Below are 67,128 nucleotides of genomic sequence, written 5' to 3' on the forward strand. Positions count from 1 at the left end.
CCTACAGCGCATGACAGCAAGCTGCAGTTTTTAGCTTTGCATCTAGGCGAGTTTAGAATATTGCTGCATGCATTTGTTTTGTTTCAAATCTTCTGGGATCAGCTAAAAATATTATTTTGGAGAGATGAGGGAATGGAAGCACTACAAGCTTCGCGTTCATTCAGCTCTTAGACTACAGCCAACCAAACAGAACGGCGCAGGTAGGTGCCAGCTGTAAGGTGATCACATTAAAAGGTTATTTGAAAGGTGTCAGCGGACTGAGACGTGGCAGGTGCTGGGACAGACTCTGTGAGGTCTGAGCATGAAAGCAGCAGATCCCCTCAGCCCAGAAAGGCAACGCCAGGCTCCCCACAAGACACATCCTTCAGGTGGCTGTTTCCCAGGAGCACAGGAAAGCAATCACTCTTACCTTACTCTTTGCCATCTCCCATTTCCAGCATTATTCAGGAGAGACTGAAGGGAAACCCTGTCTGGGCTGAAGAACAGATAACGAAAGCCAACAACAAAAGGACGTTTTGCAGAGCCTGAATCCAGCCAATGTTGTTTAGTGCATTAAAAGAAATCTCGTATTTCAATTAAAAAATTATAACCACAGTGACTGCAACTGAGAAACTGTAAGATGAAGCAGCTGCAGAGAAAAGTGAAACTTAATTTTTCTTTGGCTGAAGCAGAAACGAATGCAAGGACAAAGGCAATGTCTTGTTTATAAGATAAGCAGGCAGGATGATCTTGGGAATTGCTAGTAAGGAATACACACAAGGAAGCTTTTTCCCAGGCGATTTAACTCTGTGCTGCACTTTCATCTACTGTCTGAATAAGTGAATTATTTCCTCTCTCCCCTCCTTGTGCTGCTCATGCTTAATGCAAGCACGCTCACAGGGAATCCCTAGGAGTACATCGTGTGCTGTGCAAGTGCTTTGGAGGGAAGCCTTTTAATGAAACCTTTCCACTAGGAAGAGGAAAAATAGACAATCCTGGTGCGCGTACAAGTTATAACTCCAAAGGCTTCTACTCGTCGTGTTTCTGAAGCCAGCAGCCCTCCAGTAGTGATCTCAGAGCAGAGCTGTTACTGTATACGTAGCCACGGCAGAGGAAGGGAAACAGAGCAAATTAATAATTCACTCCTGCCTCAGAGCTGTTTAGTTTCCACAGAAGTGACACTAAATCAGCAAAAGCATTCAAAATAAAAACATTACAGTATTGCAGGCGTTGCCAAATTACGAAGGTTGCCTCTGCCAGCAGCAAAGCACCTCTGTGTGCTCCGTGAGGTCCTTCACACCCACGCAGAGGCTGCGAGGTGGCTCAGGCCCTGCCTTCCCTTCTGCGCGGTGGCACCGGCTCCTTGCAGGGATGGCAGAAGCATTTGCTGGTGCCTTCACTGCTGCTCACAGCCCCTTACCTTGCCCCAAACTTGTCCTTACCAGCAGTGAGGCAGAAACTAGGGTGCTGCTAGTGCTGGTACCCGTCTGCAAGGACAGCTGGGCACGCTAGCGGGAAATTGTGAGTGGCATGTACAAGGTGAATGGGAAACGGTTATTCGCTGCATCCTGTCATACGAGAAACTGGGTTTTAAGCAAAGCGGTCATGCACCAAGGCTCAAAACAAACAGAAGGCATTTCATAGGGTGTAGATGAGCCGCTGGAAACCTTGTTGCAAGAGCTACTGGCCCTGGAAGCCCATTTGAGCTGAGTTGTCTTCATGTTAAAGGCAGAAAAATCCAGGGATGCCAACTCTTACTCAAAAAGCCTGAGCCACAGCTTGTACAAGGCTTGGGCAGCATCACATCCGCTTGCCCCATTCTTATCCCCCCCGGCACATGTATACCTCCACCACGGGAAAGGAAAATGGCCTGGATAGACCTTGCTTGACAAAGGAACAGTTTTCCTGGACCCAAATGATTATCTGTGCCTTAAGACCCAGGGGACAAGTGTCAGGTCCTGGGGCCTTCCCGAGGGGGCAGCCTCTCTTTTCCCCTTGCATTCAGTGGCGCTGTGGCCTTCAGTGCTTGATGCTGTGCCTGCGTGGCAGGGGCCACAACAGCGGTGACACACACACTGTGGTGCTGAGAATGGTACTCAGGCACAGAAGAGCTGCAGTAAATAAGGTAAGAGCCAGCAGCTTTTTCCAGCTGACACATTAAGGTCCATCCCCTTGCTCTCCCTGGACTCACTTGACTTTCGTTCCCATTCTCCCTTCACTTTTTAACCCTGTCTGTGGTTTCCCGGTGCTCCTCTCCACCAGACCCCTCCCCAGCTGCCCGCCACCGTCTATTTTTGCCCTGTGATTCCTCCCCCTGCACACCCTGTGACCGTTCCCCTGCTGCTCTGCATGGCAGCAGCCAAGCTGCACAGCGATCCTGGGGGCGGCTGGGGCCAGGGAGTGGGCAGGGAGCTGCTGGCTGCCAGCGCTGGCACTTCGCCTCCGTTACTCATCTCCCCCCCAGCTCAGCCTCAGGTGATGCAGCCTGAGCTGGTGCCGAAGCTGATCCCACACAAGCTAGAGCCCAGAAAGCCGAGCAGGCTTTTTCTGTGAAGTCACCTGCTTGCTGCAGCCCTGAAGGACCATATCACAGCGCTGCAGGGAGAACAGGCAGCAGCTCCCACGGGGACCATGGCAGGAACATGAACGTTCAGGCATGGAACTTAGGATACAAATGCACATCCCCAGCTACCTCTGAGAGCTTTGCTGCTACCCAGCTCGTCTGGAGCACCGGGTTGCTTCTCGTGCAACAAGCACAGGCAGCGTTTTCCTGGCTCAGCTCAAGTCACTGGGTCTGTTTCCATGGGATACCACCTCAGAAGCCAGTTCCACACGCTGCTGTTCACAGCAAGGGCAAGGAAACAGGGCCCGAGCTCTTATTGCCACCTGGGAAGGGGCAGCAGGAAGGGGCAGGCTCGCTGCTGGCTCCAGCAGACGCATCTCCCCAAAGAGCCCCCGGCACACTCACTGCTCCCGCAGATCTTTCACAGGATGCATGACTGTGTATCTAAGCGATCTCCTCCAGCCATAAAGGAGCCTTCAAAGCTGCATTTCAATCTGCCAGAAAATTCAACAGCAGCCACGCTTAATCCATTTTGAAAGACGGAGTGCAGGCAGGTAACTGCAGGCATCCCAATAGCTTTATCCCGCAAAAACTATTGCTAGAATCGGACCAGGACAGTGTCTCTCGGTTCAGAAAGAGATAAAGCATGCCCCAGGAGGGTCATGACGAGATTTGCAGAGCACCTCCAAGTGCAGCAGGAGGACTGTCAGGGTGACTTCACATCACGAAACCTTTTGGGAGGCAGGCCTCATTCCTGCAGGTATAACAAGCCTGGCGCAGACAGAATTAGAAAACCTCATCCCCAGCCCGCACCACGTGTCTTGGCCACACCACGCACCCGTTGTGCTGCTCAAAACTGGTGGCTGAGTCAGCCACGGGAACATCGCTCCGTAGGTGCCCGACTACCCACAGCCTTCCCAGGGAAAGCCCCCAACCATCTCCCAGTCGCCATGCTTCTGCCTGCCCTGAGTCAACGCACCGAGGGCTGTCCTGCTTCTGCTTTGGAAACAAAAGGCCTTCTGTGGCCAGCTGCTGCACCAAGCTGCTGCTTTTTACCATATTAAATCCATGCAACTTCCTACAGATGAAAGCCAGTCAGCTCATTAAGTAACACGCCTTACACAGCGCACAAAGAACTGCGCAGAGCACAGCGCTGCTGCACAAACCAACTGCAGAAAGATACTTGCCGATTTCCAGTTGCACTTCTGCAGAGTTCCACAAAACTCCAAGGGCAGAAAAAGGCCTGCATTCACCTCCTTTCCATGCGCATTCCTCCGTCAGCTCCACGTACCTGCAGTGATCGCCGAGGGAACAGTTGCGTCCTGTTTGCCAGTTGCATCATCAACGCCTCTTCCCATTTGAGCACGTCTTTGAAAGCGGGTTAAGGCCACAGATTTCATTTGGGGCTGGTTATTGAGTACAAGGGCCTGATTTTGGCTAAGCAAGCAGAGCTGTAATCATCTCACAGCCAGCAGCGGCTCATCCCCTCGCACTTCTCTCAGCTCCACATCTGTCCAGAACAAAAGGCCTTAAAGTTCAAGGTGATTTAGTCAGTTGTTTGTGTTAAAGGGATTATTTTACCTTTAATCTGGCATTCATTTTAGAGTTTATAGAGCATATGACCTTCTGTTTAAATTGTTTATTAAAGAACAGAAGCCCAGAGGGGAGCTCAAATAGGGAACCACAGTCAAAGCTACTGCTTTTAGTCAGCTTGCACGTTTTATGGAAATTGTTCCTCAGCCTACTCAACCACTGCTGTCCTGCTTTCAACAGTGGGGTTTCAGTGTCTCAGGGTTTTGAATGCCCGTGTTCTGCCCATTTAAAGACAGGATTAATAAGCCCACCTTGGGTCAAGGAAAACATGCAACAGGCAATGCGTGGCAGAGCACAGGGCTCTGGGTTGTCTTGCCTTAGCATAATGCTACCCAGAGAAACAGCTGGTTCTGCTGAGACCACACATTCTTCTGCAGTGTTCCTTTTTTAGTGAAGGGATGAAATATAATGGAAGCATTAAAAAAAAATCAACAGGGTGCAGGCTTAGTGATGGCTGTGTGTTGGGCACGAACTGCTCTTCATTCCCTCTCCAGCTGAAGTTTTGTGTACCCAGTGGCAACAGCACTGCTGGCTCCATGCTGTGCCTCCAACACAGGGTGCGTACGCTGCTTTTGGTGCTTACTACAGTCCAATTCTCAATCTGTTTTCACAGTTCATCTCTACATTACTCATCCTGCTTGGTAGCTTTCATCATTTCCTTTTCTGGCTTTTCACATCCCTGCATTCAGCAAGATCACAAACAGAGAAGATGTGTCAATCTGATTGTGTGGACGATGAAATCAAGAGCTCCTGAAGTTTTGTAAGAGTCCAGCCATCTGGCTGAAGTTTTTGCTTACATTTCATTAATTGTAACCTACCCAGGGAAAAGATAATTTAACGACATCCATTTGAGCAACCACCTTGCCTTTGCTAGTGTAGAGTTAAACAGAAAACACAGTGAAAGGTCACATCCAATGACCAGGTTAACATACAAACTCTTCAGTTATTTTTTGTGAACTTAATCCGCATGTGCAGAACACATACCTCAAGTGACGGAAGAGTCATCTCCGACCACCTCTCCCATCTCTTGGAAACAAAGCAACAGACAATCCCAGAATCTCTATTTTTGAAAAGTGTTTACTCACATAGTTTGAATAAATTAATTTGCAAATAAAAATTAAAACTACAGTATAATATAGCTTGAATAAAATGATTAGAACAACTACAATACAGGGGTTTCTTGCTGCATAAGTTTCATTACTTAATGCATATAATCTGGAAAATGTCAAAATCAGTTATATTTCTATGAAAAGGGAGTAACAGCAGTTACTTGTACATGACAGCTAACTGAAATTATAATACAGATTTCCTGACACATGCATTTCCTGAGTGAACCAAACAATATATATAATTTCTTTTTAAAAATGGAGAAACAATTGACAGTCAAAGCAAATAATTCATGACATCTAAGCAACATAGGTCTCTTTTTAAACCAAGAAGTTTAGAACAGCTTTGAAAAGGAAAATTAAAGCTACGCTATAAAGTACAGAAATTTGCTACTGTCAATTATACAGTACATATTTAAAAAAAAAAGTATGAAGCTGGCCCAAAAAAGCTCAACTCAATCCTAAAAAAAAGTCAGATTGTGTATTTGCCATGAAGCACGGTGGGTTAGCAGCAAAGCTGGATGTAGTGCACTGGCCTTTTCTGGTGGATACAGAAGGAAGGGTAGGGAAAGGAGAGCGCAGAGACCACTAGCCAGAGCCTGCCACCCCAAGAGCAGACTGCACGCAAACTTCCCATGCTGCGGTCTGCGAGTCCAGCCCAGGCCCAACTCAAGCTCTTCCCTAACAGATTGCCAATTGTGTCAAGTGCACGAAGACACTAGGATGCAGGGGTGCATCCAGGAGGTACCGGGCTTCTACTTTGTTCCAGGGGAGGCCGAGGTGAGCGTCTGCGCCGAGCTCCTTCCTCGGAGCAGCATAAAGGCAAGCACATGAAGCCTGTGGCTCCCATGCTTGAATGTGCCAGTTTGCAGCAGGCCAGATGAAGGCAGGAGGTGCGACTGACAACCCTTTCACGAGCTGTAAAATCACCACGGCCACTCCACAAACTGCTCCCCACACACATGGCGTGGGCACATCCACCTCTCCCTGCCTCCCCAACCAGCAAGGAACAAAGTGAGCCTCAGGTTTGTTAATGGTTAAACATTGGAAAACCCTCACAAATGTCACTAATGCTAAATAAAGATGTGTTAGCATGAAGGGAGGAAAAAACCCTTAATCTAGACTAAGTTGCATATTCAAAGAGTCTGGTAAATATTTTCTTCATAACCAGATTGTAAGTACAGTCCTACCAAAAAGACAGTTTTAAGAAGTCCTTCTTAGCTACCTTTCACATGGTTAAAGCACACCTTTATGCCATAATTTGCATTAGCTTTGTTTAAAAAGCATTTTAACTATTCTAAGAACTCAGTACTGCAGATTAAAAAAGATTTTTCTACCATTTCCATCTCACATCCTTCTCCATCCAGAGCTACTCTACACATCCAATTGCTGGATGTAACACACTATGACCATGCTACTCTACACATCCTACATATATTTCAATAATAAAGATAAATAGAAAAGAGTTAATATACACATTATATTTTACAATGTTTGCATCCAAGCTGTAAACTAATGTTTTTTGAACTATTTACCCTCCATATACAAAAAGAAACAACTTTCAAACACTGTGGGCATGTGATTCAAAACCACTGAACGGAAGGCATTTAAATTCACTCTGGAACACTCCTTTCAGCTCTTCAGAAGCAGTTATTAACTAAAGAAAAGCAGGACTTCTCCCCTCCTACCCCTGTTTCTTCCATTTCCAGACTTTTCTCGATAGAGAGGGATTTAGCTGTCATAACAAAAAAAAAAAAAAAAAAAAAAATTCTTCATCGTAATGCAAACCAGCAAAGCCCAGAGAATACGAAAAACAGTTGGTTTAAAAATCAGTATCGCTTAGCTTATTAGATTACTGCAGTCCTTGGTTACACATGTGTTAGTCGAGAGGTCCTTGGAAAATCAGTCTGATGTAACCTTGCTCACCAGCCAGCTGATGTGCGCAGAACGGACAGGCTGCATGAAAAGTGTGAGTACCATGAGGAAGAGGAATTTGGGACCAATAAGCAGTTGTCTTTTCTGAGCACACGTGTCCACACGGGCTGAAGGCATGGGTTGGAGGTCCTGCATCCACATAAAATCCAGCTTCACATCCAAGCCACAGAGGCACATAGGGGCCGACAGAACGGCACATGGGACACTCTCGATCCTTGCCGTCTCTCTCCTCTTTATTTCCCCAGTTGTGATAGCCGTGGACGTGGCCACAGTTCAGGTACACCCACGGCTGCTTTTCGTCTACAACATCTTTTCTCTTCATGCTGGGAAATGCTAAGGTGTTAAACCCCACAGGACACTGGGGCCTTGCCGCGTTTATTTCCTGTCTCAGCGCCTCCAGGTGCTTGACAGTGGGAGTGCGTGAAAGCCCCTCTGCAGTGCGCCACAGCAACGTTGCTCCACACAGGTCGATTAGAGAGCCATCCTGGAGTTGGTTCGTTTCGTTTTCAACCTTGTGGTGGACAGAGGAAGAGAAAGAGGTGCCATCTGACATTATCTGAAGAGTAACATATGGCACTTTCATAATAGAAATTTGCCAGGAAGACCCAAAGTTTCAAGCAGCTACCAAGTATGCCGTAGAAGTCAGCCATAGAACCCAGTGCCATCTCCTTTGTCTTTTAAATAAAACTTCTTAGGAGACTGACATAAGATTAAGACCATGAAAAGCTCCCATCCACCATTTCTCTTCTCAGCTCCTTCCCTATAATGCTGCCAGATATGCTACTTGATATGCATCAAGGAAGAATGGCACAGCGCAAGGCCTGTTGAGTCCTCCTCCATCGTATTGTATTTTATTTACACACACCCCTCTACACAAGGCTTTCTTCTCCCCAGAAAGAATGAGCTCCTGGCATTCCTAGCTAACTGCACTAGTAAATAAGTATTCCTGCTGCGTTTCCTTTTGTTAAGAGACCCCAAGTCATACCAAAATGAATCATCTCCTCAAAGTGTCACCAGTGCTTTGGAAACATGAGGAAGGGAAAAAACTCAGGACACCAGAGAGATGGATATCCAGGTGTATAGGCATGTGTTAATAAAACTAGTTATTCTTTTAAAAAGTGAAAATGGGAAAACTTTAGAAGCATAAACTCAAAAGGGAGAACCAGGAAAATGCCCTTTACATCATCCACATAACTATCATATCTCTCAGAAGAGCATACTAGACTGGCAACTCAGTTTAGGAGAGCAGCCTAGATCTGCAGTTAACTACGGAGATAACCTGTCAGTTATTCAGGCTGAGCAAGAACCTTTCACGTACAAACATAGACACAGAAGTTGGTGCAGCTAATTACAGAGGTGACAAATGCACTGAATGAGGCAGATTCTGGCCCGTTTATGCCCAAGCTGTATCACTTGTGGATGTAGCCATTTTAAACATGGTACACAAAATGTTAGTCCTCACTCTTACCATTTTTCCTCTCTGCTGAGCCGATCTGGTTTCACGGAGGCTGAACACGTTCCCACACACAGATATCTCTCTCCACACCCCTGGCTTGGAGTCCTCTGTAAATCCATTACGGGGATGCATAACAAGAACTCCATTTGTGGTTAGCCCATCCATTTGCCCATCTGATGTCTTCCACTTCGCAGCCTTCTCCTAGAGAAAGGACAGTGACAACTTCTAATTTTGCTCAAGTAGAGATATAAATTAGTTCTAAAACAAGCCTGCATCGATCTGGGAAAACAAAGAGTTCCCTTACCCCAAGGAAGATGTTCTTCGAGGAGTCAAATCCTGCAGCATATATCCTCGCAGTAAAAGGAGGGTTACGTTCACATATGATTCTGCAGGCAAACCTTGATATAGTGCTCTGCACAGACTGTGTATCTGAATTACTCTGACTTCCAGGAACCGTATCTGTCACAACGAAGTCTATAGGACTCTCTGTTGATCGACCGATCTGCAAAAAGGGATACAAAATATGTTTAGAAGTTTGCCTCTATGTCTAGCAATGTTCAAGCCTAAAGCATTTAAAAGTGATCAAGAAAACATCATGACATTCCCCTCTGAAGCATTTCCCTCCACCAATCTAAATTTAGTTTTCTAAAGCCTAATCTGAATTGATGAGTTATTCCACCTCCATGTGATCAAAGTTATTCTGAAGGCTGAGTACAGCCAAGCAAAGGAAGGAGAAATAAAAAGATGTAATTAAGTCAATTTTGAGAAGATTTCCCATTGAAGGTCTTCTCATCAGAAAGGTTAGAACGAGGTCAGCTGGACCGGCTGCAGCAGTGCCGAAACAGCTGGGAACAGCAGTTAGATGGAAAAAAAAGCGGTATTCAGTCACTTTGCATGCCCAGAATATTCTGAGCAACACCAGACTAGGGAAAGACTATCCAGAGATTACACGAGCTGACTTTCCAGCTCCAGTGGGGCACCAAGAAACAGCACATCTGTCAGGACAGACCAGGTACAAGATGGTTGCAGCAGGGGTGATGGTGGTGTTACATTGGTATGCACAACACACAAAAAATCTGGTTGTAAGCAGATGTTGCGTTCTTGTTAAGATGTTCTTAAAAAAAACAGGCTGCAAAGTAGATGGGCCTTATTTTCCGGTTGTATGGAAGAGAATGAGCTCTGCAGTCCTGTACAACTCTACTGGTCCTAATGAAGTTGCATGCATTTGACTGCTTTTCCAGTCATCTTGACCTTCCCTTTACAAAGTAAATAGAAGTTAAATCCCTGTTCCAAACATCCTCACAGCCAGGTTTAAAGCCCACTTGTATATTTGTACCTTTCGCTCATTTCCAGAGCTCTCAATAAGCTCTTAAACCATAGATGGTTATATTAAGACTGATTAACTGCTAGGAAGAAGAACCAGGGCCTGAGGTGGTTTTTAGTGAAGGCTAGAGAGCTCTCATGAGACTGAAACTGCTTTGTCAAAATGTTTTTCTGTGTTGTTTTTTTTTTCTTAAGCAGGATAACCCATCAGTACACATGGATTGCCACTGGCAGTTTTAGAGCAGCATACATGCCATAGCTTGCCTGAAGAGAGAACACTTACACAAGCAATAGCTTACGCTGCAGTTAGTTTGTTACAGCCCTTTTGCTCTGTTGTAGATATCTGCAGTTGCATAGCAGCTTCCTCACCACATACCAACACCTCTTAACTCCTTAAATCCTGCCATGTCGTCACAGCTAAATGCTGTGACAGCAAAATTCCTTTCCATACATTAGGTACAATGAAAATCAATGCAGCCTCAGTCCAGGAATCAGAAGAAACAAAACACACAAGAAAACCCATAACAAAACCCTTCCTTTTGAGAAAAACAGGAAATAATAAGTACAAGATATGAGTGAACATCACAGCTGTACATGCATTTGTGGTTCCTTTGCTTACACACAGGAACTCCAGCGAAGGTCTGAACTGACAGCACATCTTAACTGGGCCTCCTCTCTCAGTGTTACCAACACCTTTAACTTATTTCATGGTTTGCTTAAAGGAGTCAGGGGAGTCATATTAGCTGTGTTAAAAGCTTTTCTATATTTTCACATTGCATTTCTTTTACCCTGTCTCCTACTGGCTGATCCCAAATCCCTTCATAAATACTGGAAGCAAAGTTCCAAATGCTTCAGAGAACTCTGTACTTTATTATTCATTTTGCAAGGAGGGACTAGAGACAGGTTCAGAGACTTGCAGTCAAAGGCAAAACCATAATCCCGTACATTAGTCACAAAAACAGCTTTCGCCTGACCAAGTAAGCCTAAGAAGAGATGCACAGATATACAGCTTTGTTCATGTGACGGCCTTGGGAACAAACAGGATTAAACATCTCTGAAAAGTGAAGTGCAGAAAGTGACACATGTGAACTTCCACATCTGAGAAAAGCGTGCTCAGAGAATGTCTCATTAGAAACCACCACAAGCATGAATACTTTCAGATGTCATTTACTTCACATACCTGGAACATATCTGTGTTGCTGTCATGGGTATATTCAACTACTACTGTCTGGGCCCGAGACAAAGTGTAAGAGATGCTGTGTTGGTCCTTATTACTTATTGCCTATGGGAAAAAAACACAAATTATTGAACCAGTGAACAGAACTACTGAACACAGCAGCGAAGCAGACAGCATAACCAGGCTCTTGTTCTGCTCAATGAACATATTAAGTCAGATGCTCATTAGTGACACACCTGTAGTTAAACTTCACAAAAACCAGTCCTGGCCATTAAAAAAAGCTGCACAATTGATTCAGCAACAGACCAAACTGGTCTCTTTACCGCACGCTGCAACAAAGTACACGTAACCAAGACAGATCATTAGTCATGCTTGGTATTAAAGCACAGCTGGCCTTGACACAAAGAATAAAACAACCCAGGGCAAAGGCTAAAACTGATTGGAACACCTTCGTAGCCTTCTCAGCCTGAACTTCTCAACGGCAAAATGACAAAAAAAAACTTAGGGACTTCGTTCTAAAGGAAAGATCTGAGTACATACTCAAATCACTGATTAATAAGCTATGTGGACAAAAATGTAACAAGTAGTTGGCAAACAGGGTAATAGGGAGAAACTCAGCACAGGTTGCACAAGTTGTAGCAAAGTAACCTAGGTTTCAGTTAGTCTTGACTTTCATTCTAGAGACTTATGCCATGCCTCACATGCGAAACTAAATTCACCTGCTAGGAACTGAACAAAAAAACATTTATAAAGTGCTTCTAAATAGCACTTGTTATTTGAAGATCATAAAGAATTAACAAAAATTAGTGTTCTTTTCACAGATGGCCTACAGGTGTAATGCTAAGTACATAATGCTACAGTAAATTCAGTCAGCAAAACGGGTATGATTTGAAAATATTTTTTATGCCATTTCCCGAATTTAGGAATCAATATTCCAAGGTGTCCAAGTACTTAGAGAGTCAAACACTTAACAGTGCTGTATTTGTTGAAGGACCTAGATATTCTTTAATTCCATTGGTTTTAGTAGAAGTGACCCACTTCTCACTGAATATTATTGCACACACATGAATCACTACAATAAAGAAGTATTTCATAGTTATACCTTACCTACAATAGCCTTAGCTTTGACATGAAATACAACTCAGCTTCAAGATTTAAGGCTTTCCTTCATTTCTTCTTACTGGGAACCCTGAATTTGATTACCAGCCATACAAAACGTGCCCTGCCAAACCCACCCGTACTCATCTCTGGGGAACTCCTACCCACTGGGCTGAGTATCAAGTGCACACAGCTTTGATAAATCTATTTCAAAGTCAGCTTCAAGTGAAGCAAGCTTGGTCTTAAAGCATGAATGAGTGTGAAAACAGGAAGTCTAGAACAGATGTTTGTAGCAAATTTGGAAGGAAAAAAAAAGTTTTACATGACTAACCTGTACCCTTGAACATTCACATTTCAAAAAACAAACGTTTTCCTTTCTGTACATGGAAAGGACTGGGCACTGGATTTGTTTTGCTGAATGGTTTCTCACTAACCCCGACTATTACCAAAAATCCTTGGATAAACATGAACCATTCTTTTCACAGCCAGAATTTCATACTTTTTACATCATTTTATCTCAGCTTAACAGCACTGATTTCACTGAACATTTTAGACAGCACCAAGAGAAGTAAGACTGAACTACACAAATCAAGCTTACCTTTGCTGCTTGCGGAGTACAGGCAATATGCACAGTGCTAGGTTTCACCCCGTTTGCCTTGGGCCTTTTAAATAAAGCAAACCTACTTTTTCTTCTTCCTCTATCTCCATTTGGGAGAGACCCATTGTACCTATCAAAAAGGACAGCAAAAGAATAAAGTCCATCTTCCTGTATTACCTAGCTTCTCACAAGGTACAGACCCCCCAGAAAAAAATTCTAAGTACAAAGCCTTTGTAATTCATACAATATTGATAAGTTACATACTTCCTATTAGTTGCGTCTATTTAAATCCAATAATTGGTAAACACAATACTGAAACATGCCCACAGAACTACAGCATATATGCCCAAAGCTTGCAGAACAAGGAATACTATCTAGATTAATCTCAAAGTTACTATCAACAAGCAGAAGAGACTTGGGCTACAAACAAGAAAACAAGTAAGGTTATATGCTTATCTGTAGCTTCATCTCTAAATTGTGTGTTCACACTGTAAATGAAAGACCATAAATACTCACCAAACCTGGTAGAGAACTACCATTTCTGAGAATTTTAGTTGAAGTGAAAACCCAGAAAAAATAGACATGCTGTCCTCTGAGGCTTCAATTTAATCCATCAGAAAACCCTCAGACTCTCACTTTGAACATGTCAACATAAACAGACCAGCCAGCAAATTTGCTTTCTTAGTAGTTTCTGTTTGAACTTTGGTATTAGAGTCAGCTACCACATTCTTGAACACTATTGTATTAGTCATCCACCTAGGCCCAACCTGGAATCGATTTGGAAACCTTTCACAAAGTGGCTCCCTTCGTCATGAAACGACTACCTGGGATGAACGAGAGCTGAAAATAAACTTACATCTGACTCTCCTGTTTACAGCCCTACCTCCATGCTCACAAAAAGGTGCAGTGCATTTTTCCAATATAACACATTACGTGTGTCACCTGGTTGCTGCTGAAAAAGATAACCATCCCTCTACCTCCTCCCTCAGCCAGGGATTCTAGCCCCTTCCTTACGTGAGACCAGCTACCAAAGAAAAGCTGAATAACTTGCTTTTAGCTATATGCTTGCTAGATACAACGGAAAAGGAGTTTGAATGAGAGGCAGCATGATCACCTCTCACAGCAACCTGCAGTTTAACTGCTGTAAGTGCACTCTGAAATTCTACCTTCATTCTCACTGCCAACACACACACAAACACTTACCCTAATACGATCAATTCACCATACTTGACTGGTGCTTTTGATGGATGATTTTCTTGATCAGGAGAAAACATGAGCTTAGCTAATGACTTCTTCTCAAATTTCAGGTCTCTGATCAAGAGTTGTGGCACGCTTTTTTCATTATTTCCTGTAAAAACAAAGTGACATGTAAGGGGCACTGAAATACGTCAATTATACAAACCTGCACATTTATCTTTTGTTCTTCCTGAACTGACAGAGTCCAGATATAGTATTTTCTACCTGGTGCTTTTCCAAATTTTGGTTTTGTCTGAAATAACTTTAAACAGATCACACGTATAAAGACTCATCAAAAAAATACAAGTACACTTACAGAATTCCCATACAACCTTGATAAAACATCCAGTTTTCCTTCATGCTAGTTTTAACTATAAATGGTATATAGCTTATCATTTTTGGTTCATCTATCGAGAAATAGAGCCTGACATGTATCAAATTTAAAGAAAAAACAAGACCAGCACATTATAACCACAGAGGTATAAGTTTTCATGGAAAGTATGTGATTCAGAGCTTTCCAAAAGTGTTCTGGATCTGCAGATTGGAGGAATTTGTATGACAACTGGATATTGAGTCCACCGTATGACTTCGGGACATGCCATGTGATCTCTCTATTTAACCAGAGACAGAAGTGATACAAACAGCTGTTTGAACCAGACCTCCTGTAGGAATTGCCAATAATTCTTACTGGGAATGGTCTTTCAGAATTCAACTTTTGGTCCTACTTTTGCTTGGAGGAGCAGTTCCCACTAGTATTCCGTATAGCTTCTCATTAGTAACACTTCCAGATTCTGACCCACCCAACCCATCTCTGACCTTCCTGCAGAGCCTACCCAGCACAGCACATGCTTCATAAAGAACAAAGCTGATGCTAGCCTGTTTGAGCTTGCCATTAACAGAAACAAGACAGTTCCCTCAGTTCTTTCAGATAAGTTTTCATACTGACTCAGAAAACTGTTAAGCTTTTTAGTTCTGTACTTTCAGTACTGATTGTTAATATTCTACCTTCTGCTCAAATAAACATTTTTGGCCCACATAACATTTCTTGTAACCTGTCACCAACTTTGATCACAAATACAATGTTGTATCTCTATTTTCTTCTACATAGAAGTAGATATCAAGCAGAAAACACATCACTGTGCAGATTTTATCTGCCCCTCACATATACCCTAACAGAGAAAAGGATGCAGCAGTCTGACATCTTGCTCACATTTGCTCAGAAGCTGGTACAAAGATACTTTTACTGACCTGATCTCTACCCTCTCGCTTCTCTTTGTTTCACCAGAGAGGAGCTTGGCCCTCAACAACCCTTCTCAATCCATCAAATTCTTATTCAGCATAGATATGTTGATCCACACCTGCAGTCGGCCCACAATATTATCTTAAAATTCAGTACGTTTCCTCATGCCTTCTTGTGTGCTGCCCCATGTATTTAGGGGAGCTTCACACAAATACACCTGAGGACATCTTATTGTCCTTCAAACTTTTGCTCTGATGACCACACAACACAGCCAGGGGACTGAACTGAAACCTTTATTTTCACCCTTCATTCTTCTCTCAGTTTTTTTTTCTCCTTTGCTCTCAAGTCTGAATAGTATGGATTTTAAAGTTGCCTGAAATAAGAAAGTAAGCGAAGACTGTCCTTCTGTTCAGCACATGTAACATTATCACAAGCATGTCCTGAACCATTGCTGTGCATTGTAGTAAGCTTGACCTGCACAACAGTACTGTGGCAGGTCCGTGTCCTGCCTGCACTATGTTTTCGCTATGTAAGAAGCGGTATGCTTTTTCACTGGACAGCTATCCTGCTTCAAGCCTTAGGGTATCCATCATTTAGTTGGTGCAAAAACTGCCTTACACTGATCCAATGGCCCCTATCTATCACCCATGAATAGCAATAACAGCACATGAGAAAGTAAAGTAGTTTAGTTTGCTCCAAAGCCTTTCTTGTTTGCTGATTCGTGTAGTAGTAAGTTAACTGGGCATGGCCAGGGTATTTCCTGTTGCAGGTAAAGCCCAAAGTTTTGCCTCTAAAAGTATAAAATTGAAAAGAAAAAAACCCAAAACAACCAACCAACCAAAAAAAAAAACAAAAAACCAACCAAACAAAAAAAACCTTACATGAAATTTGGCCTTAAAACTTCTATTCATGCCTGTAGACATAACACCATGAAGTAGAGATTGTCCCATTTGATAAACTTAGCTCCACATGAACTGAGTTCACAATTTTTGTTTGACCTGGCCACCTGGGGCCTTCTGTGCCTCCTGGCATCACAGCCCTCATGGAGCACCACCCGCTGGCCACTGCATTTCATGTGCTGTGCTTTGTGTTTCTTTGCCAAGGTGCACGAAGGTTGTCCTTTGAATTGGTGTTTAAGAAATGATAAAAACTGCTATGAAATCTGTAACACCAGCTATGAGGAAATCGCATGGGAGTAGTAAATACCATGACATTGTAAAAGAAAAAAGATTTGAGTAACACCCACCCTACACTATGACGTTTGAAAAAAGAGCTAATCGACTCACCCAGAGAAGGGTGAAGGCATCAAAAATAACTAAGCTTTGCCATTAGTACAAAAAAGGCTTGGCATAACTTCCTCTCTCATCATCCAAGTGAACAATGTCATGGAAAGCTAAAAAATAAGAATAGAAAAATACATCTCCTAGTCAGCTTCTGATCCTCTTCAAAACTAATTACACATGAACAATTAAGGGAGACTCTACTTTAAAGCATCACCTGAACAGGTGGCTAGCGACCTCTTAAGAGATGACTGAACAGAAACCAAAAAAGAAGCCAACAGTTTCACGTGACAGACATCAGCAGTACATGTTAACTAGAAAGTCTTAATACAAGAAGAAATGTCCAGCATCTAATGCTCAGCTCCTCTGTAATACTTTTGTTGCTGTTGTTAAATAAATCCAGACAAGTTTATTTTGGGAGCTGCACATATGATGCAAACCCACTTACTTGACTTAATGAAGGTTCAAGAAATAGAAGTCTAGAGCTACCTCTAGTAAAACAGCTTGCTTCTACGTTTTCAAACGCATAGCTTTAATGTTTGAACTTGATTTTTTAAAAATGTCTCAGAACCTTTATGAGATGCACACATCACTTTTACAACCATTAACACCCAGAAGCTTCAGTTCAAGCATGTATCAAAATCAGAGCCCTTAAAAAATGCAGTGTTGTACATGCTTTTTCTCTCACATTATGATCTCCCTGATGTACCATACCCAAAAGGAAGAGACTTCTTTTCTCCCTCTCAAAGGAAATAAATGCTGATCGTATTCTTCCAGTGAGGTTCCAAAGACTACTCCAAGCACAACGTTATGTCTGCAAATAAAACTTACTGGAGAGGAGTCTGCTGGGCCATGGATAACAGCCCCACTGCTGAAACAGAGCGGGAAGCAGATCTTTTAAAGCTGGATACAGTATTTAAGAACTTATGGAAGGACATGCTCTTGAGTTCATAGGGAAGAACCACTGAGTTATAGAATGGGTCTTTTCTTGTTACAGAATGACCTGCCTGATTTTTATTTCTAGCATACTACGGTAGAATTCTTCCAAGTGTTAGGAAAGGCTGATTAAATACATTTAAAAGTCAACTAGGTGCTGTAGAGCCAGGATACAACTGAGCAACTGGCCACTTGAACTGAACGCTTCTAATCCAGCTTTTTGCTGTGACCATTCCTTTTGCAGCAGTATCTCCATCGGTGGACTGGGCTTCACTGATGTAGTCTCAGAACAACAGACTATTCTGAAAGTCCTTCCATTCCTTTGAACACTGATGAGGAATAAGGTGTTAACTACAAGATCCCACCCCATCCTATATTCTTTCAAAATCACGTAAAAAAAAATTCACCTCAAGACCTCTGCTTCTGCTACAAAGAAGAGACTAAAGCTTGAAAACCCTTCCCTGTGAACAGTCCCATATTATATAACTGAGCAGATCTTGTGAGTAAAGCAACTGGCACACAGAGAAAACAGTTTCAGAAAGGCATTCCTTGAGCTTGTAAGAAGTGCTGCTCACTGAGCACAACTTTGCTGTTAGCACAACAACATGATGGGTACCAGTTAGCATAGTGCAGTCTCAAAATAGGAAACTGGAAAAGGAAGAAGTCATGAACAATACCGTTTTATTCTTATGACTGGTTCCTCCGGAGCCAGTAGAAAGATCATGGAAGGTAACTTGCACAATACCCTCATGTGTAACTGTTTTGAGGGAGCGGAAAGAGATGACATTTAAACTGAAGAACTATTTTAAATTCTATTTAGGAGTGAAAACCCGGTTTCCTACAAGCCTTCTTGTTCTTAAATACTAAGTTGAGTCACAGAAGGCAAAGATTACGATGGCTGAAAGAAAGCTGCAGATTTCTGAGTACATCTGTGTAGGATTGCCCCCTCTCCTGTCACATTCGAACGCTAGTCAGAATCTGGAGGCAGATGATTCTCTGGGAAGACCTAGCAAGCCATGTGTTGCTGCAGCATGTAACAATGAATGGACTCACTCACGGAGCACTGCAAATCTGACATGCTTTCAGTTGTTTCGTGACATAAACATACGTTAGCTCTAGTCAAACCGAACATCAGGATCTGACCTATTTGTCTTCCTTTTCTTGCTATCCCCCAAGGTTTAAGTCTGGGCACATGAAAACAGTGTTTTCATGCTTCATGGCAGATATAAGTTTAAGAGGCTTTCTGCTTTCACTTAACATGCCACTTCCAGTGGGGGACCCAGAGATATAATGAATTTTGGTTGAATTATCAGCTTTAGTTTACCAGCCATCCTCAATTGTTCCACTGTTTTTCTCTGATCATGAGACTAGTCACACGTCTTTACTGGCTCCTACAGAAAGTCTTCAGGTCTTGTTTGCACTGGGGCACAGCACCTAGTGAATAAGCTTGCTATTTAGAAGACTAAGTACAGCTTTCAGAATTGAAGCAAGAATAGCAGTATCTTAATGGTTAAAATGGGGCAGGGGGAGGGGAGAACATAAATTCAATGAGCCCAAGCAGAGATTCATTAAACACTCTGCTGTGAGCTAAAAATACTAGAATAAAAGTCTCTTTGTAATAAATTACCATCATTTTCTAAACACAGAGCCAGCATTATAGGCTGTTAGCAACTGTAACTAGTGCCAGACTAGCCCTTTTCTAAAATACTGCATTAAAAAAACACTTTTCACTGTATAAAAAGAAGTCCTCTGTCAATGAGTAAATTAAAATAAAAATATGCTGATTCAGATGCAGAAAAAGGATATTTTTCCATTTTTATAATATTACTTTATAGTCTATATTTCCATATTCTAGGGTTTGGATTTTTATTTATTTTTTGCTTACAGAAATAAAGCACAAGATAGCTTGCCTACTGACGTTTTTATACAATTTGCTATTTGCAGTTCTCTATTTACAACCCTTGCAACACCTCGTCTCTTCACTCAGCAATTCTGCTTTAAGTCAGGGAGGATATGGACAAAATAGAACCCAGCTCTTCTCACAGGTATGCAGGAACAGAATAAGTGGCAACAAACAAGCTGCAACACAGAAAATCCTGATTATCTCTTATGGGAAAAAATTCAGAACAGCTGCGGGATCTCCATTCCTAGAGATGCTCAGACTTCAGCTGCACATAGCCCTGAACAACCTGATCTAAGCCTGTCCCAGTGAGCAGAGGGACTGGACCAGACAGCCTCCCAACCTAAGTTATTCTAGGACTGAAATTCTTTTTCAGGAAGCCCAACGCCATTTTAAGAATAAACTGAAATACATACATGAGGTGCACTTTTGATCAGTTAGATGCGTATCATGAGCAACTCCAAAAGAAAACATCTGACCCTCCCCAGACATGTTACTGTAATACAGAGCTTTATTTAGATATAAAGCACCATATTGTTCTTCAAAAGATTTCATATTGAATAGTGCCACTACCTGACTAAACACAGTTAGGACTCAAGTTCACCAGCATCCATTTACACATTTAAGCTCTTTAGCACTCGTACCAATTTTCACTAGGCAACCTTGTGACTGCAAGATGGGAAACCAAACCCTTCTGAGCACATACACAGTATTTCAGTACTGCATATTCTCTCCTATGGTTACATCTTACCCTTCAGAGATGAAATCTTCACTTTCAGATTTAAAGGACTAGAATATCAAAGTTAAGGTAACCACAAGAAAAAAACCTGTGTGGAATACTAGTCTCTCAAGATGAAGGTATTTGCAAGAGTGAAAGAAGGAAGAAGCAATAAATAAGCAGAGAGAAGTTAAAAATAAATGTAATTCGCAGCTGACCACCTCCTTGCTTGATTAGAAGTCCTGATCAAGCCCAAGTTGCTGGATTTGGGAACACAATTGGTAAAACATAAGCACAGTAGTTTACAGCACTGCACACTTATGAAGTAACTGGAGTGGTAGCACATTTTGGAAGGTGGATGACTGTGTAAGAACCACTTAAAGATACCCTTTTTCTCAATCTTGAAACATTGGTACCTTCATAGGTTGTCATGTTCTGAAGTGCCTGTTTTGTGCAGAGATGTAATTGTAGTTCGCATTAGTGTCACTCAGTTGATACTGATGTTACTGCTGATCCACATGGGTGTAAGCAACAAGGAATCAGCTCCTTGCATCACCACAGTTTTGAAGGCAGAGACAAAGATTGGGAAATCACTTTCTTCTCCTTGATGGTTAAACCAGCACTGGAAAGTTATTCTCCTTTAACTGTCTTTCTGAAAGCTTCTTCTGTTAAAATTGATTTACTGGAGTGATTGCCTGGTAGAGCATGCAAGTCACAGAAGAGTGTTGCGTGTTTTCATCCTTCACCCAAGTTCTAGTTAAAAATAAGCTCATGTTTCCTTCACACACATACCTGGAACTTTAGGTTCAGCACGTTTTTATCTTCCACTTCCGAGATTAGTCAGATTCTGTCTACAGCTTGCATCCTTCACCGCAGATGCATGGGAAAGGTATAGCAAAACAGCTGTTAAGTATTCAAGCTGTGCTGTCACTTCAGATCAGCAGTGCTACTTTTCCTCCTCTACAGGAGGATAATTAATTTTCCCCTCCTTTCTAGAAAAGGGAGTATTTCGGCATCTAAAAAAGTACAGAATTAGCCTTGAGAATGCTGAAATTTAGCTAAGCTTTTAGGTTTTGTATGTCTTATTCTTTCCTTAGTCTATACTGTTTGCCTTTTCTTTTATAAACTCTGAATAAGCTTAGTCATCTGCTATATACATGAAAGTGTCTTATGATATGGAAGTACTGAAAATAAGACAACAAGGCCAAACACTGAAATGAGCAGCCTCTCCGGCACAGGATACCAAGCACAAAACAATGCAAACAACTATCTGCTTCTGTGCCTTGAGAACATCTGTAAGATCCCAATAGAGGAGTTTTTCATTCTTAAACAGAATGAAAGCATCTTTTTATCAGGGGCATCTGTCATTGGTAGGCTGGTAATCCTGGAAACATATCATTCAAGAATTTTAGCACACAAAAAAAAAAAAAGCATGTTGCCTATAAACACTTTCAAAGGGGCATTAACTTGACATGCAAGAGCAAGTCTACTGCTTTGCACCAAGACTACAGCTAACCCTTTCCAGTGTAAGAAACAGCAGTTTTAGTTGCGTTGGCATCCAGTGTGCTGCTTCAAGTCTGGTTTCAGTCGCAGAGGCAAATCTGAGCAGCTCTTAGCAATTTTATGAAGCTTGGGAACAATGCCGTGAGGACAAGCATCTTTGTTCAGGAAAACATTTTAGAGGAAGACTTATAATAGAAGTGCCTACATGAAAATTTGTACTTCATGGCAGTACTCAAAAATAGCATTCCTTTTCAGAAGATGGAAAATCCTTCTACGCACAGGGCCTGATTCCAATCAGACTTCTGCTGCCTTCACTTCTGTTATTCTGAACTGCCATTGATGGGATCAGAGCAGGGCCAGGCATATTAAAACTGAAAGAGTTACATAACAGCTAATGATCCACCCTAGCAGATTGACAAAAATCAATTCTGAAAATATTCTCTTAAAAAAAAAAAAAAATCCAACATTTTCAGTTACGAAAAGTAACAGCTGATCATCCCCTGAGGAAACCACGATATCCTCCTACAGATTATAAATGATGTAATTCAGACTGTGTGTGGGAAGCCGAAAACATTTGTCTTTTAGCACAGGGTGGCTATTTTAAAGCTGTCACTGCAATATTATCCATAACCTTAATTAGCTGAGAAAAAAGTTTTCACCAGTTAAACTGTCACATTTCCACGCACACTTACCACCCATGCCCACCAAGTCAGCTTTCAGATATATCAGTGACAAAACGTACAACCTCATACAAGGTAAAGCTAACTGGTTGTTTTTAAACTTTACTTTTTTTTTAAAAAAAAACAAAAACCTGAAGCACTAGAGCAAATCACTACAGTTTGCGTTTGCTGAATTAGCTAAACGATGAGGCCAGTGGGAAGTAATTCAAACAAGCTCCTTACAAAGATTAATTTGCAACTTTATACGCCAGTTTTTGGTTGTATTTGCACTGAGACTGTTACTACAAACTATTTAAGAGCTTTTATTTCATACTCAAATTTTCAGCTAAAGATTATTTATATAAGCTGTAATTATGAAGCCATAAAAAAGTATAACAGGTATGCTGATAACACAACATTATCCGTTCATTAAACATGGCACTACCTTTTTATATCTTTATGGAGTGCCTTGTGAAAGCAGAATCAGGAAAACAAACTTGTACAATGGTGGTACAAAGTGCCAAAAGGAAGGGCTAATTTTCTGACAGAGAACTCTGCAGTCAGGATCCTTTAAAATTATACTCTTTTCTGCCTTCAGACAAATTACACAGTATTGCCTCAAAAATAAGCAATCCCAACGTTCATTGCAATTCAGTGAGAGAATCACAACTTCCATATACACATGGAAAGTATACACCAAAATACAGGCATTTTATTTTTAAAAGGGCCATTACACAAATAGATGGAGCTTTTTATGCTTTCATTACCGAGCACAGGGAAATCTACTGTGTGATGCACCTGAAGTAGAATACAGAGCTGAGAACCCTGTACTTACAGAAAACCACAATGACTTCTTGTTCTGCAGACCTGAACATTACCGTTTTGTTTTCTGAGCTTCTGACTTCCTGACGAGGCAGTTTATGTACCAAAGTATCAAATGAACAGATGTTTGTATTACGCTCAGGCTTTTTGACACAGCATATTATATCATCTTGCACAAATAAGAGTTATAATTACATTTAAACCGCTTTTGGTTTAGACAACTGTAATATTTAACAGCTCTATGAGAAATTCCCCTTGGTATGATTCATTAGATAATGCTGACAGCTTCAAGGCATCTTGCTCTGCACACTAAAAATGAGAAGCGACCGACTTCTTGTGAACAAGATGCATTTAGTGTATTGTGCACTTCACATGTCTCTTCTTATTTGAGGTGGGAAAGCAGCCTGCAAACATGCCGCCTGTTCTCAGATTTCCCTTCAGCCATATCACTGAACTTCCAACTTCTTACTAAAAAATGTGACCGAGGAGGCTTTTATAAAGACTGAAACAGTGCAACATTAGGACATAAAAACGATGGCATGCAGAGCACTTACCGGTATCTTTCTGTTCTCTGATTATTTCTTCTCTACACTGTAGAGAAGAAAAAGCTTTCAGTCCTGTTTAAGAGACACGAAATCCACCACTTCCTTTAAATCCCAGCAACTGCCAGACTGAGTGCCTCTGCCGTGTGCTTTTACTTAAGCAGCAGGGAACGCATTCTGACTAACCGGGGGCTGGCTCTGCCTTACGTAAGCTAGGTAAACACCACCACGCTGCGCACCATTGGCTGAAGTCACAGCCTGCATCCTGCTTGCCGTGCCATAAATTCATCAATCTCTGGCCCCAAAAAGGAAAAAAGGAAGTAGAGGGTGTGTTGAAAGCTATCCTGCAGCCCAGATCCCCAGCAGTTCTTCGGTTTAGGCTCGCAGAGAGACACTGTGCTATTTCCTTGTCAGCTCCTCTTACATAACTGTACCCATGCAGGCTATACCTTTTTTCTTTTTATTTAAATCATCACTTATTAGCCCAGCTAGCCTTCCTCACCTCCCACACAAGAAGTGATTTCTTAATACAGTAAGAATTAAAACAGCAGAAAGCCTTCAGGTATTGCGAGCCCTGTTTTCACTAATACTGTAGAGCTGGACACAATACACCTGCAGACACCACCTGAGTAGAGCTGCTTTTATATACTGGAATCACTTGGCCAGAGTTGCTATAGCATCTTATTTCTACAGGATGCACATTCGGAAAGGTAACTCTGCATGCGCTAGACCAGGTTCTCATTTTGTATTCCACTGCGATTGAAATAAACTAACCCACTGGCTTGATGCAGTTGTTTAAATGCCTGAGCCATAAAATGGTGATCGAGTTACCACAGCTTCCAAGTTACCGCCTCATGGAACTGATCACGCAAATGTTTGTCTGCCACAAGCAAGATACAATGCTGTAGTTTAACATTTACATCAGGTCTTACACTGCAATTGTAATGGGCCAAGCAGTTGCGCATGGTTACCCTGGCTCTAGTGACGCACGCTCAGGCTGACATTCGACATCCCCAAATTCTGCACTTGGCTGTAGAGCTGTCATTTCTGCTGCTCTTTCCTACAGATAGCACTGCTTGCCACCTCAGTTTTGCAAACACAGCTTCACGGCTTGATTTCCTTGATCTGGTTCACATTGAAGCTGTCCATGCTTTTGAAGTCGTTTTACCTGCTCAGTTGTTTTTCGGACGGATCTGTTTCCCAACTGAGCTCGCAGCATGGCAGTGCAAAGAGCTGTACCAGCAGAACTGAAGGCTCCTGATTACACAGCAGCACTCAAAGCTAAGCACTGGCAAACTAGCTTCTTGTTCATAATGCTGTAATGCAGCGTAAGTTGCAACTCCACATCGGTAAGCTTCACTGCTGAGAATGAGGTTAATGCTTACATTTTTTTCCTCTCTCCTCAAACTACTCCACAGCTAATCTTCTCCGAAGTAATACTGTCAGGCTGTGCTGTTACATCACCTTGTCACCTGAAAAACTGAACTACAGAACTCCTTGCCATAGGATATTCTTGGTAATAAAACTGCATAGAGGCTCAAAGACACCACACACACCATCGTAGCTTACTAAGCACACAGATACTACTTTGCTCCACAGAAGTAACTGAGCTGCAACCACTGAACACTGAGGAGCACTTTGGAGAAGCACTGATGTGCAAATCCATCATTCCACTCCTCTCCAGGCTTCCACTTCTGGCTACCATGCTACTTAATATTGATCTGAGATGGTATGGTCATTATCACAGCTGTTGGATTACTCAGCTGAGAAGGTGGTTAGAAAAAAAAATACCAAATCAATATACACAAACCCCAACTATTTTAACCCAAATCTTTTTTTAAATCTGTTTGTGTTTATTCTGTGAACCTGCTGCACCAAAGCTAGTGAGATCAGAACCTTCTGAATCTATCTCATCAGTAAAGCCAGACACTCATCAAGCCACATCTTGAGATTCAAGTTTGGTCTTCCTCCCTGTCAAAATCAACACCCTCACTCTACTGTCACACAAGCCTCGCTTTTCCACTGATAATCAGTATGGCACCTTTCATTGTGGTAGAAGAGTTGCCTAATCCCACTTCCCCCATCACCTTCAAGTCCTCTACATTTTGCCCTGGCCTAAACAAGGTTAATAGTTTTAATCTTGTCTTAATCAGGACTTGAAAATGAAAAAAAATAAGCATCGGGACTATCAGTATCACTTACCATACAGGTACATCAATAAAAGTACAAAAGGTGCTCTGTATCAGTGCATACCCCGTGTTGGAAGGGACCCACAAGGATCATCAGGTCTCACTCCTGGCTCCATACAGGAGCGCCCAGAACTGGCACAGTGCTAAGTGACACTGGCATCAACACTTTGAGGTTGCAGTACTTTTCCCACAGCGGTCCTAATACTCACGTCGCACTGTTTAAGAAGTGTTCAGTCTAAAAACCAGATTTAAGATTAATTGGCTTCTAAGAGTTTCTTCTTCTACAAGCTTTATTTTATTTGTTTTACAGCTGCCGCTGTTTAGAACCCAAGTTAATAAACCCATGGATTCCTGTATTCTGCAGTCACATAAGTTGCAGAATGAGCAGCTGCTTAGATGTACCTTCTACTTGTCCAACCTGGCTTCCCACAGGAAACAATCCTCACCCCTACATCCCACATGCTTCCATAACAGAGACCCACAGTATTCTGAAGGGTAGTCTTCTGCTAGCAGACAAATATACTTCATAATCCCCTTTCAATAGCTAACCATGCCCCCATCTTAAAGCAGGGTTCCTTTGGGTTTACTTTGGACCTAGCACACAAAGTGGCTGTCAGATGAAATACAGTTTCCATGCCTCTGCTTATCCACTCTGTTCTTGACTTTTATTAAGAGGAAGGTTTAATGGTTTCTATTGCACGTAAGAATGGCAGTCTGCCTCAAGGAGTAAAAGCAAATGCCTTGAGTGTGCTCTCACTAGGCAAGCTACCTGACTTTTCCCTGATCAGCGATGCTGTCAACCATGCTAGACTAAAACAATGAAATCTGTAGCCCAAGATATCGCTGCTAATTTCATGAAGTGATGCTTAACTGCAGGGGAGGTTCTTTCCTTGAAGTTGTTAAAGAAATAAAGGGCTGTATCGTCATGTTCTTCTATCTGACTCACGAGCAGATGCTGTTCAGTTTGATATAATTACGTGATTCCACATGACATTCAAAATGAGCTTTTAAGAGGAATGCATTTCTAGCTGTATCAGTTAAAAAGACAGACTCGCAGATATGGACAAAGGGTGATGTTACGTCCTCTTCTGTGTGGACAGCTGAGAAATCCGAGTTGCAAATTCCTCATCCTAGAGTTCCCCTGATCAGTACACTAATGCTAAGCTTCAAGAGACATTTTAAACACGTGCCTGTTGATAAATGTATTTAATGAAACAGGCAGGGAGATGAATAAAGACCCAAATACAGGATAAGTGTTTAAAATCGCTGCACATAGGGTGTGGTAGAAGAGACTAAAGAACACGAATAGCAAAACCTTAGTAGAACAGGATCTGTAACAGTCCCAAGGGGAAATACACTCAGCACTGAATGCCAAACATGCACTATACACTATCTTAACTCCATTTCCCACCAGGTCAGTGGCAGAACTCTGATCAAAGCCAATGATACCCAGGAAAAGGCAGATCTGCTGCATCAGAAAGTGCTGATTCTATTATGGGGTTCCCAGAGGTCTAGCCCAGGGTGTACTGGGGGAGAAGAAAGGATGGCAGATTACCGACTTGCCAGCCCCATTAACCTTTCATTGTGTTACATCGCGTGTAATCCCTGTGCAAGGAGTTCCCATGTTATACAGTTAATAAAGTCATACTACAGTGTTTTAAGGAGATTATGGGGTGAAAGCAGCCTGAAGCCAAGAACATGCTAATTAGAGTATACAATAGAAATGTTAATCAAGTAATCTGCAGGAAGAGGAGGAGGGAAGGAAATGACCTAATTCCCTGCACCACTGTGTGGTGCCTAATAGCAAGAAGAAAATTCTTGTAAGGGTCAAGCAAACAAAGGTCCATTGTTATAGTTAGAGCTTTTAGAGAAGAATGCTTTGCTGTATCTCAAGTTGCTGTAACATGAAGAGTAGATGGTACAACTTCATGAACTCTTCTACACCGACCACTTCTGGAAGGGGTTGGAGAAGCTAATTAGATTTGCAGGAGAGTCGAATGAAATAAAGTAGAATCTCAATTTCTTAAGGCACAGCAAACTTTCCTTCAAAAGGTTTCGCCAACTCTACAACATCTGTCATCCAATAACCATGGCAAGCCTTAGGCAACTGTGGAGCAATTCATCACTGAAGCTGCACTAGCCTAGTCGCAGAGAGGCAAGAAATCATCACGCTGCAGAAAGGTATTTCCCATGACTAGAGTCATCCTTTGCCATTAAGCGAGCCTAACGAGCACTTCTTACCATGTCCTATTCCACTCTTAGATCTTTGCACGCATCATCCTGCGGTACGCCAGGGTAGCCCTTCTTTGATTGAAGGACAGCATGTTACCATTGATGAGTATCCCACCTGGCAGACTGAAAACACAACTGGCCCTCTGTCTCCAGGCTGGTTTCTGCTTTAGTAGGCATGAGGCTTTTGGCACTGGATTAACTCAGTACTTTCAAACTCCTAGTGGGGAGAGACCCCACCAAAAGAAGAGCATGCAAAATCACTCGTCTTTGGACTGAAAAATGATTTCATAGTAAACCTTACTAGAAGCTGAAGGAATCTCAGGCAAGACTAAAAAAAAAATCTACAAGACAGCAGGACTATTGATACTCAAAAGAACCAGTCAAGAATTAATCCTAGATCTAATTCTAAAGTGATTCAAGATGGAGCAATATGATGGTGCTTAGGGACATAGTTTAGCGGGTGACAGTACTGGTAGGGTGATTGTTGGACCAGATGATCTTGGAGGTCTTTTCCAACCTTAATGATTCTAGGATATAAAATACAAAAATAGAAGTTATCTTGAAAAGTCTCCAATGATATTAGCAATGATATTCAAAATAAAAGAATCAAAAGGGATTTTAAATGCAGGTCACCTTCAAACAAGCCACCTATGTTACAGGTTTGACACCTTCGCCCTTCAGTCATGCACCAGAATTAGAATGCTGCTTTTATGTTTCCAAAAGGCTGAGTCAACCTCTTATGAGGAACTCCACGGAATCACAGAGTACTCCAGGATCTTAGGTGGTCATTTAGTCCAACCTCCTGCTCAGAGCAGGAATTGGCTTACCAGATGTCAAGTTATTACTGCAAGAGACTCAGCTTTAGGCATGAAGAGGCCTCTCAAGACATGCCTTCCCTTAGGAAATAGGGAAGGTACATTGAATGCTGGAGAACTGCAGATGACAAGCAGTTTTTCAAACCGACCTGGAGCTTCATGTTTGTTGGTAGCCTTCCTATGACAGTTTGTTTCAACGTTTACTTAAAACAAAATGATTAGCAAGAATTACTGCAGAGAGCTTGCCGTACACACGCTGGAGATAGTTTGGGCTGATTAAGACTTTGAAAGGTTAAGATACGCAGCATCCCATGTTTCACAACAGCTTCACAAACTTGTTGCCCCCCTTAATAGTTCAGCACTGGCATTATAGAACTGTATTCACAGCAATCATTGCCCATATATTCAGGAATTGACCTGCTCTTTAGATAGTCCTTCATCTGGCTTCCCAAGAATGGTCTGAGGCATGAGAAGCACTGGATTCCCAAAAAACAGGGCTGAAAAGATATGTAAGGCATTATCTGAATAAAACTAATTTTCCCAAAAGGTCAATCTGATGTAAGCCATCTACTAAGTCAGAAACATGCAGATGCAGTTGCACTGGGCTTCTTTCCAAGACAGTAAGCTTGAATTTCTCAGGTACCTGGACACAGCTATTTTGGAAGTGTTTTTTTGTTGGTGTTTTTTTTTTTTGTTTTGTTTTGTTTTTTGTTTTTAAAAAAAGCTTAAGTGTTCCAGGAGTATTTCTGGATCTTTAAAACACAGCAAGTCAAATGCCATATCTGCACGTTCAATTAACATATGCTATGCTCAAGTACTTCCTCAAAGAATTTTTCAGCTGTAGTTTTAATTTCTTTGAAGAGCAGAGCTCAGATTCACTGAGCTTCAGGTATTATTGCTTCCCTAAATTGAGAAACAGAGGCCCAATTCAAATTCATTTCCAAGTCATATTTTTCCTGCTTGCAAAACTTTTAAGGTACCTGCTAGGAGAACTAGCTGAACCTGCAATACCTGAAAGTTTTCATTCCCACAAAGTTAGATTGCCTGACCAGGGACTTCTTCAGAGAAAGTTCACAGACTTGCTAGAAGTGTTGACACATCTTTGCTTCACTTTTAGTAAGAAAAAACATTTAATGTAGATTAGGAAAAAAAGACAGAAAAGTATTCACTTATAGAGATTCAGCTGCAGCATGCTGTCTCTCCACACTCACTTACTAGAAAAAGATCTTAAGGACAAAATTTAAAAACTACTCAGTATAGTTTCTATTCAACTCCCACATCACACAAATGGGTATCTTAAAGTAAGGCAAGTTCCTTTTCACTTAGGGAGGCTGTGAAACACAAAAGCCAAGTTCATCCAATAGAGTTTCCCTCTGCTTTATCCTAAATTCCTCACCATCCTGTTATTACACTCACTATTTCAACTGTAGTTCATCTGCAATTCCAGTTTAAAAAAAAAAAGTGTGCATAACCTCCACCTGGCTCTCCTAAACCTTGCGTATCAAAGTCCCAAGTCTGTAGTTCATGCATGAATATTTGGTAAATCACAGCTAATAAATGTACCATCTTACTGTATTCCTCCTCCTCTTAAATTCAAGCTTTGGACAGTCTCTATGTAAGGTACAAAACCTGGTCCTTTCTAAACGTATCACCTGCAGCATTTACATATAAAGCATATGACCTACATACCTCTGGAGAGATGTCAGAGGTCTGCCTACTTTCTGCAAGCCTAGTGTCAGTCAGTTTTTTACAGTGGCCCAACAGGGTATCTATGGGGCTCCAATGTAAGTTAAATGGCTGGTTCAGCTCCTCAGTTTCCCATATTTCTGACATTCAAGCATAACTTTATGGCAATCTTCCAGTGTTCTGTACCTGAGCCCTAAAAACAAAGATTACTTTAAGCAACTATCCAAGAAAATAAGAATTGATTGCTTTGCATGTGTGATAAATTTCTAATAAAGTTATATTCTGCTGTCTCCCAATATATTAAAAGCTGTCTCTTGATGAATACATTTAACCAGTTTTTATGCTAATACTCTTCTATACAAACAAAAAAACTAGCTTTTTGTAAACTTATGTTTCCATGTTACTATCCTTCCACAGCCAGCAAGTCAAACAGATGAAGTTCAAATATCTTCTCCACCTCCTCCTGTTTCCTTAGATCACCTACCCATTCCCACTTTGTTACTGCTCAGAGGAAAAAAAGATATCCCATGCTATTTGATTATCTTTTTTTTTCTCCTTTATAATCCCATGGGCAATGCATGATTTAGCATATCTAAAGAAGAGCAATACTTTACTTCCTACACTTTAATCCAATTTGGATAAGAGGTTTTCTGCTTATAAAAATAAACAGGCAGTTGCACTTGAGAGGATGCAACAGCCATCCATTTACCTCTGTATGGGCACTAACACCTGAAAACACAAAGGTCATTCTCAAAAAGTACTAAGAAGTCAGTGCTAGGGATGCCTCCCCTAACTTTTACTCGGACAGAGGGGAGAAAAGAACAAAATGTTCAAGCTTTTTCCTGAAATTTCAACAGAAAACAAAGAAAATACTACTACAGTAACATTAGTACGGTGGGAATAACATCACAAATTAGTAAAACGCAGCCATTTAAGTACTACGTTTCGTCATTTCACATATAAGTTTTGGTGTTATTGCATGTATTCTCACCAAAAAAAAGCCAAGGATAGAATATCTCAACCAAGGAGACTTAGATCAGAAGCCATACTTTTATAAACACACAAGCAAATTTGGCCTGACCATACAGTCCAGGTTTAACAAAATCAAGAGCTAAGGAAATTATGATTAATATTTGACAGATGAAGTTTTCAATGTATCACAAGGTTCAGTTTAAAATTCGCTATCTATACAGAAAAATGTTACCTTCAAATAAAAAAAATTACCTAGCTGGATATTGCTACTGTTTTCTTTACGATAGTATAGTCTTCAGTTACAACCAGAGGTGCTCTGAAGATATTTAAGTGTGTGGGTCACAAAATCCATTTTTCAAAAGCAGTAAGAGGTATTTGTGTGCCACGACAGTGGCCCCCCTTCCTTCCACCCAAAATACCAGGTTCTCCAGAATCCATGTTACTCTTTGTTGCCTTTGAGTGTGCATCACTGAGGAAAGCAAAAATCAGACAAAAATCTAACATCCAAAGACAAAAGATTTTAAATTGGTAGAGCACAGGGATAGTGAGTCACCACGGTACAGCAATAGTCAAAGTGTGCAGCCACTGCTACACCACATTAAAATATTCAGCAGGCAGCTTCACGGCCTGCCCTTGCATTCACAATGACGGTAAGTCACACCACTCACCCTAATGAAATACTAGGAGTCAGATTGCTGTCTTGCTAGTGTAAGCCTACCAGTGAGCAAGGAAGGTGTTCCTGAAGACAAAAAAGTTCTTTCTTGATCCACTGAAGTCAACAGAATTGTGTGAATGCAGACCCTCAATATATGGCCTAAAAATCAGTAAGATTCATAAAATTGAGATTTGGAGACACAAGCTCAGTGTATTTCTTATCACCTAATGCAGGTTTACTTGTTTCCCACAAAATGTTTTCAAGCAACACAACTCAGTAAGTTCTTCTTAAAAACCACGTGCTTAAAGCTGCATTCTAGCTAGGGCTCTGGTCTTCTGGTGCAGCCCCCTTAGGACTGACATTGTTCCTGAACTTTCCTTCAAATTGCTAACAGCTGTGCATAGCAAGTACATTGGTGCCTCATTCACACACACTCAAAGGTTTGTAGGAGTCCTGCTCATATTCAGTTTGTAATGCTTCTGCTTCAGGATGTCTCGTGTCATCGATCAGCAGAGAAGAAAAGTGCCGTGCAGCAGAGGAAGGAAGAGGCCAAGCAGCCAAGTTCACACACGTAAAGAAGTCACTACCCAACCTTAGCTAAGACACCTGACCACATTCAAGCTCCTAGACCAATGCAAATTCCAGATCAGGAATACAATTAGGCAAGCCCATTCAAGTAATGAACTATACAACAGTCTCAGTAAATAAGGCAGAGACCTACTAATACGGTAAAGCCAGTGTAACCCATTTGACACTATAAAACAGAATGAGTTCGTAAAATTTGGGGCAAGTGGGAAAAAGGCTACTAGTCTGATGAGCTGTGATGACTAACCAGCTGCTGCCTTAGCAGCATGCATTGCCTCCATACACCTTAGTGACAGGTGTTTTATTTAGAATTAAAAAAAACATCAAGCACACTCAGTGTGGCTTTGGCAACCTCAAAACTAGTTGTAAAAGTAATATATACTCTCTAAAGAAAAGACGAGACTTTCTTTGGCTTCACAGCCACTGCTGTACTTTAAACTCTAAAGTCATTCTGCACATTCAGCATTTTGCTGATGGAAGTGTGTGAATTACATGTCCCCCAAATAAACTCTGAACTCCACAAGCACAGAGTGTTGTCATAAGCTTACCTCCTCTACCCTTGTTTATATTACATAGTCTGTAAACATGCCATGCTGATCTCATTTTGGTCCTAGAAGTCACCAAACAACTCTGAAATATCCTCTATGCTAAGGAACATTACAGAACCTACATATATGTCAGCTCCAATAATTTTATTAGTTTGAGGTGAAATATTTTTCTTTTAGCAGTGACCTCCAAGCTGAGGCTTTTTCCTGTTTGTAAGAAAGGCATTTTAATTGAAGAAAGGTAAAAAATAAAATCCAATAAAAATTGGCCAATACAAGAAAATACTATTTTCTAAAAACCTTTTGCTTAAAAAAATAGATAGGTTTTCTCTTCAAAGTATGGTTTTGTATCAGTAACATCAGATACACAGCTGTTTAATTTTCATTACATTTAAAATCTAACAATGTTAGAGTATCTGTATCATTAGAAATGAGAAACAAAGACTTATTCAAAGTGGCTTTGTTAAGTACTTAAGAGGAAAATACAAACATCATAGCCAAAGAGCATGAGCCCAACTGTTTACACAAAGCTTCGGTCACGAAACTTGTCCAGCTAGAGGAGTCAGCTATAGCCTGACTCAGGAGCGAAGCACCGATTCTGGGAACAACTACACATTCCTAGTTTTGCTACTGTGAGATGGTTTTATAGCTTCTGATATTAAAACTAGACATGCTCATATTTGCAGGACTGGGATTTTCAAGAAGTCTGACTGTGGGATTAACTATGTGTTTATGCTCGTATTTCTTTTAAGAACAGGAACAAATCAAACATCAGGGGCTGCAAGTTCAGGAATTACTGGGTTTACACCCAGATCTGTCCTTTCAAGTCACCCTGCCTCATTCAGGGAAAGGAAAAGGTTAATACAATCAGAATAAGTGTGACAACCCTCCCAACAGCCTCACGCTACTGATTTTTTTTATTAACATTTAAATATTTGGGTTTCCCAAAAGTTAGAGCATGTTGCTTATTCCTTAACTTCTGACATACAAGCCTACCTGAAGTATTAATTGGATAAAAATTGCAAACCACATCCCCAAACAGTACAACTATAACTATATAGTCCTGAAGACTTATATTTATCGGAAAAAATAAAGGTCCAGAATACAAAAAATAAGCAAAGGTAGCAGAGAACAAAGGGGCATCGAAACAGTCGTAATTCCCACTAAAGCGGCAGCCAACAGTAATCAAAGATCACAAGAAAAAAATTCTTGTTAACCAGAAACAATGTGGAATCTTTTACCAACCCGAAACCTCACCAAATAATCTGAAACAGCTCCAATACACAGAAGACAGCATCTTTTGACAAGACTTTTGCCTTTTGAATAACTGCTTGCAAACTCAACATGCTCTATAGATGGTTTTTACCAGTGCACAAATGAAGACTTTCTAATTAAATATAAAATAAAAAATAAAAGATGTGCACCCTATACATTTAGCCCAATCTGGAGTATCACAGCAAGATCCTCTTCCTTAAATGTTTTTTTAAAGCATGCCAAAACTGTTAGTTAAAAGGATAATCTAAATAAAGCCATTGTTAAAAGAATAAAACTACATCATACCATGGCTGGAACAGCTAAGGAACTGGTCAGAGAGGAAAGATTATCTCCTGGCACAGTAATGTAGCAACAGACTGAGTTCTTTCTCTTTTTATTATATTAAGCCTTCACAATGTTTCACAAAAATAAAACTGAGGTTTATAGCTCATCTGTTTACCAGATGATCAATTGTACTGAGCAGCAGGACTTGGTTTCTAGGCATACTCTGCTGAAAAAAATCAAAAGCAAACTGAGCAAAGAAAAAGGAACTCAAGCCCTAATTCTGTTCTTGTCCACCTAGCAGGTCTCCTAACCAAACCTGATACCTGAGCCCAATTATGTAGGTGCAAGTAAGGATTCAACCCCATTGAAGTCAGCTGAATTAACCAGCGTAAGCAAGATCACTATCAGCCTACCTAAGCAAGACTGTACTGGAGCAGATCTGGGCTGGACGTGTAATTTAATTCACTACTCTGATTTTGGATAAGCCCCAGACATTCAGACTAATTACAGTACAGTCAGAGACAACGCTCAATGTCAGTTACCGTATTTAAGTTGTGTACTGTTTGTCAGAAGAGATGAAGCACTCAAATACCAGGTACCTTTGAGCTTCCAAAGCGATCAGCTTCACTAACTACTGTGTTCTGCAGCTCTTAAGGAATTACATGCTTGCTAAGAGTTTGTAACAAGTATTTTGGCTTATACACAAATACTTGAACATTGTAAATCCTCTCTGACCCATTCTATCTCTCATTAGATAGAATTTCTTTGCTAATAGATCAGACTTTTGAGTAGATAAAACAAAGCTCTACTAGCTACAGTAAAACTGTAGACCATACTGTATTATCTGACAAGTTTCACTTGTCAGATAACAGTGGCACTGTCAGATACAGTGGCACTGTTCAGTAATTGTGAAATAAAAATTCACTTGGGATAAAAATTTGACAGAAAACAGAGGCACAGTGGAATCCACAGCTTATCTGAAACTAGAAGAAATATGCAGCATGAATACACGTCAAACTCACTTGGAAAAAAAAAATGAGGTTGAGTTTTCTATGCTTAAAACGTTTCAGGCCGTTAACCACCAATACTGACTGCTCATAACCAGTTTTAGGACTCTGGCAGTTTAAACAAAAATAGCAGCCATTGAAGTAATGATACTTTTGATCATGAAAAACATCATTATGATTAGCATCTCATGCCTATTGGCTCCAATCCCCCAAGATACAAAACTGTAAACATTTTCAAAGTTATATGCCAAAAATCTTTGCACTATTAATCATATCCATTGGATTTGAGCTTGTATTCTCATTTTCTCTAGACTTAATTTGGTATCAAAGGTGGTCCAAGCAAGGAAAAGTTGATGTTCTCACAACCCTCCTTTATTTTGGTGCAAGCAATAATGAGGAGGCAGCAGCAGTTGTCCTCAAACAACAGGGCTAAGAAAAAAGAATAAGCCAAGCACATTCATAGACAAAGCTACAAAAAGCAAAGCAAGCATTTTAAGCCTACCACATCAGAAAGGTATACAGTCAGTCTAATGACAAAGTTGCCTGAACCTCATCTCCCTGAACCTCTTGGGAATATAATCGCAGGAGTTTTCTTTCTCTTGGGTTAGTGGGAAAAGTCACCTCGCTGAAAAATGCTGGTCAGCAGATCTGGAGCAAAGTAGTGTGCAGGGCTGCACAACTCACGTATCAGGAGTGGGGCTGTGTGCACACACGGGGTGGGGAAATGAGAGGGAGAAGCAAGAGGTCACTCTCAGCAGGTACAGCAATATTACACTGGCTCAAGGCCTCTGGAAACAACATTCAGTAGAAATTCAACATTGGGGCAAGAGAAAATATGGTTTGGTACAGCTTAGCAGTCGTGTCTCTAATACGGACAGTAACAACAAGACAATACTAATAGTTTGCATTGTTCCACACTTGTACTTCTAGCAACTAATCTCAATCAAAACCTTATGGGGTAAAAAAAAAAAAAGTCTATTTCAAAGGAATTCTAGATGTAGTTGGTTTTGTGTTTTTTTTGTTGTTGTTGTTTGTTTCTTACATATTTTCATCTACAGAAGTTCAAGTGTAAGAAGAAACGTTTGTTCTCGTAGAACAACCGTGCAGATGTAAACTCACCGTGTCCAAGAACCGCGAGATTGTAACCGCACTTCCACTTGGATTTACGATACATAATCAAAAGCCACACTTGCAGAGGGAAAGTGACCTGTTGATGATGGTGGCTGTCAACAATGGGTTCAGATCAGTTAGCTGCTAGTGTAGACAGGACAACATTTTTCAACACTGCGAGAGAAAGTGAGAGCGAGACCATATGGTTAAGCCCCATCCACATTAGCACCAAATGGCTAGCATCACCAATTGAGAACTGTCAGCTGGGAGAGGCAGAGGCGGGAAAGCTACCTGTTGCTCACAGCCACTGTAAAGAAGTTGGTTTCATAGAGACTTACCAATAGTGGCAGTTCTTCTCCTTATAGCATGTCTTTGAACAGAGCATACGCTCTGTGGCCAATCTGTATTCTTAGTACACAGCAACTCAAACACTCAGTTGTTCAAAATTACTCAGTGAATTCAGATACCAGACTTAATGAAACTTATAAAAAAAACAACACCACATTCTAGAATTATACTGGGTATGTTTAAGTTACACATTTACAGAAGATTGACAGTTGCAGGTAAACATTAGATAAGAATTGTCAGCAGACACCCTGGCTGTATGCTGTTCAATACCATGCCGAATAAAAGGATGAAAGAGCTGGCTTTAACTTCAAACTGCTTTGAGTGGGGGAGCAAAGGGATCTGGACTCAATGATTTCCAGAGTTCCCTTCCAAAATAACTCCTATTCATTGAGAAACCTGGCCACTAGTACTCAGGCATAAGCTTTGCATGCAAAGACAGAAGCGTTGCATCACACAACTATTTATCACCTGTTCTCCTGACCTGCAGGAATGCCTGCACTTGCTTAGCACTAACATAAAGCAGGATCTCATTCTGAGGTTAAACAATTTCAAGGCAGAATAAAACACCATTGCTTACAAAAGCAGTGGTCCTCCCTGCTGCCCTGCATTTAGACAACAGCGTTTTTGCACAGCCACGGCATGGTCTCCCCAGGTTCAGACCCAGATCCACTCCTCAATTTGATTCATTACGTTGCATCTGCAAACACAGAACAGGAAGGGAGAACTTCATAGAGCTGCCTGGGTGTTCACTTCCAGAAAAAGAGCAAAATTAATGTGTTTGTTTGTTTTTTAAATGCACGGACTAATTAATAGTGAGATGACAGGAAATAGGGCTTGTTCTTCAGCAGTACTTGAAAGCTGTGTTGAAAAAACACGGAAACATAGCCACTCCTGTTCTTAACCTTGGAGTTGATTTTTGTTTTCTTTATATGCACCCTTCTGTTCAATTTATTTTGTTCCTTCATGTAACAAAAGCTATGTTCATCAGCAAAAGACAGCTTACTTAGTACAGCACAAATCTTACTAGCATGCATACTGAGTTAATACTTGGCTTATATGAAGGATTTTTAAAAATTAAGCTTGAAAGCAAACACAGTAACTGTAATAAACTAAAAACTTTTAATTCTGTCCCTGCTCCAAAAGCACACTTGCAACAACCCATTAATCTATCTTCAACAGGTTTAGTCATTTCTACATTTTTCTATAGAACAATTCTTCTAATAGTTTTTGCTATGTTTGGGGGTCTAGGGCCAGGGACAAATGAGAGACAAGAGGAAAACGAGCACTGTCAGCTTACTCAGTTCTGATGCATGATACAGCACCTACTCCCCCTGTGAGAAGGGACACCAAGATAATAAGATTACCAAAACATTTTTGGGAGGCAGAAAAGAGGCACAATTTGTTCACTAACATTAATGCAAGTTCCTTCCATAAGCAGTTGCTATAACAAGACTCCCAGGCAGGTTATACTAAATGTTAACACATCTCAGGGTGCAGTTGCAAAACCTCTTAACTGGTCTGTGGTTGCACGCCGGGAAAGCATCTTCTAGAGCTGCTTGGCAAAGCAGAAATGCAACAGGTCACAGCAGAGCCCCCAGCACAAGTGTGCTAAGGTACAGTGAGAAGACAGGAAGACCACCGAAAATATAGTCTCTGAAGACTGCAGGATGGTATTTTGAAGATTATCAAAGCTAAAGGAATGTTTCCAAGAACTAAGCTCCATCCTTAAGATAAAGTAAAATCCTGAGGACTGGAGAACTGAAATTGGACTATTCTCAATCTTTACACGTAAGTTAGGCCTAACAAAACCCACCGGGTGCTGTGGTTAAGCCTACAATGAAGGCTAACTAGTAATTCCCATGTTCTTCAGCTACAATAGGTCCTATTAACGGCGACCATAGAACTCCTTGGGATTTTAAGACTAAGTGCATCAAGAGACCCCTCCCTCTATTCCCCACTTTGATGCAAGTCTTTGAAGACCTGAGCAATTTTTGCTCCAGCAGCACTAGCAGAGGGTGCAGTTGCAAAGTAGAAAGCAGAGCAGACCTGCATTCAATCAAAGGAGACAAAAAAAAAAAAAAAAACAACTACTAAGAGGGGGAGGGGGAAAAAGCAGGCTCCATTGAGTGCCATGCTCTTCCACATCAAGATAATGGAAGGGAATCCTGCTCTACACTCTTAGGGCGATGAGCCACCTGGCCAGAAGCCATGCTTATGCACAGCTACTTGGCCCCAAGGGTTGAAAATAAAAGATGAACAGCCAAAATATGAAGCCAGCAGACAAAGCTGTCAGGCAGGGATCAGCAGACTTGATGACTGTGGCATTATGAACAAACCAACGCATGCTGGTTGGGTGTTTTGCACTGTGCCCTATTCTTTCCCCCTGTTATTTCCTTCCTCTCTTTGTCAACCTACCGTAACTTCAACTTGTGCTGTTTCTCTCCCCTACCCCCCACCTCTTCTCTTTTTTTTGTCTCTTCAGAATCGAAGGTCTCACAGACTTGCATGGTGTACAAGGACTGCAAAATGGTAGTCCACAATTTTTGGTACCATATGATCGAAGATTAGCTGACTGTAACAGTCCTTTCCCATCTCAGATTTTTTTCAAGTTTCTTGAAAAACAGTTGAACAGTTGATGTACTTTGTTTATAACAGCGCCCTTAGTCACAGCATAGCAGTCACTGCTCAAGTCAGGAGTTCACAAATAATTCAGTGTGCTGATTTAGCTTCTATAAATGGAGAGTTTGGCCACTGCAAAGATGTGTGATCTATAGCTCTCACTCACATAAACAGTCCCTAGCCACACAAATAAACACTGTCAAGATCCTTTCCCAAATTCCTTAAGGGAAAAGAAATTAAACTGATAGCAGATTGGATGGAACAGCTCTAAGAAAAATCAATAATGGTAGCTGTAAAATCTAAAATTAAAGTAAGCTTGTTTTTGATGCTTTCAGTACACACAGTACATTAAATTTGGCATAAGCCCAATGGAACATGAAGTACTTGTGGACAATGCCTGCCAAGAGCTAGAAATATAGCACTTAGTCTTTAAAGAACAAACAGAGAGCCTCAGACCATTTCTACTTCATGCATCTGAAAAAAAAAAAAAATAAATCAAGGTGCTCTTTCCAAGGGAACATTTGTATTAAATCTAAGTGGCATACTTTGTGAAATACTGAATTGAGCATATGCCGATTGGCAGAGTATTTGTCATTTTATAATCCGTCCCATTGTGACAAAGTTTACAAACAGATGTTATACCTCTCTGCACCAGAAATCACTGTGCTTTCCCCCTAAACACCAGGCTTGTGGCTCAGCCAAGTTCTGTACCTGCTCCTCGGTCACACCAACACACCACCCCCGCTGACTCAGTGAAGGCAGAAGAAATGGAACATGTGAACTTGAGAAACTTATGCTACGCTATCAGTTTATTCACCCAGCTTCACATTTGCTGGTATTTCATTAGTTTACATACCTCAGAGCAATGCAAGATTTGATTAGTAACCGAATGCTCATTTGCATTCCTATAGCAGCCTCCAAACATCAGCACATTAAGCATCAACACCTGTGAGTTTCTTACCTTTATTAAAATAAAAGCGAAACCAAGCTTAACATCCATCTGGGGCTCTGGAGACATGCTTGCATGTAGATTCCTCTCCCCCCACCTCCCAACTGTGTAACAGAGCAAAACAAGACTGAGCTCCTCGTTGGATAGGATAGTGAAGCACAAATCTGTTAGGTTTTCTGTTATTATCTGTGGCTTACGTGCCCTTCCCCACCCCTCCCTGGGATTCAGGAGGGAATGGTGTCCCTCCCTAATGGTGCTTACACAGAAGGACCACAGCCCCACCGCTGCCTGGGGACACAGGCCGGGCAGCAAGAGGAAACACGCTATCCCGTGCTTGGCATCTGCTCAGGGCAGGGCGAGGAGACAAGATGTTTCTCATGCCATCTCACGCTACACATAAGCCAAGCACTATCTGGATCTTTAGAACTGCTATTTATTAACGAATGAAGGTTTGAAATGCACGCTGACAAAAGGCCCAGATAAATCTGATTGTTACTGCTCCTTATTAATAGCTATAAAATAGCAGCAGGCCTACAGTACTTGCTGTTGTGGATGCTAAGAGACTGAAAGATGCCAGACACTCACTACGCATGCTTAGTTGACACAATAAAGAAGCTCCTCACTACTCCCTTCAACTGGTCCCTCTGAGCTTTAAGGTAAAGGTTTACTCTCTCCTTATCTTTTGGATCAGGCTCCTATCTCTGTTCCCATTTAGACACTGTTGACTTCAACAAGCTCCTCTCCAAGATTACCCTAAATGAAAAATTGCAGGAAAAATGCTTCCAACACCTTTCCTCTATAGGAAGCAGTTTCCACTGCTGACTACACATAGCTCATAAAACAATGAAATACAAACAGTTATTTAAATGAGGAAAAAGCACACACTTTGGCCTACTCAAAAGCAGTCACTGTACCTAAGCCATGGAAGCCCCCACGTTTCAGTACAGCACTGTGGCCTTTCCCAGCCAACAGCAACACGCACAAGGACACACACTGCTCAGAAAGCCCCTGGCCAAAGCCACATACTGACTATAAAAACACGCACACGTGCACAAAGAAGCTAAGTGGTTAAAAATAACAAAGCTGCCCATGCATTTATCTGCTTGCAAGATCAAGTTGAGTTCCTCAGCTTCAGCAGGTGGCTGACCACTCAACAGAACCACGTCGGTTCTTTTTAAAAACAAAGGAAGGAACCCCAGCTGCTACCCTTACCACAGCACTGCAGCCCTCTGCAACAACCTGAAGTAGCTTTCAGAAACCTTAACCAGCAGCCAACAGGTCATGCAGCACCAAAAGGGAAAGTTCTACTTTAATGACATTTCTCATCCACCACATACAGCACCGAATGAATGCTTTAACAATTGATGTGGGCTATCAGCAGCATAGCAATTACCTTATTAACAAAAGATCAAAGAACAAAGATTCTTGCATGACGGATCCACCTACCACAGGAATCAAGAGGAGATGACTTGGCCATGAAAGTCATCTAAGCACAAAGGAGGGATCAACTGTCTTTGTACAGTAACATGTAACGTGCTTTCAGCTTGATCTCCAATCCCAGGGCACAAAGTGCACAGCTACGTGATTGCTGAGGAGATGCAGGGACAGCAGATGGGACCAGAAGAGCACTCCTTATCTAAGGTGTCTATCATCACAAATTTGCCTACGCATTATCAAATGGGAAAAAGAATGAATGAAACACTTAAAGGCCTGCTTGGGAGCCTTCTGATTCTCTGCACTGTGTATCTGAAAGAATAAGGAAAAACATTTAGATCTTTTCCCTGTTAAGAAGCAGTTTTTATGGACTGTCCCTGTAAATTTGGGGGAATTTGAGCTGGATCTCCCCCGGCTCTGCACTGCCAGTACATCAAACAAATACTCCCCCCAACACACACAAATAGCAGGTGTCGAAGATAGGTGTTAACAAGATGACATGTTTTCCAGCTTGACTATTATCTTCTCCTCTGCAACTATCCAATTTTTGATCATCACTACTAATGTAGGGCAGAAGCCGTTCACGGACAGCAAATGCCCTCCCTCCATTGGTGAGCATCACACAGCTTTTTGCAGGACTCTGAATATGGACGGTATTCCCAAATCTGAAACTGAATTCCCATGAAGGTTTTATCACGAAGATGGAAATAGCAGTACTGATTGACTCAACAGTCAGTAACTCTGGTTCCCATAGGTGAGGAACTCCTCTGGTTCTGTCAGACAATTTTGACATCATTAAGTGACGTTGCATTGTCTTCTCTAAACTCAAAACAGACCACTAGCACTGCAGAAAGGAGCCAGACCCAAGAGCAGGTATGCATCCCACTTGAGACATTGACTAAGGCTTGAGGCCCCTGTACACTCTTACTTTAAAACAGAAGTTTAAAGTCATCTTCCACTAGCCTTGAAATATAGCAGTGATCTAAATACAGCGTTTCAAATACCTAGGCACATTTATTTTCTTCCATGTTAAGCACGCCTCAGAGTATTTAAAGTGGCTCAGGGAAAAAGCAAACCAAAGCCAAACAAAGAAAAAAAATATATTAGTGGGAAATGGTGGAACTGACATATTTTTAGAATTAGCAGCTTATCCCAAGAGGTGCATTACAGAAGGAAAATGAGCAACAAGTTCTTTAAAAGGAAGTGAATTACTTTATAGTAAGGTTCCATGTGTGATGCATTTTGGATTTTTCCCCTAACCTCATACCAAATAAATAGTTCAGCTACATGATATGACAAAAGAACCATTACTTGTTTTCCCAGTTGAACCTTGTGTTAAACCACGATTGAGACAATATTTATTCTTGTAAGAACATTGTAGTGAATTACAGTTGCTTCACGTAAGTGAAAAGGATATCAAGGCAGCATCAGTAAACATCAGAAAAAAGTATCTCAGTATCCACATTAACGCTTAAGAAAAGAGGAGCCTTAAGATTTCTTTACAGAAGTTCTTCAGAAACTACTTTTATCGTTTAACATGAATAACTTGTCTTAGGACAAAGCAAACAGAAGTATTACACAAGTTGGCATATTTTTAAAATCAAGTCTTGGCTATTTAATACTGCTCAACCATTGAGAGCAGAAGGAACCAACGGTAGGGAAAGTAGGCACTTGGAGGTAATTTTTAACTGGCAGAACAGTATGATCTCAACGCTACCAACATGTGCCATCCTCAGCCTAGTTTTGCCACTAGCTTAATATTGTCCTATAGCAGCCCAAAGGATCTGAAGGTTAAGGGGGCCACGTGCACAGGCTACACAGACACTAACTCCCAGCTCTAAGCCCACAGCTCCACCTAAGTGCTCTGCATGCTGCCCCAGTCACCGTGGGTCACTCCTCAGGCAGAGGACCAGCTGAATGGAAATATTTCAAGCTAGATCTAACCCAGAGATTACAGTCCGGCTACCCTGACCCAAAGAACAATGAAAACATTGATGTTGTTGACCCAGGATATAGGGTTACCATGCTAGAGGACAAGCTGGCAGAAGGCAGGGAGGAGCTCTACAGCTGCTGCTTCCCAGTTGCTCACTGCTCTTCTCAAACCTGTGAGACACATAATTAAGCAGGAGCACTGAAAAGGCAAACAGGCTGGGGGGAGATACTCAAATCTGATCCAGGTTTGCTCTCACTACACCTCCAGAAAACTCTTGCAGGCCAACATTAATGGCAACTCTTACAATACTTCTTAAAGAAGAAAAAAATACCAATCTCTTCCGATTTGAGCTCTATCACCAACCTTTTCTGTGAAATAAAGAAAATATCCCAGCTCATGAAAGACTATTTTTAACTGTTTGCAATTAAGACCAAAGAGTCACATAATTGCAGAAACAGGACTTATTAGAAATACAAATGGCTAACTCCATCCAAGCAGATATATCAACTGGCAATGGAGGCAATAATCCATTGACGGAGGCCTGCTTAAAAACAATGCTGGCTAGGCAGGTTTTTTCCTTCTTTCTGCCTCAAGTCCTAACTCCAATGAACTATTACCCAAAGAATCTTACTCAACAAACTTGCTCCAATCCCATCCTTTGCAAGCAACTACAAAGCATTTTTGATGTATCCAATTTTCCCCAAACCTCAATCAGTACACAACACCACATTCTGTAGTAGCTATTCCAATTATCCTATTAAAAAAAAAAAAATCCCTTCTGATTTGAATCTAACTTCAGCTTTTTCTTGGCTTCCTTGCTGTTCATTTCGGTGCTACCATAGACTTGTCTACAACACAGAGCCTCCGCCACTACAGCAAATGCTACGGAATCACAAATGGAAATGCAGCATTTAGCAACAAAAGCTTTTCTGCCAAAACCACCATGGTTATCTCCCTGAATACTGAATATGTAAGCTAACAGGCTCACAAAAACACTATCAGTAGAAGCTTGCCTACATCCGGGTCTTTGATTAACTTTTGTCAATTAGAAGGTGTAAATGCCCCCACCAACAAACACGTCCCCACCCTACCTAGTATACCCGGACCAGAACAGCTCTGGCCTAAATACTTCCCCACTGCTAAAAACCTTCTCCCAAAAGAAGTGCTTTTTCCCCTTCTGAAAACACATTTTTGCAATTAATCTGCTGCAAACAGTGTCAGCATAGAAAAACATCTGGTTGACATAGCTGTATAGCCAACATCAAGGGAGATCAAGAGCATTCAGAGCCAGCATGACACAGATCCAAAGTCTTCTGTAACATACTCTACTCGTGAAGCAGAAAAGTATTACAATGTGAGTGTGAATTGAGCAAATCCTCTTCCCAAAAGGAATATAACAAGGCCAGAGTAAGAGGTTTTGACTGCTCCTACTCCGCCAACTGCCATACACCTTCAGTTAAGATCAGAGAACATTTCCACTCCTGAAATGGCAGCCAGAAACATCCATTCTCCTCTCAAGCACATGAGATTTGAGCCTAAAACTTACCTTTATATCAGTACATACCATGGGTGGCAGTCAAGTCACTATGATTGAATTCAGCAGCACGGATTAAGAAACAAGGTCAGCAGTTTAACTTTTATTACCTATTCATGAACCAAACTGTGTTCCTACACAGCAGGGACCTGAGGATACCATCAATCTTTAACCAAATGCTCCCACCGGGCACTACGTTCAGCCTGAATCAAACTGCCGACAAGCTCTCACTTGAGCCCAGTCCTTAAAAAGCACCTCACAGGATTCATCTCGGTTGCCAGGCAGGAGATGCTGCTGAAAGAAGACTGGTATTGATGACCACCTACCTTCCACACAGCTCAACAGAATCGTCCCGTAAAGCCACTTCGAGGTGGCCTAAACAGCTTGTCACAGCAGACACCACTGAACTTTTTACATGGGTTCACAACTACATGGTTATTGCAGAAAGGTCACTTCAAGATTCTAGCCACGTTTGCTGCTCCCAGGCGCATGACAAGGGTCAGCACAAGAAGTCCACAGCACAGCGCTCACGTGGGTAGCCAACAAGCCGAGCACTCACCTGGGCAAAGCACTGAAGCACCTCCTCCATCCCGCAAGTAATACCTGCTTTCAAATCAGTATAAATACAGCATACTTGAATAAGAATACACTCAGAGTGCAAGGCTGTAATTTTTCTGCAGATCACATTATTGTCAGGGGCTTTTACTGCTTTTAGAGCAGAGTAGCAATGGGGTAAAGCTCACTTTTTTGTAGTTTAAGGATGTTTCTAGCACACCAAATATTTTATTGGTTTTAAATTTGAAGGCAGTTTTTTGAATAGATCCATTCACACAACATTTTTAACAAGAAACATGTACAATCACTTGTGACAATTATCATCATCCATGATGGCATTGCCTCAGCAGAACCTAGAGCAGCACAGGGAGAAGGAGCAGGAATGGAAACCCACCCCACAAGCTGCCTAAGACCCCTGAGGAAACACAGGAGCACTTTGTCTTTGCCCAGCTGATGCAACCTGGGGGGATTCAGCACCTCACAGAACCAGAACTAAAAAATGCTATTTTACCTTCCTCACCATGAATCTTTCCACCCAGGCAGACCAACTGTGCCCGATTAGGGATGCAATATTAATTTCAGTAGGACTATGGGACTTCAGCAGGAGCGTGAGATTTCCTGGTGCTTCTTGTAACCAGAAGATTGAAAGGAAACAGAAACTAGATCAGATGGAAGCAACTTTACTTTTTTCCACTGAAACTATCTCAGCAGTATTTAGCAGTGCTTGACCTACTTCCTACACCATCTCTTTGCTGTCATTTCCTTTGACAGTTTGTCAGCACACTTGTGAATCTGAAGATTAAGGAATGAACGTCTGGAAGCAAAAGAGCTGTGAACTTCTACCTCTTAATGCCACCTACAGTCAGAACTTTTATGATTTAATCATCAAGATGAGCAGTGACCAGCTAGCAACAAGTACTTCCAATTAATAGCATCCTGCAAGAGTTCCAGATCAACTGTACATTTTAGCTTACAAGCACATGCTTAAAAGTGACTTTTGTTTTTCATGAACCACCTTCTTTCTTCCTTTTTTAGCTCATGGCATGAAGTAGCATCTACAAACAGTTCCAAGTTCTATGCTTTCCTGTATTATAGGGATCCTAAGACGACGTTATACACAAAAATATACTTGCAATTAGTTCCTTACAAATGAGTAGGAGTTTAAACATCACTGTCTCCAAGCAAATGATGCTCTATTTTGCATCTACACAGTCCCTAGCTATAAATCCTGAAGTGAAAGAATCCTGTTCTCCATGCCTCGTTTCTTAACACAAACCAATAGCAATACCAAAACACACACTGGCTGCAGCAGACAGACTCCATACTAACACCAAGTTCTGTTCCACTTGAAATATGAGTAGTTACTTGAAACTTTGATTTCAGACACAAACAATAACATGGCAACCTGCTGCATTAAGAAACACATTTCAGAGCTTAGCAAGAACCGAAACGCTCATTAGGCACACTTCACAAGACTGTACTCAGCTAAACGCAGGCGCTCCTACGAGTTTTGTTCATTCGAAACAGGAGGCACTTAAACTGAGGGTATGCTGCAGATGCCTAAATACAACTAAAACGTATTCCTAAGGCTTCATTGATACAGAACGGGTAAGAACTTCAAAAATTGGTTAAAACATCTCTGACAGGGCACTACAAGGGCCTCTCTTCCCAGCTACCAGTCTTCGGTTTCCTACAAACCAAGCTTTTCCCAGTGGGGAGGAGGCAGGGCAGAGGAGAAGGGGAAGTGTCCGGTGCAGACCTCTGAACTTTGCCACCACATTACTCACTCTGAAATCGCTGGCCTAAAACACACAAAGCCTGTACGGCCCGCACAACACATGCAAATGAGAATCTGGCCAGCCTCGCTGGGAAAGCCTTTGTCTCAAATAACCCAGCAGCGCCTTTCAACATAAAAAAGTGACAGAAGATGCATCATCAACAGGTCATCCGGCTTTTTTTTTTTTTTTTCCCTCTGTAAAATACAAAAAGCTGCTAGAACAGAAACCGGAAAGAGCCTTCTTCCCCACGTCTCCCCCCGCGTGGCTTCAAAATGGCAAAAATAAAGCCACCGTGCCTGGGATGCGGAGCCCAGGGCTCGGTGTAGCTCGGTCTTTTGTAACCCTGCTTGCCAAGCGGGGTGTTGTAAAGTCCAAGGAGTCCCAAGAAAAACATCAGAGCAGCTTTTGAAGTGTATGGCCAGGAACCCTACTTGGTGCTTGCATGCATTCTAGAAGCTGCATCGAACAACTGCGGCTTTGGAGGGGGTTGAAAACACAAAAGATGAGCTTTCAGGATAAAAAATGCTTTAAAATATCGTGATCCCCTTTAGGAGTGGGGGGGGGAATAGCCAAAAGCACAGCCGCTCCTTCTCTGCCCTGGCCTTTTAAGATCCTCTCCATGGTTTCAGCACGCAGCACAGCATCGCCCCGTGCTATCGGCTCTGCCTGAAACCGCATTATTTAACTACGTGAAAAAGAGTGAAAAAGGGAAAGAAAAAAGAAAAAAAAGAAGCCGACCAAAGTTGTGCCGGATCTCTGGCTGCCCACAAAAGAGCCAGGGGAGAACAGGGCGAGGGGATGGGAGAAACCCTGCGCGTCCCCCCGAGAGGAGCTTACAATTAAAACAAACAAATAGATAAAAGCTACCTCTGATCCACCGCCGATCCGGATCCTTCCAGAGGAAACCGACGTGGGATTATTTGTCGCGGGAGGGTACAAAATTTTAGGAGAAAACCCCAAACCCGCGGGCTGCCCCCGTGCCCGCAGGGTAGCAGCGGCCGCACAAAACCCCCTTTGTTGTGCTGCTGCCGAGCACAGGGCCCCCTGCCCCTCGGCAAAAAGCACCCCAAAACGCCCCTAAAACACCCCAAAACCCCGGTTTTCAGCCACCCCGGAGCGCGAATAACTGCGTTTTTTTCTTATTTTTTTTCTATTTATTATTATTGTTAATTTCTCACCCCCCCCCCCCAAAGCGGATGGCTCCTGCCCGCTGCGTGACAAAGAGCTTCCCCCCCCAAAATCTGTTCAACCCCGGGGACAAATTTGTCGTGAACAGGGGGAGAAAAAAGTGAAAAAGGAAAACAATAAGGTAACAAACTCGCAGGAAGCACGGAAATTAAAGGTTCTTTTTTTTTTTTAAAAAAAAAAAAAAGCAACCCACGCTGCAGGCTTCCAGCGGAGCACAAAGCGACGAAGGGGGGGGAGGAAGGGGGATGAGACGGAGGCGGGCAGGCCCCGAGCCCCCCCCCCCGCGATCGCGAGGAGGTGGTCTCTGTCGCGACAGGGCGGCGCGGGGGCGGGCTGCGTCGCGACAGGCGCGCGAGACTCACCGCAGGAAGGAAGGGGGAGGCAGGCGGAAGGAGGTGTCCGGGGCTCCCGGCCTCTCTATCGGCGGTCGGACGGGGAAGGAGAAGGAAAAGAAGGGACGGAACCGGCGAGGCGAAGGGAGCCGAGCGGAGCGCCGCCACCCACCGCGCCAACGGCCGCTCTGCCTCTGCGGCCGCCGCGCGCTGCTGCACCCAACGGCCGCGGGAGGGACGGAGGGGAGGGAGCAGAGAGCGGGGGGGCGGGGCCAGTGGGCCGAGGGGCGGGGCCTCGGCCCCGCTGCATGCTGGGAGTTGTAGTACCTCCCCGGGCTGGGGCCGCTGGGCTCTGAGTGTGTGTGTGTGTGTGTGTTATATTCTACATTGTTATTACATTATTTTATATTGTTATTACATTATTTTATATTGTATTATATTATGTTATGTTATATTGTTATGTTATACTATGTTATATTATATTATGTTATTCTAATATTCTAATATTCTATTATTCTAATATTCTATTGTTCTAATATTCTATTATTCTATTATTATTCTTCTGTTATTATTTTTATTATATTACTGCTTCTACTCTTACTACTACTATTATTATTGTGGTTATGGGCCTGGTGCTTAGGGGCATGATGGTGACAGTGGTGGTAGGGGGATGGTTGCACCAGATGATCTGGGAGGTCTTTTCCAACCTTAAAGATTCTGTGATTCTGTTTATTATGCTACTACTATTACTACTTCTAATATTACTGATACTATTAGTGTTGTCATTTACCTTATATATTTTACATTATTATTATTATTATATTACTACTAATACTACTACTAATATTACTACTAATACTATTATTGTTGTTGTTGTTTACATTATATATTTTACATTTTATTATTATTTATCACTACAATTACCACTTCTAATATCACTACTATTACCATCGGTGCTGTTATTGCTATATTACTACTGTTACTATTTTGATTATTACTACTACTACTATTACTTTCACTGTTGTTATTACCACAGCACATGAATGGGCCCCTGAGGCTCCGGGCTGGGGGTGGTGGGGGCCCCATTCGGAGGGGACCTGGGGGTGCTGGCCATCGTTCAGCCCAAACCCAGCAGGCAGCCCCCGAATCACCCCTCGGTCGTGGTTTGGCTGTGCAGAGGTGAGCACAGGCAGGAGCCGGGGGCTGCTGTGGGGGGACTGAGCACATCCCAGCGTGACAAAGCAGCGAGTGCCGCCTCTTCCTCCCAGATCAGTGCCCAAATCCCCCAGAAATCATGGGGGTTGAATGGAATTACCCCGTTATCTACACAAAGCTGGCTGTGCTGGGCTTGGACAGGGCAGAGCTGAAGGGTCGGGGTGACACTTGGGCATTACGAAGCAGACAACATCCCAGCTGCAAGGCCCCTCTCCCAGCAATGGGAAGAAAGGTTCAATTACCTGGTGTTAATTCTCCACGTCTTAGGTGCTTCAGGGCATCAGAAACCTTCTGGGGCCAGCCCGGGAACAGCGCCCCTCTCTGCTCCCTTCCCAGGGGAGGAAGAGGAGGGAGAGGCAGGAGGTGCTGCCATGGAGGGCGAGCACGAGGCAGCTCGTGCTGCGTGCGATGCATCACTCACCCTACACGTGACAGATCTCATCACCGTCCGATAATAGATCTCATCACTGTCCAATTTACTCAGGGAAACTGAGGCACGCAGCGGTGAATGCTGTGCCTCAGGCACATCAGGGCCGAGGATTTCGGGTCCCGTGTTCGCCTTACTAAGCCACATCAGCATGACGGGGTGTAGCTGGCAGCAGCACCCACGGGGGATGATGAAGAAAGCCCTGGGGGGAGAGGATGGGCTCGGTGCTCGTCCCTTGCTATGGCAAATGAGCAACCTCCACTCTTTGAAGGGGAGGCTGGCGGTCCTCTGCGGCGTGCCCGAGGTCTGGGGGAGCTGGTGCTAAAAGCTGGAGCCTAGCAGAGTTGGGGAGCCAAAACAAGCAGACAGTGACCCAAAAACACGTGTACCTGGCTGGGAAACAGAGTGGTTCCCCCTTTCGTGCCCGCTCTCCCCAGGCAGAGCATCATCTCTGTTGACCCGCCTCGCCGCAGCCAATTTTTCCCCTCCCAGCCCTGAAACCTGGAGCAGCTCTGAGATCATCTTTGATATTTAAACAACTATTTTCTGTTTTCTCACAGCCACACACTGTTCCAGCCTTCGTGTCGAACAGGTTTTCTGAGTCATATGCAAACGACACCGACACATGGTCCCCTCCAATGTTCCCGTCGGAGCACGGATGGTCCTGTGATCTCTCTGCAGCGATGGAGGAAGAAACAGTAAAGGCTCTCGGCCAGGTTTTTATGATGCTGCATATGGCCTCGACGGTGACAGCTCATCCTCACCACACTGGGAAAGGGAGATGTTCCTGGAGCCACCTCTGCCATGCTCGGCATCTCCTTGTGCTCTTGCACGGGGGTGCTGCAGTGAAAACGGGGGCAAAGAGACCTCGGTGGGTTTCCTTACAGCAGAGGGGAGACCCAGCTCAGGGGTCCCTTGTGGATCTCCTGATCCAGACTGGATGTTCGAGGTGATTCAGAAGGACACCTGCACAAACGGTCAGCGGCCAGTGCTGCCGATACCGTGGGCACGATGCGCTGCGGTACGTGCCTGGGGCCGTAATCACCACGGTGCCGCGGTCTGTCATTAAGTCCTTAGTCAGCCGTCAGCCACACGAACATTTTTTTGATTGTGAGTCAAAGCTGAGTTCCTCGCGGGAAGGGTTAAGAGAGCTGCTGGCAGGCCGGAGTGGGTAAAATATAAGACGCTGCGACAAAATCAGCCAATGCGGGGGTTTTAGAGCAGAGCGTGCTCTTTCCTCTGCCTGGATGTGAACTCGGAGAGGACCCACATCAAGTCCTGGCACCAACCCAAACCACCCCGAGCCTGGCAGCCGGTCCCCTCTTTCCCATGCCCAGCGACTGGGACGCTGCTCGCGCCTGCGCTGTGGCGGTGCAACCATTGCCCATCCATCAGGCCCGCCGTCTGTGCGGATTAAATTACGCTCTTTCCACCAGTTCTTTAAAATTTAATTTGCTTTAAGTTAATAAGCCAACCCTCTCTAAGCACGACTGAAATGTGAGGTCGTGGAGTGCTCCGTACCGGGGAGAGGCGGAGAGGAGCAAGGAGGGATGGAGCCGAGGCATGCAGCAGATTGCCGGCGGGCGAGCATCGCTTCAGCCCCGCTGATGCACGTTCATTAAAGGCTGGGGGCAGAAGGAGCCTGCAGAGGGCTCAACTCCAAAGACAACCACGAAAAAAGAGCTCAAGTAGCACATGGAGCCTCCTGCTGAGGGCTGATGGCACCTGATGGCACACCATGTTGTGCACCTCGTTGCTTTTATCACTCGTGGGTCCAGAAGTAGAGTTTGTTCAGCGCTCGCACCAACGCCCCTACTTCTCTCTTGTGCTTCCCCAAAGCCCAGCCTGCAGCTGCCGGACAGACGGACACCGGCCCCGAGCCACCGGACAGGAGGACGAGGCAGCGCCCATCCCTCGCCCACAAGCAGCAGAGCGGAGGAGGCAGGTGTAACTTCAGCAAGGCACATTCAGGGGCGTAATCAGGCGACGTGACAACACCGTGCATCACTCGTTGGGACCGGTGCACCAGTCCGGACGGTGAAGTAATCGGAAAACCAGCTCGCAAACATCAGCCCGGCTCCTGGTGCTTACAGCACGGGCACACTCTGTGGGTAACCTCCACAGCCCCTTGTGCACCTGGGGGAAACGAGGCAGAGAAAAATTAAGCCTCTTTGTCCAGAACGTCTCCTGCAAGCAACAGACTGTGGCACCACAGGGACAGATCCTCACCCTTCACTGCGTCACCCCTCCGCAGCAATCCGGTGCTGCTGACCTACCACGTACACGTCGGCCCATGCCACGTGCAGCCACGGGTTAGTTGAAGAAACAAAGCTGCTTTTGAGTCCTGTAATCCCATGAAAACACACAAAACCACAGATGTCTATATATTTTTGTTTGCTTTCAATATAAGCGGCCAGAGCTCTTTTTTTTTTCTTCTTCTTTTTTTCTTTTCCCCTGCATGTTATGGAAAAAATCCTGTGCTTTCTGCCTGGGAGCTCACGTGCCAGAAGGCTTGTTACAGCTATGATCTAAGCCACATGAGCTGAGCTGGCTGCGTGGTAACAGAGCAATAGCCCTTCCTTGGCTCTCCCCTTTAAAAAATGTGGTTAACGTGGTGTCTTCTGGCTGGCAGTCACAGGGGGAGGATAAAGGGAAGGAGACCACTCTGGGCTCTGGCAAAACAAGGCTCGTTTAGTGGGTCCTCAAGGGAGATTTTCACCTAGCACCTGACCAAAAGCCCCCCAAGCTGCATTGCTCCAGCATGGCCACCACTCCCAGCACTTCCACCCACTCAGAGGGCCGTAGGATGCCAGCAGTCAGACCTATACTTGGGGCTGGATCCACCAGGTCTCCTCTGGGGACCTCCAGCCAAGGCTTGGGCACCACCAGTTATGGGGTGGTGCATTTGGGGGAGGCACTGGAAGGCTCCAGCTTTTGATTTTCCTTCTCTAGCCCAGCCAGTTCTCTTGGTCCTTTCCTCGAGGTCTGCTTCTAGATGCTGCCGCTGTTTTTTTTTGTGTGTTTGTTTGTTTTTGTGTTTGTTTTTTTTTTTTGGGGGGTGGGGGGCAGGGGCAGGGTCCATCTTTGAATGAACTTCATTTGATACGGTCTCATCCTCTCAGCAGGGAAAACTCCCTTTCTGCAGCCCCTCACCATTTTATCGCTTTACTCATGACCTGGTACTGAGAAAAGGGGAGGGGAAATTAAACCATCGTTTGGTTGTGCGCCCCGTGAGTCACTCAGATACTGAGGTGTGGTATCAACGCCCGCCGCTGCGGCAGCTCCACCCTGGCTTCTCTGCCTCTGCTGGGGGAGCCGGACAGCTTTTTGGGGCTGGGTGCTGGAGCTGTGTCTGGATAGGGATGATCGCCCGAGGAAGAGGGGCTGCCCATCCGAAAATGTCACTTGGGATGGATGCTCTGGGATGAGGCACGCGGAGGTGTCCGACAGTGCGCACGTGAAAGCTGCAGAAGTAACAAGAGCAAAGTGTTGGAGAAGCCCAGACGAGGATTTTTTTTCTGTCCCCGTGCTCGTAGCACAGCCAGGCTGTGACCTCTGCGAGGGCAGGGAACGGAGGCGCGGCGTCCACGCCTGGATCCGGCAGCGGGGATTTTCCCTACGTAGCAACAGTCGTTATGTAGCGATAATACTCGGCAATTTTCGAGGCACTTGAGAAGTATTAATTAATCCAAACAGCAGCCTCGGTGGGTAGGCAGCTAGATAGTTTCACCTGTGCTTTATGGCTCGGGGAGACGAGACGAAGAACCGCAGCAACTCATCCAAGGACTGGGAGGTGGAGGAGGGATGCGAGATAGGGGCAGCAAGGCCAAATCAATGGAAACCCCTCTGGAGAGGAGGTGCTGTGGTGATGTTTGTGCACTCCAGAAGCTGTATGGAGCTGGGAGGCTTCTCCTAGCTGGAGATTGAGTTTGGTGGCGCAGTCTGCAGGGCTGAAGATGGGGTTTATGCTTGCTCTTCTCCCCTGGAAACCTTGCTGCTCGCTGGTCCTACCAAAACAGCTGGAGCACGCACGCGCCTCACCTGAAGGAAAACACAGCAAAATAAAACAAATCAGTTGGGAGAGCTGCTCCATCAGGACAAGGGGGCTGGTGCAAAGGGAAAGCAAAGGAAAACCAGCAGGTTGTGCATCCAGGTGTGCAGGAGACATGAAGGAAGCGCCTGGATTTCCAACCCGCAAAGCAAACCCTCCCATCGGAGGCACCGTGCTGCTGCATTTCGCAGCTCAGTTTAATTAGGCTAATCACTTCGACGACGGCTCCTGACATTCACCTTCATTAGCCACCGGCAGCCGCGCTCAGCTGCCTTGACTTCAGAGATATCGGTGTCTGCTTTAAATAACCCACGTGTAAAATCAGTGGGGAGACAGCGTGTCTGGGCTCTCCTCTGGCACAGCCCACACGGGGCTGGCTGGGAATGCATGGCCAAAGCCAAAAATGCAGCTTAGCCCTGACAGAGGGTGGGCATGCCCTTCTTGTGGGCGTCACGGAGATGGGAGAGCTTCTCTCTTGGGTGCTGAGGGAGGGCGTCCTGGAAGCAGGGTGCACGAGAGCTGGGAGGGTAAAGGGCAAGGTGAGAGGACGAGCAGTACCACAGCCTGTTCCCAAAGCTGCATGGCTGCAGAGCAAAGCCAGGTCCCTGGGGGCTTGAGAGCCACCCAGGCTACATGCCATTTGTCCCTCTACATCTAAGGCATCCCCATTATGACACTGAAGGCAGCAATGGTTTCAGTCCCGTAGCAAGTAATTCTTGCACCAGCGCTGACAGCGGTCCAAAAGCCTTTCCTGGCAATATTTCTTTATGAAGGCATCAGTCTGTAAATGAATGTGTGCAATAAGTCCACTCCTGCAGATTTTATTAGTGGGGACCGGTCAGTCATTAAGGCACGTGACACTTATTTTAAAATATAGGAGGACACAGGTTTATAAGTAAGAGCAAATAAAAATAATCAGGGGTTAGCTAACTCTCATTGCAACTTTTGGATGCTGTGATCCAATGATTGCTACTTTAAAAAAAATGAACCTGTGGAAGAAGCAAAACATTTGACTCTTATGAATGACGTGACTGAAGTATTCCTGCTTTTTGTTCAGTTCGGTATTCAGCATTTTCCTGAATACTGAGCCTTTCTGTGACGGTGCATGGGAAAAGCCTGGCATGGCTGTGTTCCTTGTGGAAGAGGTGGCCAGGAGCAAGTCCTGAGCACTTACCTCCACCTTGAAATTCCTCACTTTGCATCGAGTTAAATTTTTCCATGTTGTCTTTGGCATGCTGTAGCTCCTGTATTCATTGGCTGTGCATCTTGGTTTTTGCTGTGACATGCGACATGCTCTTGGGAACTCAATGACACAGGAATGCAAAGCCCTTCCTATAGTCACAGGGGGGCTCTGAGGGCTGCTCGTGGGGAGCACACACCCTCCTTCCCAGAAAGGACATTTGTTCCCTGACTCTTTCCTGCTGCGAAACCACGTGAACACAGCTCCCGCTGCTCCAAAGCGACCTTGGGTTGCACTGGGATGCTGCTGGTGACCGCGCCAGAGGGCAAAAGCCAGCCTAGAAAGGGAGATGGGATCCAGCATAGCAAACCAAGGAGGCACTCTGGTCCTTCTTCAGAGAGCAGCCAGCCTCCCGAGCTTGGTAAATGTCTGTTCAAAGGCAAGAGAACACTTCCTCAAGCCCCAAATGCGCCCTACACCCCTACTGCCAGTGCCCTTCCCACCCTGCTGCGGCGATGGGCAGGGCTGCACCCATCCGTGCTGTGGGAAGGGGGCAGTACGCCGTGTACCCCGTGTGCCCAAGCCTTTAGGTTAAAACCAGTAAAAACCAGCAGCCATACTGGTTTTGCAGCTGCAGAGGTGGTGGCGAGCAGCGGGCACGTGCAGCATTGCTCGCTCCTGGGCTCCGCTCCAGCACCCTTGTGCCCATCCCCTTCCAGAAAGGGGGAAAAGGGGGGGAAAAGGCGACAGATGCTGACAAACCCCTGGTTTCTGTATGTCTGCCCGAATATGTATGCGGATTTTGATACAACGGACACACTATTTTTAGTTTCCTTTGGGGTGTGTTTGGGAGCAAGCCCTTAACTGTTGCTGTGCTGCTATAGAAACCGTATCCATGTACACGGACGTGTTTACAATGGCTCTAAACGCCATAAACTTCCAAGGGCAAAGTCGAGCAGCTTATTTCCATTAAAGTCACTGCCCTGCTGTGGCTTTCTCTTGCTATCACGTTTATTAATTTGGGACCCTTCTCAGCTTATAGCTGGCCCCATAAAGCTTTCGTTGTGGGAAAGGCTCACCAGCAGCGGCCTACTTATAAAAATAAAATTAAAGAAAACAAACAAAAGCTTTAAGTTTAGGGTTCAGGAAGGGAAAAGGCTTTTCTTTCTTTCTTTCTTTCTTTCTTTCTTTCTTTCTTTCTTTCTTTTTTTTTTTTTTTTCTTCTTCTTATTTTAAGACTTCCTAAAGTTAACCTTCCCCATCCCTGTTTAGTGACCCACCCCCAGAAGCACACAGAGAGGCGAACTGGACCTTCTGGAGCACCAGCCCCGTGCTAGGACTGTGCTGCTGCCTTTGCTGGAGCAGCACAAGGCTCTGCAAGTGCTTCATCAGCACTAAGCCAGCTTTCCCTGAATTAGCCCAAATCTGTAGCAATCAGGTTGGCACAGAAGCAAAGGAAACAAATGGGGTTTTGCATTAGGAGTTTGTTCCTAACCTGATTTAACACCTCCAATGGAGGTACCACCTACTTTCTCTCCTCCTTTTGCAAGTCTGCCTGTGCTTACCTGGTTATTATTTGTAACTCTGCCCCTGCCAGCATCACTTATTTATGTTTACTAGGTCGTGCAACGTGGAGCAAAGTTGACAACCAGATAAGCAGCATCTGCAGTTACACCCAAGCAGGTGAGCAGAGGCCAGTGCTGGGTGGCTGTGCTGGCAGGAAGGCCTGGATGCTGTCCCCACTGTGCTGTTCACGGGGTGGAGGCAGTCACGGTTGTGACGCTCTGGTTAAAAAAAAAACAGAAGCCAAAATGCAGATCTGGACACAAAGAACTATTTAGCTGCTCCAGCGTGAACAAGCTGGATGCTCATGCACAAACTGATTTGGTGCTCATGCATGAATTGTCAGGTGCTCATGCATGAGCAGAAAGGGCTCTCGTGCAAACTATTAATCAGGTACTCACACTTACTATAGGTCTTGGCCCAGGAGTGGATGATTTGGGTGCTGATGCAGGCACTAGTTGGGGCACCTGAGTGAAGTAATTGGGTGCTTGTGCATGCTCTGACAGGGCGCTCATGCACCCACTTCTCACTCGCCCGTGTGTTATTGGGTGCTCACGTGTGAAGTTGTCAGTGAGAGCAACCATCCCTGTGGTTCATGCCCAGTCCATGCCTCTCCATGCCGAAGCTCGTCCTCACGAGCTGTTTGAACCCCGAGGCTGTAGGGGTTAATGTGATAATGATCTGACTGCAATACTTATGATGAACTTCATACCTTCTTCCTGCGAAACACACAGCCATATGAACATATATTGCTTGTGACCATCCTGCAGTCTGCCCCTTAGGTCATGCTGCTGGTGTTTCTCCAGCTGCTTCTGGTCCCTGAAGCTCCTGTGACCCTCACAAGCAGGTGAGGGAGGGACAAGAGGGGACTGAGGCATCAGATCTCGAGGGATGTTTTCCATGGGCATATGACTTCAGTAAAAAACACTATACAGTTATAGTCAAATACAGAGACTTGTCGATGCCAGGGCCAGCTCTGGATCCCTTTAGTCATGCTAGTTAGCACCTCGCTTGGCAGATGTCTGTGCTGACACACGCAAAGTCACGCCGTGGCTCTTCATTGGAAACACGGAGGTGCTGAAGCAATGTCAAGAAGCTGGAAGGGGACAAGCACTGGATACGTCCACTTTGGACCGGACAGCTCACGCGTCGCTTCCTTCTAGAGCTCGTCTTCCAGCCTGGACCTCAGCCAATGCTCAGTCTGAGGGGCTCGACACCCGAGCTGCCGTCGGTGTGACCTGAGGACACCAGCCCCGGGTGGCTCCTCAGCTGTCCCTGGCTGAGGGCAGATGCTGTGGTGACACCCAACGGTGTTGGGACATGGGACATGCCAGGCTCAAGTCGCTGCTGGCCTTCAAAGCCCCATAGCCCAAAGCTCAGAAATCGTCCTGCTGACCCAGTCCAGACCCAGTCCAGACCTGGTCTAGGAGGTCAAGAGACCTTGAGACTTGGCTGTTATCGAGAAGCCAGTGCCCTTCCAGAAGGTCAAGTGGGACGGACTACAGCACGCGGCCATCAGTGCCACGCAAAGTTAGGGTGTGAGGGTGGAAACCCCTCGAGGTGCTGAACCACAAAGGAGCTGAAAGTGCTGTTCCCAGCGAACAATGCAGCAGCTGATTCCCTTAACCCCACCGAGAGGAGCATGAGCCGAACCCTTCTCCTCAGCGTGGTGTCTGGTCATCGTTGTTGTGGGGGGAAGCGGCCTGTGTGACGCAGCCTACAGGTTAGCGCGTCCCGAGGAGAGGAATCGGCCTGCCTTACCGCGGGCACGCACACGGGGCCTGCATCTGAAAAACAGAATTATTGCAGAGCCGGAATCACAGAGCACAGCAGGAACGTGAAATTATCACCATGGAGAAGTAGCCTTCGGCACAGAGCATCCCAAAATAACTTGTTCTGTGGCTCTGAAAACAGTTCAGGGAAGCCGTAAACACTTCTCGTACATACGCTCTCATGGCAGAGTTGGCCTGTGTGACTACCGAGGGACGAGTTCCTCGCTGTGTGGATTCCTCAGGGTGGTGCATGTCCTCAGCTCTCAGCAGTGTCTACAAAACATGCAGGAAGAGCATTCAGGTGTGCTCCTGAGAGATGCCACCGGGATCTTGTCCCCAGATTCACCCATTTCAGCACAGTGGGATTGAAATCTCTACTGGGCGTCTTGCACGAGCCACCCCATGACCCCATGGAGCCATCAGCTAGAGCTGGGGGGGGGCCTGAGGACCACCCGCTGCACCATGGCAGGATGCGGCTCATCCCATGTCCTCGCCCTGTGCCGGACATAAAGCTCAAGCTGCTGGCCTGGTGTCAGCTTCAATGGGGGGAAACAGGCAGGAGAAGTGCTCCAAATACTCTCTCACACACACACACAAAAAAAGAATATCGCTCCCAGCTTCCTCAGCTCTACCCATCATTTCACTGCGGAGGGGGCATGGTTGGTTTTTGTCCTATCCCTTAGAAACTGAATCAAAATGTCCTTTGCAGTTGCTCTTAAACCTTGATTCAACCCCTGGATTTATTTTGGTTTTGACCAGCCTGGGTGCACCAGGGGGAGGCAATGTGTCAGGCTCCTGTGGTGGGGAGAGCATCCACCACCCACACTAAGGCAACAAATTGGAGCTCAAATACAGCAAAACGAGCAGAAAATCCTCCTGAGTTGTTATGTGTCTTTCTCCTCCCTCCACACTCAGGACCTTGCCACAGAAGAGCCAACCAGTCTGTGTGCACTCACTGACCCAAACCTGCTTTTCCTCGTCCTGAGGGGTCGAAGCCACCCAAGCAATGCTGACGGAGGTGAGGGAGGGGACGTGGCTGGCAGGTGCCAATGCCACCCCTCTGCTCCCAACACAACAACGTGCTTCCCTTGGGCCACTTCAGGAATTCACTTAAGCACTTGTTAAACCTCCGCCGTATGCTTAAATCCCTGGGGTTTTCTTTCCTTAAGCCCCATGTGCTTTCTCCAGGTGCTGAGCCGGATCGCTCATGTGTGCAGTGAGATAACCTTGCTGCCACCACCATCCCTCACTGAAGATTGGGCTGCAACAGGACAGATGCTATGCTATTTATTAGAAGAGGTTACTGATCTTAAGTGCAGGATCAAGGAGAGGGGGAGAAGAAGGTAAAGAAGGTAAAAATATCATATTTCTTAGCTACCAGAATAAAAGGGTGTGAGGAGCAGACAGACCTCACAGAGAATACATGCCTACAGGGGGGTCATCAGCTGTTTTTTCTAAGTGCTTTCCTATTTCCTGATGAAGGATGGGAACCCTTTGGTATACTACATTATTCAGAAATTCATTTAGGATGTCAGAGCACACCTAACCCACGTTTCCCCGCTGCCAACCCTCAGCATCCCCTAGGACCAAGGTTCAGTGGCCGAGCTGTGGATTTACTCTAGGGAATTACTTAAATCTTTTGGTGCTTCTTTTTTCCAGCCACAAAAACCAATCCTACAAAGGCCAGAGTCCAAGCAAGCCACCCACCTCATGAACCCACTTCCCCTGCCCCGACATGCTGGGACTCATCTAGAGCCAAGCAGGCACCCAAGCACTGCTGGAACCAGGCCCAAATTTGCCAAGCACCGAGATGAAAGCCACTGTTGAGTGGGTAGCACATTTTTACTGAGTTTTTGATGCAGTAGCAGGATGGGTGGTGTGAAAGCCCTGCTAATGTGGTTCAAGAACAAGGGGAAAGCAGCTCAGGGGGCACGGCTGCCGTGGCTGTGGTTCATTTGGTTAACTGGAGAAATAGGCCACTGGGTTGAGGTAGTTAAAAAAAAAGCAGCAATACAGGGGAAGAGCAAAACTGGGAGGTCTTGGTCTAAGATTTCTAACAGCATCAGTAGCTTTATAGGACACATCTACGGTGGTAACGTGAATATTTTGGCTGTAAGGAGCTGAGCTGGGAAACATGGCTGAATCTTTAAAGCAATCTATGTCTGTTTAAAGAGGGAGAGAAAAAAAGGGCTTTGAAATCAGAGACTGAGAAAGTATAAGAAAAAAACAGTTCAAAACCACCATGTTGTTTATGGGCGTTGCGTCGAACTTGAAGTATAGACATTTTTTGGAAAAAAATCCATCCCCAAACCTTCGTCCCAACCCTTGACAGAGCAGGTACTGGGGGCTCAGCCGGCCGAGCAGAGGCCGTCCCTCGGTGTCACCACAGCCAGGAGGCTGCAGAGCGCTCCCCTGCCCGCCACGGGAAGGCTTTCATCCTTGTTTTGATACCTTTTCAGGGCTGGGCTTTTTTTAGTGTAATAGCTCATTTATTCATGTGTTCCTCATACATTTATTAATGACTGAGGAATCGGTTGTGCCATCCGCCGCAATTAAATGTATCAAATCAAATCTTGGCTGTTATTACAGATGAGGCAGGTGAGTTTTTTTTTATTTTTTTCATCGAGCGTCGAAGAAATAACTGTATTAAGATCTACACCCAGCGAGATGCAAGAGGAGCACTCCTGAAACTGGAAGTTGCACTGCAGAAATACTTGGGAGATCAAAGGTTTTCTACCTTCCTTGAAGCTGTGCTGGAAACAAGCAGCTTTTTTTTTTTTTTTTTTTTTTTTTTTTTTTTCAAAATCCTGCATTTTATTTCAAGATCAGTGGGAGCAGATGCCTCCTGTGTCTGTTCTCATTTGCTGGAAACCCAAATGAGTTTTTCTTAACCCTTTCTTGGTCCCTTCTGAGAAAACCCTTGAGGCGTGGGAGCTGTGGGCTCATCCTGCCTGAGATGGCCTCAAGGTACTGGTGGAAGCTGAGGCAATGTGAGCCACGTGGACGCGACCCCTCCCCACACTGAGACCACAACGCTGGACAAACCAAGTCCATCTTGGTTCAGTGATGCCAAGCACTCCATGCCACCACTTCCTGGGACATCCCTGACCCCGCTGTGGAGAGGGTTTTGGTGAGGAACCTCATAAAACACCGTGACATTTGTTGTACCCATGGGCTGTCCCAAATCTAACCTAAAATGAGTGAAATCAGACATTCATTCACCATTACACACAGGCAGAGCTGGCATCGAGCACCCATTAAAGTCATTAGATCCAAAACCCTACAAGTCTACGTCTGCCTCCCTGCTTCCATTTGTCATTATTTCCTTTCAAAACAAACTCCAGCCGCGTCAGAACCACGCCACAGACTCCAGGTGGATGCAATGAGGGAAAAAACATGTTAAAAGGGAGGGCTATCCCCCATCCCCATCCACCCAGGCTCCCCCTGGGATGGCTGACCCCAAAAAACACGCTGGGGGATTTGGTTTGTGGTGGTAGGACCCATTTTACCTGAAGAAGGTGTAGAAGAGGGGAGCATGAAAGTTTCCTCCTGTACCAGCAAGCAGGGTGAGTCACATCGTGCTTGTGCTTTCATCGAGGAAGCTAAAAGAGAGGAGAAGCTGTAGGTGCAGGTCCCAGCCCTGTCTAGACTCCATAACACCTCCACAAAAGGAGGAGAACAGGCAAAGGAAGTGAAAGGACAGGCTCCTCTCCCTACGAGACAGGAATAGCGTCCCAGTAATTAAAACCTAATCAGAGACATCATTAAGTCGCAGTGCCCCAGCGCCTCAAAGCCGAGCCAGCACCTCCTGTTGACCTGCCTGGGTGGGAAGCAGCACTCCCCTTTGGTCTACATGGGGCACAGCCAAAAGGTTTTCTTGGTGCTCTGCTAAAAGCAGGAGGCACCAAATAACCCCACAGGTATGGGCCCAGGTGCCACCCAGGTCAGCACCAAGGTGCCATGAATTTCAGTGCGAGTGCTAAAGTGCCCGCGTGAACCTCTTGGAGAAGGTGGTGGTCTCAGATATGGCAGCAAGAAAAAGAAGACGAGAACTAGAAATGGGATGAAAGACACTGTTTTAGCAACATTGCCTAAAGTCAAGGAGAAAACCAAGAACAACTTGGTGTGGCTTGGTAGGAGCATCAGCTGTTCCTGCTTGCTGCACCAGAGCCTGGTGCACGGGGGTGGCCACAGCATCCATGTCTCGCCTGCACCCCAGCCTGCTGCACCAGTACAGGTCCTCTGAATTGGGGAATTGGTCCTCTGAATCTGCATTTCCCCTCCTCATCTTCATCAGAAGCCTTTCGCCATGCTGCTCCAAAATAAACGGTTTCTTGGAAAGAAAGTCAACCTGAGCCTCCACTCTGGGTTTTGTTGTACTACGTCCTGAGGATGGCCCAGGCACCATAGGGGTGCTGTGGTAGCCCCTTGCAAGGGTAAGGAGAAGAGTTAAGGTCCTGAAAATGTAGAGACACCCATCACTGCTTCAGATCACGATGCAGTGCAAAAATGAATAATTTTGCCTACAACCTCAGCGCAGCAAGGCCGTCTGTCTCAGCAGGACTTCCTCTGCGTAAAGCAGGGAGCCCCTTTGACCCAAGGAACTCTGCTTCCGACAGCGGAAACCAAGAAGGGGCAAAGTTCGCCCAGGTCCAAACAAGCCTCTCCTCAAGCCACGCTGCTTGCGTGGCTTCCCTGCAAAAGGCCACGGGTACCCTGAATAACAGGGGAATGAGCAGTGTTGTTTTTTTTTCCTCCCGAAGGAGAGGGTGCTTGCAAGCCGAGAGCAAATTTGCACATCAAGGTGGGGATGCTGCAGCCCCGCCAGCCCACGGCTTGGGTGGCAAATGGGTGTTGTGGTGTGAAGGCATGAGCAGAGCTAGGAGAGGGCTCGCTTCCTAAAGTGCTTCGTCACTTTGGGTGACTTCTGCATCATCTGGGCTGCGCGCTCGGGAGTGACTCACCCGAGCAGGGCTGGAGGGATGCTGAGGAAAACAGCAGGGCAGCTGGGGAAGCTCCATTTCTAGTGAAGCTCCATTTCCCTGGCTAAATTGATTTAGCCCCCAAGTAGCAGCCAGTGGTACTTAATAACCGCATCGTGCTCTAAGTGACCAGACCCAGGGATGCGGTGCCATGGCAGATGACAGAGGAGATGCCAGCAGGCACTTGTGCTGGGTCTCCTTTGCTCCAACATGGACGCAACTTCTTCTTCCCTTGTGGGTGCAGTGCCGGGACACAAAGGGAATTTCAGGCTTGGGAAACAAGTGACGAGAAGCCCTAACCATTCCCTTCCTCTTCCCACGGGGAGGCGGCGGGTCAGGAGGAGGTGACGGCAGAGGCAGGGTGCAGGACAGGCTGTCCCCACCCCTGGAAGTGCTCCATCATCCCACCATGCGCCTGCAGCCCTCCGTGATGCGGGGACGTAAATGTGTCGGGAGCTGGAGATGTTTTCTTTTGCTTCCTTTAGAGGGTGGGAAGAGGAGGGAGGGGGGAAGAGGACAACTCGGTCTGTAGAAGAAAAAATAAAGAAAGTGGAAGATGCAGAGTGCTTGGCAGAGACCCAAGGTGCGAGAGCACAGAGACCGTGAGAAAAATGTCTGTTTGCTGCCCAAGTGGATGGAAATCAGATGTCACGGCAGGGCTTTGCAGGGCTGGTAAGTGCAGGAAAGGAGGGAAGACCCAGACAGGGCCTCGATCCTGATATAGTTATCCATGGGGATTGCTCCCACCAGCATCACAAGCCTCCTACCACGGAGTAAATCAGGTGGGATTTGAGGCTGTGGGTAGCTGAGGAGGAGAAGGGAGGTGTGAGGATGGGGAAGAAGCCATTCTGAGGCTTGCTGGAAGCTGATAAGGACAAGTGGCACCAAGTGACGTCTGTCGTGTCCCTGAGAGGTTGGGCGAGACACTCTTCAGCAGCATGGCCAGCAGCAGCCCATCCCCGTGCCACACACGCCTACTGAGGGACGGGAGGCACAGGGTGGGAGCCAGGCTCTCATCCCCTGATGGGCTTTACAGCATCTCTGCTCCACAGGAGGGTCCCGTAGGGAAATCCCCTACTGGCAGCCCCGAGGAAGGAGCTGGTGGCCCTCTCCAGAGGAGTCGATAGGGAACCCATGCTCAGAACAGGCAGGCAGCCTGAGGAAGAGCCAGCAAGCAATCCTTCACTGCAGTCAGTGGGGACATTAAGGCAGTGTGGAACCTTAAAAACAAATTAAAAAAAAAAAAAAAAAAAAAAAAGGAAAAAGGAAAAAGAAAAGAAAAGAAAAGCACCCCAACAGAACACAAAACCTACATCTCTAGGCCCACACAGCACCTCTGTAGCCTTGCAGGGCCTGAGGCGGGGATGTTTGGGATCAGGGCTCCCTCTAGAGGGTTTTGAAGCCCCAGCAGAAGGCCGTGCTGTGGGGTCCCAGGGCTGAGCACCTCAGTGTCCTCCAGCACCATCAGCTATACAGAGCCAAGGGGTCATCCCCGCATCCTTCTCAACCTCTCCTGGAGTTGAAGGGCACAGTCCTTCCTTCCCCAGAGGCAGTGCTTGGATGGGGTGTAATTAAGAGCCTTCTCCAGTTGTCTTGAGCCAACTTGAGCGTCTTCAGCTCTTTTATGGGTGCAGAGAGGCTCACCCAGCCACCAAAGAGCCTCGTGGAGCTGCAGGTTCACCCTTTGGGCAGGGTGCAGCACGATGCTGCAGGTCAGCTGGAGACAGCAGAGCCCTCAAGGCTTAGAGGAAGGCTGAGCTTGAGCTCTGGCTGTGCTGAAAACCAGGCTGGCTCCTGAAAGTGGTACCATGCTGCCATGAAGAGGCAAACTTAGAGAATGATGCAGCTGGAGAGTGTCCCCAGTCATACGGAACAGCTCATCACGGGCCTGTCTGCCCCCAGCTGGGGGTGGTGGCAGTGGTTTACTGCTAGTGACATGTCCCAAGCTAATAGCTTCATTACAGCACAGACTGCCCAAAGCAATGAGAGACTTCAAACATGTCCATTAAAAAATAAAAATAAAAAAATAAATAAAAAATAAAGAAATGGAGATGTTAACTCATCCTCAAGGTTTTAATTAGAGTGCCGGCAGGAGGCAGGTAGATGGCTCCGCAGGATCTCACGGGCTTTGCGAGGGGGATCACAGCTCTCCAGCTGCTCGGGCTGAAATTGCAGCTAGAGAGAAGTCATGCCTCAGAAAAGAAGAGGGAGAAAAAAAGTTGTAATGTTGATTTAGCTGCCTGTGTCCCACGGGGGGGGGGGGGGGGGG

General features: G+C 44.6%; 1 protein-coding gene and 1 long non-coding RNA gene across 4 annotated transcripts; one reads left to right on the top strand and one right to left on the bottom strand.

Moving 5' to 3' along the window:
• Positions 1-6,759: 6,759 nt before the first annotated feature.
• PELI1 (pellino E3 ubiquitin protein ligase 1) lies at positions 6,760-49,883 on the bottom strand. Of its 3 annotated transcripts, XM_035321757.1 has the most exons (8): positions 49,700-49,883; positions 37,009-37,173; positions 14,032-14,176; positions 12,829-12,958; positions 11,136-11,237; positions 8,937-9,134; positions 8,645-8,833; positions 6,760-7,687 (listed from the first exon to the last, which is right to left on the bottom strand). In XM_035321757.1, the coding sequence occupies exons 2-8, from the start codon at positions 37,061-37,063 to the stop codon at positions 7,121-7,123; spliced, it is 1,386 nt and encodes a 461-aa protein (XP_035177648.1). In that variant the 5' UTR covers positions 37,064-37,173; positions 49,700-49,883; the 3' UTR covers positions 6,760-7,120. The 3 variants fall into 3 exon arrangements, with proteins under 3 accessions (XP_035177648.1, XP_035177650.1, XP_035177651.1); XM_035321759.1 differs by lacking the exon at positions 37,009-37,173; XM_035321760.1 differs by lacking the exons at positions 37,009-37,173; positions 49,700-49,883 and adding an exon at positions 23,677-23,835.
• On the top strand, positions 11,646-27,875 carry LOC118164315. The gene is made up of 3 exons (XR_004749436.1): positions 11,646-11,775; positions 16,418-16,420; positions 27,865-27,875. It is a non-coding gene; the product is annotated as an uncharacterized LOC118164315 (long non-coding RNA).
• Positions 49,884-67,128: the final 17,245 nt, after the last annotated feature.

Source organism: Oxyura jamaicensis, chromosome 3 (genome assembly GCF_011077185.1).
Source record: "Oxyura jamaicensis isolate SHBP4307 breed ruddy duck chromosome 3, BPBGC_Ojam_1.0, whole genome shotgun sequence".
Lineage (NCBI taxonomy): Eukaryota > Metazoa > Chordata > Aves > Anseriformes > Anatidae > Oxyura > Oxyura jamaicensis.

What these genes read in the sequence shown, in the direction of transcription:
- PELI1 (XM_035321757.1), bottom strand. Translation starts at nt 37,063, where the DNA reads ATGTATCGTAAATCCAAGTGGAAGTGCGGTTACAATCTCGCGGTTCTT. An exon ending in GGTGAATTGATCGTATTAGG is followed by an intron (nt 12,959 to 14,031) that starts GTAAGTGTTTGT and finishes CCTTTTTGATAG; the next exon opens with GTACAATGGGTCTCTCCCAA. An exon ending in GTACTCCGCAAGCAGCAAAG is followed by an intron (nt 11,238 to 12,828) that starts GTAAGCTTGATT and finishes TTTTTCCCATAG; the next exon opens with GCAATAAGTAATAAGGACCA.